A 72,089-nucleotide genomic window follows, 5' to 3' on the forward strand; every position below is an offset into this window, starting at 1 on the left:
AAATAAACCTTTTAATATGTTTCTTCATTTAACAAAAAAAATGTTTTATCCAGCGTTCACAAATATGAAATGTTTAAAAAGATGACATATTGAGTCATCCATCAACTATATTTTGTACCTTAAACAAATCTGGTTTAGTTCAAGAAATATTTAAAAAAAGATTGCTAATGAGATGAGAAAGTTGAAAGCGCATGACTACATTTCCCATTTGTATCCCCAAAAAACATTGTGACTTGACTCCCAGACGGCTGGTTTAATGTGGGATATTTGTGCCACTTTGACCTCTCTTATTTAACATGAATGTCATAACAGGGAGAAGAAGTGATCCCACCTCTGTGGGACATCAGAGGTAGAACCAGAGGTGTTACAGGGGCGAGAAGGGATTGGCGGATGTATTGCGAAGTAGAACACCACTGTGTGAGTGTGTGTATTGTGCTCCCCCTGTTTTTTTTTTTAGGCTACACATCGTTGTAAAGAACTATTTTTGACTTCAGATCATAAGTTACTGGTTTAAATTTAACAACCACATGATGTGAAAAATAACACATTTATAGTGATGTCATTAAATAAATGAACACATTGGGTCAGATTTACTAAGGTCCCAAGTAAAGGTCTCTTTTCTTCCCTTAATCTTAAGAATGAATTGTCATACATTGCGCAGGAGGTGCGAGCTGTGTCCTCTGTGGCACGGGCGCTCTACACTCTGGCCGTTGTTGCGCACCAGACAGCTGGCCAGCGCTGTGTCTGATCGGACATAAATGCCCTGGAAAAAGATATCGAAGACGGGGCTACAAACAGTGGGCAGGTCCCCCAATACAAGCGTCCTACAGAGTAGCAGCAGCGGGCTTTAGAGGGAGGAGAGAAACGCACCGGAGGGGGCGAGCTGGGAGAGAGCCGCGCGACCCGAGAAAAAGGAAAATCCCAGTTTAATATGTAATGTTGGCGAAAAGAGGGAAATAGGAAGACATGAATGTCAATGTTGAAATTCTTTAGAATGCAGAGGCTGTGGATGTTCAGTTTTGTTTGGCAATATATATGGCAACAATAGCCTGTAGTTTAATCAAGGTGTTTCTCTTCCTTAACGATTACAATATTGACTCAAATTAAAAAAATAAATGCATGCCATTTGAAACATGTAAACACTTGATGCGATCTTTATGCCTTCTTTTGTTGTGCCTATGTCTCCTCCTAACTTCAATAACAGCAGGCTGTTGTGCGTAACGCTGTTCTCCTGGATTAGCACGTTCCTTTCGAAGGTGTCAAATACAGACACCGTCACAATCACCGCAATTTTTGTCAGGCTTGGTAAATCGCAATGCGTGCACTAACTTAACTTGTTTGCATTTTCTCCTCCCAGTATTTTGCACGTTAGGGCAGAAACGCCCCATATTGCATATTCATTAAAGGTCTCATATTATGCTTTTTCTGGTTTTATATGCTCTTTAGTGTGTTTTCCAAGTGTCCTGTGCATGGTTTGGCACATCTATTTGCAAAAATTCAAAGTCCGCAGAAACGTGGCTTCTCCTACGTTCTCCTGTTAGCTGCAGCATTAGTCACATGTAACGCTCGGTTCTAGCCCCCCTCGATAAACATTTGTCAGTCCGACGTCATTGTCAGTGTGAGATCACTGATCTCAGCCCATTGGCTCATTGTGGCAAGCCCAGCAGCTCATGTTGCACGCCCATTAACTTCTGTAGCACGCCCACGATATGCCGTAGCCTGCGGTAGCACAGTAGTGCTAAGGTGCTAATGTTTAGGCTCCCCTCGGACGGAGCCAGTGGCTGCATTCCCAATATGGTAAAAGAGGCGGGACATTTCCGACAACCGAGCAGATCGGCAGAGCAATCAGAGCAGACTTGGCCCACGTGGGGCTCTGCAGAGCGTAGCTGGCGGACTCAGAGCGGAGAGGGAGCAAGGAGGAGCAGTACATGAAAACAGACACTTTTTTCGGACTTTAGCTATTGTGAACGTACAAAAGTAGGTACATAGATTAAATATACGAACCCCAAAAAGGGCATAATATGGGCTCTTTAAAGCAAACGTACTAAATGGACAATGCGTGTTGTTTTGCTCATGAAAAACACAATCCTCACTGCGCACTTCTAGTAGATCAGATAGCACTTTTTTTTGCTGGTGGTATCAAGTTTGCACATGTTTTAAGACACGCAAACCTTTAGTAAATCTGGCCCATTGATGCTAATCACCACAGAAACATTCATATAGTATGCAGGATGCTGTAAATAGTGCATAAGCCGTTCAAAACAGTTCAAAATCTATGTGACTCCAGCTGCAGCTTCAAAGACTGATCCACCATGAATGTGTGCCTGATGGTACAGAGATCAAACTTAACATGAAATATACTTTAGTCAGTCAGGTAAGAAAAGGACAAAAAAAAACAGTGCAATGATTTCACATAGTGATATGGTTGGATTAGATTTTGTAGGTTTTATTTGGTTATTTCCCGGTGTTAAAGGCCTCCTTCACTTTGCTACTAAATATTGAGTTCATCCCAGCATTGTTTACCAGAACCTCCACTGGACAACCAACAGCTGGGAGCACCAGAGTACAGAGGACATTGAAACACCCAAGGGAAGTCATTTTCCACTTCTAAAAAAAAGGCCAGAAGCAGAGTTGCTTTGTGGTAAGAGGAAGGCAAAATTTATTTTTGAAACATTTTGGCATATGAAGCCATGAGAAAGAAATAGAAGGGAACAGAGGGGGTTTGATGTCACAGTTTGAAAAATGAACTGAATCTAAAGAGACGCCAAATAATGCTAAGTTGACATCAAAAGCTTAAAGGTCCAATCTGTAAGATATTTACAAAATTAAATCATAAAGTGACCTTACTACACCATCAGACATTAAGGAATCATGCTATGTTGAAGTGCTGGCTTCTCTGAAAACAATGCAGCAGCCAGTATGTCCTCCTCCTGTGCGGAATGGTCGGATTTTGTTTGAACACAAGGAGTAGGCAAACACCCCCACACTTACTTAAATTAGGTAGATGGGTAAATTTTTAACCCTGTGATCCTCTGGTAGGACTAAAAATATGATCAATATCATCAAAATCAAATCACCGGAATACACAAGGTCAAAAACTGAATTATTGAACCCGGATTTGAACCCGGGCCACCACCTTGGAGGACTATAGCCTGCGTACATGGGGTATGCGCATTAAGAACTAGGCTAGCGGCGCCCCCATTGGTTGCATTTTGTTACTGTATTTGTGTAGCTTAGTTCATCTACCTCCTTGAAAGGTCTGTGAGTAAAACAAATACATCCAAAAAAAAGCCTATGAGGAATATTTCCAGGAGTTAGAATAGGGTTAATTTTTGTGATGCTAAAAAATGGTCCCACTTTATTAAACATATGTAAACAACATTAATCTATTCTACATAGCACAGGAACAATCTGAGACTACAATACAATGTGACCTGGGGAGTTCATCTACACAATATCACGACAAGTTGCTTCGTCAATGAGAGGCTTCAGAATAAATTAACATACCAATTTCCCCTGAGGACCATTCTAATCAGAGTATACTATCGTTTTCTGTTCCTGCTTAATGAATCATACGAATTATAGTCATATTATAAATGGCAAGTCTTTGCAGGGCTATTAGTTTGTTTCTTTAGGGGTCTAATAGAAGACATGCTTCATTTAGGGCCCTGCAGTGTCCCGCAGCAACAAGAAATGAATTGCATTATTTCCAACAGCTGCCATTTTCCAATGATCTTATCAGAAGAGCACTAACATAATGTGGCAGAGGAAGTTATTATTCCACACCAGCCGTCTCACTCGCGCTCCATAATAGCATTCATCTTTCTGAGCAGGTCTTTTACTTCCAGCTCGCCGTCCTCGTCGCACATTTCGCACACTTTCTTTCTTAATTACAAAAGATGGATTCCGTCAGTAGATACATTCCTGCTGCAGATTTATATTCTGCAGGAGTTCGCCTTTAACTTTCATTTTAATGCTAATGCCTCGTGCTTTATTAACTCCCCCGTGTGTAAACCATGTTTGCTGGAATGTGCGTCTGCCTCGATGCAATAACACCTCATTCAATACGTTGATTAAATTTCGGTGCATCTAAAGACTCGTCCGTGGAGATTTTCACTGGGTGGAAGAGATCTTCCTTCATTCTATTACTAACTTCAGACTTACTTTTCCTTACTGCATGTTTTCCCCCTCCTCTAATCTGCGGTTGGAGTGCTTGATTTCTGAAGGAAAACGAAAACCAGCACGACTCAAGTGCACCTTTTTCCGTGTAGGCCTAATCATGCAGCACTTATCACCTGCTCCGCCCTTCACACATGTTTGTCATCATAGAGCTGCAGATGAATTCATACTTCCATTTTCTTAACAGTCTCAGTCAAAGTCCTATTGGCATTCAGAACGAGGGCCAGTTAGGATTTTTTTTTTCCCTGAATATGCCAATGGTTCATACATTACAGACTTCTTTCTGGAATCTATTCACAGTTTTCACTGAAAATTGTACAGCTGTAAAAAGAAAACACAATCAGCTTTCACAAACTACATCAGCTTTTCACAAACTAAGATGTCAACCTTTTTCTGCCTGATAATTTGGTATTTTGGATTGGTAGAAAAAGAGTTACCAAGGTCCGAACCAGATTTTTCTAAGTGTTTCAACAGTTTGTACTGTCAAAGACAAGATCTTTGGAGGGGAAAAAACAAAGAGTGAGAACGTTACATGCAACAATAATTAAAAAAAAGATCTTTGAATGTAGACGCATACTTTCAATATACAGCATATTCAGATTAATGTATGAATTGTTTACATGTCTTCCACAATTTGAGATTATATTTATTCATTCTCAGGTGACATATTGGACCATTAAGCAGAAAACTCTTTGTTTTTCGAGCTTTAGTCTGATTTGTGAAAAAGAAAGACAAATGCAATGAGCCAGCAACCAGTGTTTTCTAAACAACAAACAGTTTGACAGTTTGTCAAACTAGGAGAAGCACAGATGTAATTAATATCATTGCAGACGGCTGTGTTCTGTTCAAGTGGGTAAGCCATGAACAGTGTGGCAGTGAGCCAGCATGCATACAGCTAGCATCCTGAAACTAAAGCAGCTAAATAGAATGGTTTTACACCTGTCCTTTCCTGCTGTGAATAAATTCAGACTGTTGTTTTAGACATTTTGAAAATGTAAAGCAGGGTTCAAAATGAAAGATAAATTGGTTGTTTTTCAGCCTGATTACTTCTATGATTCGAAGCCAAGCAGTCATTCTATGGATTGTCACATGAACAAAATGATTGGAAGCCAATTGGTTAGCAAGCTGACTGAAGAATGAAGCCCAACAACCACAGCAAATCAATTTGAACCTCCAGCTTTCACTGTAACATGTACAGCCCATGTCCGCGCCATCTCCTCGTCTTTATCCAAAGTATTACTTTTCTTTTAATTTTCAAATTTTAAGTTGTAGAAAATCTATCGCAAATTCTTCCTCCCCTTCGTCCGCCATGTTTGTTTACTATTAAGTTGCATTTTACCTCGAGAGGTTTCCGGAGATTTCCGGTTTTTGGAGTCAGGACTCTGTTGTTGGTGAGTTAAATCTGCTAGTGTGTGGTGTGATGTTTGGGTCAGATCGTTGCTCTCCACAATCTTTAGGAACAACATGGTTTGATCGATGATTATTTGTGGTCAAGTGGGTTCTTTCACATTTTCAAAGTCTTTCAGTGTGGGCCAGGCTTTAGTTCTGTTGGGTTTTGTTGCATGTAGCTGTTGGTGTTTTGAATGGCTTCCCATCAAGGAAGTCAGGATTCAAATCATCAGCCTGAAGTCAAAGAGTCAACCAACATGAAAGTCAAATGTGTGCAATTTTTATTAGCTTCATCAATGCTCACAAGGTCTTCAAGATCCCCAAAACAATAGTACAAGGTAATTAAAACCAGAAGAAAAAAAATGAATACAGCAGTGTTATGTTAGAAACAGATCTCTCTACCACACTGAGGAGTTTTTATAGTAGACCAATTTTTTCTGATTTAAAACAGCAAGAAAGTAGTTGGAAGGAAATTATGTCCAGCCGACAGAGAATTGAAACCTGTGAATAAACTTGCAAAGGTTACTCATACAAGCTTCATTCAGTACATTTTAAGTTCTGTTGGTTGAAATTCAGAGGCTATCTATTACCAGTGAATTTCAACAAAAGTTTACTGTCAAAGAAAACTGAAAAATGTTAACTTTACGTGTTAATTGCAGAGGGTGCCAATAATCCTGACTGACTGAGTTTGTACCTGTACAATTGGAAAATTCTTTCACTTCTTTGATCCTCTGTGAAACACTTCCACTGTTGTTCATAAATATGTGCAAAACATGTGTTAATAGGCTGAGTTAATGCATTATTCAAAAGTGAATCAGAAGCAGCTTATTATAAACTGCTACCAAAGTGTTACTCTGTGTTGTTTTCTGCAAGATTCTCTCTCTACCCCCTTGATGTGCACCCAAAGAAACAATACAGCACACAGACACGAGGTGAAAAAACTTCTGAGCTAGAGCTGGGACCCCAAAAAGTCCTCCATGTCTCATCCTGCCAATCAAACTGGTGAACATTTCAACTCAAAATGGATTGCCCTCCAATTTGTCTATACTTTCATACGCTCACATCTCAATAAAGAGGCATCTTGTTGAGCAAAATAACAAACTTCTAACTCCTCTTTCCTGTTTGTGGATCAAAGCAGCCACTTACTACATGAATGTGATGACAGGGTGGTCTGATTACTTTAATAATACATAAGAAGTCTGATGAACATATTCAGAAAGTGGCACGTCACCGTCTGTGTGGCGCTGAGCGTTGATTAAAGTTTGCCTGTTTGGCATTTGAATAATGAACAAACACTGTGGAGAAATGGCAGCCATTAACCTTTCATGGAGTCCCTCTTATTCGAAACCCCGGCGTATCAGTACGTTACGATTTCCTGAGTCCTATTTTCCACTACATTACCCAGCGAGAAAAGATTCCAACAGTGTCCCTGTCAACAAAGAGGTATGTCAGAGGACTCTCAGTTATGAGGCGCTCAACAAGTTTTTTGTAATGCAAGAGACAGATGTGCTGTGTGCCTCACAAGTCTACAATTACCCTGCTGCTGTGAGGAATTCTCCAAAGACAGTCAAGTTATTTTTGCACAAGTTGTATTTATGTCGGCTGCACTGTGGTGCATTGGTTAGCGCTGTTTCCTCAGTCCTGGTTCGAATCCCAGTTGAAAGAGGCTTGTCTGTGTGGAGTTTATATGTTTTCCAGGTACTCCGGCTTCCTCCGAGAGCCTAAAGACATGCTTGTCAGGTAAATGTGTGAATGTGAGTGTGGCTTATTGTCTGTCTCTATATGTCAGCCATGTGATTGACTGGCGACTATTCCAGAGTGTTACCCTCCTCTCACCCAATGACAGCTGGGGTCGGTTTCAGCTCTCCTCAATCCCGAAAGGGAAGAGCGGTTTGGATAATGATGTTTTTATGTCAGAGATGGGTGTGGTTTGCACTGACAAACATACACATGTTAATTTTTTTTAACCAAATTTTATTTTACAGTTGAAGGTGCGTTGTGATATTTCCTTGTAAACAAGATATTGTTTTGACACATTCATTGTAATGCCCCCAAAATGTACAACTGAGCATTCATTCTCTTTCCTGCTAATTCTAACATTAGCATGCTGCTATAGGGAATGCTAAAAACAAATCTAAATTAAGTCTTGGAGGTTTTCCATTTGCTTCAGTATAGACTTTTACGGGTTGAGAATCTGTGGTTAACATTCACTGTTTCTGTTATCACAGCAATGAGGTGGCAAAATAAGGTGTCTTCTTGTCCTGCTGGGCTTACTTCTGTTTCCTTTTCAAATGCCGCTCTTTGTGTTTTCCTGGCACACGTTTCAGCTTCCACTAAGCCTTTATAATTCTGTAAACTGAGACGCTTATCCTTTGTTCCAGAAAGTGCTACCATAGATTGCAAGACACATCCTCAAAGCTTCCTTGTGATCATTCAGAACACTGGATGTTCTCATGCCAACTCTCTCCAGGAATCTATGCTTGTGATTAAATTCAGATTTAATGGTACAAATTTGAGTTTTAAAAAGATGGAGGTAGAGGCAGCCCTTTTTAAGGATCCCTCCATCAATACAGCAGTAACTGTCTTCTCTGTTAAATGGTCTTTAGACAATGATTTGTGATTAATTCAATACAATAAAAGCTAATGGGACAATTACTTTTACTGGGACTCATTTTTTTTCCAGAGGAGAACTATGTTTTTTTCATGTTGGAATGCTTACACTGGAAAAGGGAAATTAAAGTTCACATATTATTGTCCCTTTCAACCAGTTTCAATAAGTCTCAGAACTCCCCAAAACATGTCTGTGAAGTTTCTTCTTAAAACTCCACTCTGACCCTGAATTTTATCATGAATATAAACCCCTCTATTTCAGTCCTGCTCAGAACAGGCTGTTCCTGTGTCTGTAGCTTTAAATGTAAATCAGCTGTGTCTGACCACGCCCCTCTAGAAGGTCTTGGGTGGCTTGCGCTTTCTCGCTTTGTGTCCTATTGTTTGCGGTGAAGAGGCAAACTCAGAGGGCAGAACACCTACCTAGTTGGAGTGTCACCGACCTGGGGGGAGAGGTCACTGCCCTTTGTGATGTCATGAAGGGAAAATCGCCACACAGCATGTTTAAGCACACATTTTCTGAAAAGTGGAGCAGGTAAAAGACGGAGAGGATTGACTTTTCTCATAATTGGGGGGTTTGTAGACAGACTAGGGACACATATTAGTGATCAAAAACATAGTAAAGTGTACTTTGCATAATATGTGACCTTTAAGATAGGTGGTATGCTTGGATCATTTTTGCCCATTCATAGGGTTCTTTGTCGAGAACAGATGACAGTGGCACCTACATGCTGATGGATAATTGCACAAAATAAAATAAAGAAAAATGATTAATATCATCTGAATGCAGACATGTAGAGACGCCTTGTAAAACTGGCAAAAAAATAAAAATCTGTCAGGTCTGTGTTAACATTCAGCATATGGTCACAAGAGAACGTGTGACAATCCACACCAAAAGGTGCTAACGTCTGTAAACAACTGCATGAGCAACCATCTGCTGGATATTTTCAGAAGTCGCTTCAAAGAAAAATATCCTCTTTCAACAGAACCAAAAGGAAAATAAGTCGTCTGAAATTATGAGACAGCATTTAGATGGCTAATTTCTGTCTCTTTTTTATTATTCATGTCATGTCTTTGTAGTCTCCAGCATAGTGTTAAAGTTTTATTTCCCAAGAACTACAATCCTCCTCTTAATATCATCCCTGTCAAATGGTTCAAAGGTTCAAAATAAGAGGAGATATCAAAGAGAAATAGAGAAGTAGTGAGAAGTTTTGAGGATATGTTTTTTTCTCTTTTGTCAGGTTCTTTCAAAATAATTGGGATTGCCATTTAATAGAAGTGCCCATTGTATAGTCTGAGAGTGGTAAAGTTGGGGCTTGTGCTCAGCCTGTGGCTTATTGTTGTTCAGACAGGCAGTGTGCAAACAGCTCTCAGACCTATAATGACTTTAGAGGAAGGGTTGTGAGGAAAAACACTCCTTTTAACAATGTGTTGAACTTCTGCAATTTCTTTGCTCCTTCTACTGATAGTTCCCTGGGGGGGAAACCCTGAGATGTATAAAAAAGAGAGAGAGGAAAAACAAACCTTCCCTTTGAAGAAAAAAGTCAAAAGAAATGTCCCATGTTGATATGGACAAAAAACAATTAACCGCCGTAAATCATACATTATCTTTATTTATATCTACTTGACGTTAGCATATAACATTTTATGGTGTAGCAAAATAAAGTGTAACACTCAATGTGTTTACCTTGTTGTTCCAAATCCTGGTTACTGAGTCTTTGGCCTTGTTCAGACAGAAGTGCCAAATTCTTCTTTTGGATGATGGAGTTCCACAATCATTTTGATAAGTCTGGATATCAAAAATCAAATGAAATTTGATATCTGCAAATCCCAGACCCTTGAATCAAGTCATCCAAACAACTGCATGTAAATTGATTGTTTGGATGGCTTGATTCAAGGGTCTGAATTTCCTTTGCTTCCATGTAGCAAAGCACATCATCTGCGTACCTAGTTACTGATGTCAGCATTGATTTAACAACAATCCATTTAGATAGGATGGTGTTGTTATGACACACAAATCCAATCTGATCTCTCTTTTAGCTGATAGTCTGTCTTAAAGGTCTGATTTGACAAACAATTCTGACTGCGGTCCAAACAAAGCCTTGAGACACACAATGAAACCTTTTCCTGGTTTTGACAGTCACTTCTATAGAGCCCACACTATAAGATTTTTAATTTCAACATTTTTTGGAAAACGAGAGAGACAACGAATAATCAAAGGTTCAACAGTTTTGTTCCTATAGTGTGTGGTGTGCTGTTTCTGTCACACTGATGCTGAGCAAGATGTGTGCCATATCAATGTATAAGCTTTTCTTTGAGTGAAGTATGCTGTTTCTGTCTCTGAATTGTTGTAGGTTATGTTTCCATCCTACTCTGAATAAAATCAAGTCTCAGATTCTCAAAGAGAAATTGCATCAACATTGTTTAAAAGCTCAGAACAAGCATGATAACTGCTTCTTTGACATAAATACAGTATATATACGCTATGCAGACATGAGCTATTTTTAACATTTGTATGCCACTTGCTTTCGAACATGCTAATCTCATTAGGATTTTGTCCATACGTTACAGGTGACTCACATGATGAGCAACTAAAAATATATTGAGTGAATTCCATATTTCTGATTTGTTTTTTCTGCTCGCTCACCTACGTTCATCGAGTGCAGTTCATGCTTCTTGCTTTTGTTTTCATCCTAAGGGGAAATGTTAGATTGACCTCTGAGCAAAAAAAAAAACGTATAGTTATACCAGACATGTCATACAGTAAACACTGTGCTTTGTAAATGGACTGGATTAACTGTAGGTGAACGCAAGCTCATGTGCTGTTCATACAAAGAAAATCCAAAATAGTGGATTTTAAATCTGGACCAATCAAGACCACCATCAATGGGCTATTTTTCCCAAGTCATTACTGTAATTAGAAGTAAAAGCCCCCTTTTAAAAGAACAAATAACTTCTGCTGCAACCTTCTTTGTGTTACAGCCTTAGTGAGTGACCCGCCCCCTGCACACAAGTTGATGATTTTTCAGTGATATCTATGGTCTTGGTCTTGTCTTGGTCTTGCCCTGCCTTGGTCTTGGTCTTCACTCGGTCTTTATCCCTAAATGTCTTGGTCTTGTCCTGGTTTTGACTACAACACTAGTTTCTACAATTCAAGTTCAGTTAAAGGTTATTTCAAAAACACAGAGCAGACATTTACATTGAACCAAAGGATGTATACTCAATAGTCACTTGTAACACTAAACCCACTGAGATGAGCTCTGCACAGCTTCTAGCTGGTTGAGTTTGGATGTCAAAGCATCTGAGAGTAGAGTCACATATTTTTCTGGGAAAATTAATCAAGAGGTGAACAAAATGAACTTTTGCACAATATTTCTTTCTGTAAAATTGCCATCGCAACTTTGAATTATTTTTTTAAATTATAATTTTTTATTTTTTTTATTAATCCCACAGGGGAAATTCTGGTTGACGCTCTGTTATATATACACACATAGTCCAGAAATACACACGCACAAACAGGACCTGTGGACATGCATTATTGGAGACATGTCAGAGTGGGGCTGCCACACACTGCGACACAGGGAGCGTGCCAGAGCTGTTGGGGGTTCGCCGCCTTGCTCAAGGACACATCGGCAACACTCGGGAAGTCACACCTGGCACCTTTCCAGCAACGAGAACAACTTCCATATTTTGATTGCAATTTTCAATGACAGAATTCAATCTTGCCCGCATTGTGGAGGAGAGTCTTTGTGGTCAAAGTTGGAAATAGGTCAGGGGATCTTAACTGGTGTGTCGGGACCCAAAAGTGGGTCACAGAGTTGTTTTCAGTGGGTCGCACATGTGTGCCTGGAAAAAAAATGTGCCAAAAAGTATGTGAAGCCCTTTTAAACTATGTCTGTTTTGTTCCATCTCTTTGTTCTGTTACATTTCGTTCACTCTGATGCCCAAACTGCACCATTTTGCGTTAAATCTGAGTGGTTGAAATTTTTCAGAAGGTTGGGGTCACAATTTGTCATCGATGAGGTGGTGGTGGGTCCTGAGGCTAGACCTGTTGAAAACCACTGATTGAGTTCATCTTTAGCTGGACAACCTGGCTGAACATCATTGTAGTGTGTTTCTATAGCTGCAAAAACTAACCCCGCCTTTCTCTGTGTTAAAAAAAAAAAGAAGTACTGCTAATGCACCAAATTTGCCCTTTTTGGAATCCCTGATGACTCTCACAGCTCTTACTTAATCCCAATGTGTGGCATCCCTTCCTTAAAAAAAAACAAAAAAAACTCAGACGAGCCAAGAGTACCCTCACTGTCTAGAATGAAATGAGAGAACTTCAATAATGCTATATGAAATCAAACAAATGGGTCAGACTTGAGTGGGCTGCCCATGTTTTCCAGTGCTTGCGGCAAGCTGTTGCCAGAACAACTTCATAAACATTTTTTTTTTAACAGGTCTATGCATCTTTGAGTATGACTTGTGGTTTTGTAGTCTAAGTTGTCATGAAAGCACTTTGTACCAAAGAAACAGTCACATCATCCCCCATTATCCCCTCAGCTATTCAACTGTTCAGGGATCTGTTTTTGTTTTTTAATTTGGGTTGGCATTTACGCCTTTTACGAGACAATGTTTTGTTCCATGAGGTTAAAACTGTATGATAATTTATGGCGTTTCTTTGGTGAAAACAGGTCAAGAGAACACGATTCCTTCCGTATATTTTGGCTCACAGTAGAAATTCTTTGTTCCCTCGGGTACAAGCTGATTTTGGGTCTGTATTCCCCACTGATTCGTTCATATGCCTTTGGCAATGTCTGATAAGACTCTCATTGTTTGATAGCATTTGAGCACACACACAGACAAACACACACACACACACACACACACACACACACACACACACACACACACACACACACACACACACACACACACACACACACACACACACACACACACACACACACACACACACACACACACACACACACACACACACACAGGGATGTGCACGTGCACCCAGTCACCAACACACACATGCAGCACTGCTGTAGGAGGGGGGACAAGTGTCAGCTGGAGGCATAGAAAGATAGGCCGCCCCCGCTACACAGTTAATCTTAATGAAAAACGAGTCTGCTTCCAGACTGGGTGCTTTGGCTGACATCCATTGATGTTCTTTCTTCAATGTATTTTTTTGTATCATTTAATATTTATATATTTTTACAGAGCATCATGGAGCTTAAATTAAAGGCATTTTCAAGTTGTTCTATTACTCAGTTTTCTTATTTACCCTCACTTATGTTGTGCGCTTCATGAGTTCTTTTCAATAGCTCCAATTATCTAAATTATCACCAATACTAATAATTGTTTATGAATAAATCCTTTAATGGCTTTTAAAATTGAAAAATTGAAACTTCAATCACAAGTATTCAATCCAAACTATTTGTACCATACTTTTTAAGCACTGTACAGTACATGTTAAATGCAAAACAATTATACCTACTTGCAGAAAAAAGTTGTGATTTCTATTTATAATTTAAAAAAGTTGGTAATACCGGTAATAAATATTAACATGAATTAATGGCTGTAGATTTGTTTCAGATCAACTATTCCGAGAAGAGTTTCTTCATAATGAAATACTAAATGAAGAAAAATGTTTTATATAATGAGGCAAATTAAGGAAGGACACAAACAGACGATAATAGCAATCTCATGCTTGAAGTACAACAGGCCTTCTCTGCTAACTACATGTCAATCAGTCCAACTATGTTTTCAACTGTTGCAACCTAAATCAAAGCTCTCTCTGTTCCTTTCCACTTGGTTGATTTATAAGAATTACAACATTACATTACAACAAAAACATTGTTTACTTGCAGTTCCACGGATAGGGCCAGTTCCAATACATGTCTTACTGTCATTACTAATTGCATGAAATGCCTGGAGGAGAAATAACTATTATGTAACAACTCAGACTGTGTTAACTGACCAACAGAAAATGTTGCCTTTTTTTTTTTGCAGAAAAAACTATTTATTTTGCAGACAGAAAACAACACACTTCATTACATCTGCTCACTTATCTACAGAAAGATGTGTGGATTATTTATTCATTATAGCATCATATCAATCAATGTAGGTTGTAATCACAAGAGGTGGCATACCATGACTTGATTGAAGGCGATCACTGCTGGAACACTCCATACAATAATTAACACAGGAGAATAATGTCAAGCTGAAAATGTTAATTCAATAGTCCACCAATTAATCCATAAGACATTTACTTGAATTTAAAGAATGGACAACCACCAAGCACTATACGCTGTAAACCATTAAACCCAGAGTGTTGCACACACTGAATTGGACTCCACTCTTACTGTAAACAAGAACCTTGAGCCGAGTGCTGACCTCTTGCACCCGTCAGATGTTGAACTTGGAGCTGTGACTTTCAATTTACCCGTCTGATTGTTGCAGCGCGGGTGGGTAAAGGCCTTGTCATGACTGGTCTGGAGACAGGCATGGAGCTCACATAAACTGTCCTGTCGCTCAAGGAAGTTCCTCTGGCTGGGTTTCTTTTTAGGGGTTCTTGGTGTGACATTGTGCATCAAGCATCAGCAGTGCATAAGTGAATAAGAGGGTTGGACACTTTAACCCGAATAGCCAAGGGCTTGGACTCTTAATTAGGTCCTCACAGTTCTTTTCACTACTCATTATTGTGAATACAGATTAAAGGAATGAACTTGCTTTGTCAGAAATGGTTCTCTTGTATAATACTAAGAGAAGGCCCTGTTCCATGAAAAGTATGAAATAAACCAAATGTTCAAGACTTGCTATACCCTTTTTAAAGAGTTTTTGAGGCAAATGTGTGGAAGTGCTACGATCTCTACATTTGGGATGCACTGATCCAATTCTCGTATTGGATATCGGTCTGATACTGAGTCATGTAGCTAAATCTGGTATTGGTTACAATGGACCAATTCAAGGGGCTGATCCATGAGGCCGATTTGTTCAATTTAGTTCTGTGCTGCTCAGTGTTTACAGCAAGCACATGGGTGTATTATGTCACTGTCTTTGGTGCACTGGTACAGTAGGCCTGTGTATTTTGCTAGGTTGAGCTAACATAGCATGGAGGGAGCTATCAACAAAGGCTAAGCAGTTTGGACATATTTCACGCTTGTTATACCAACAACTTCTACGATAACTTGCAGTATCTGCAAAGGTAATATTTTGAATTTTTATTTTCCTATTAGAACGTAATTTTGCTTCTGTAGCCAAACAGAAGGATCATGCCCTGGGATTGACTGGCGACCAGTCCAGGGTGTACCCAGTCTCTCGGCCAATCACAGCTGGGATTGGCTCCAGTTCCGAAAAAGGAAAAAGCAGTATAGATAATGGATGGGATGGATGGTACAAAAAGATAATTCAAAGCAGTGAGTAGGCTTGAGCAAATACAAGTAGTACAAGGGTTTAGAGATTGGGTATCTGATGTCAGGTCATATCTAAAAAAAGCAAAATGAAAATCTCTCATTAAAAAATACATTTTTGGAAAAGTTTCATGAAAGTTCGTCACTGTCCTGCGCTCCCACCATCCATGGCTTAAACTGAAGGCACAAGTGACATGGTCAGTCACACTGGGCGGTCGGTGTTGCTTTTATAATTGCAGATACTGTGGTATCAAACCTGCTTTGGAGAAGAGTAAGGTGAGCAGCAGTTCACTTATTGCAAGTCCAAGTCAGGTCTCAAGTCTTTAAGGGTAGCCGCAAGTCCAAGTCAAGTCGATGGTTTAAAAAACAGTAATAAAGTAAAAAATATATATATTCAAAGCAGATATTGATATATCCCTAAACTTACCAAAGTCCTTGGATTTTCTACAAGAAGCCACAAAAACGGCCTGATTTAACTTTCCGTTCTTCTCCAGCAATTGTTTCAGCAACTCTTTAAAACTGGATTCGGAGTGTTAAATGCTTCTGAGCCAATAAAAAACCTAATGACAACTGAAATTACCCATTGGAGTATTGGTGTTCAGAGAACTGAAATGTCATGAAGCAGAACAGAAAGAAAAAAAGACATGTGGATCGAGTCTGTGGCGTGAGAAGAACATTTTCCAAGTACAGCAGTGACTGTCAGGCCTGTCTTACTGAGCTGATTGACTTGATGAAACCTCAAAAGACTGGGGGAAAGACTGATGTGATTGCACAACAGGGGATCGACTCTAATTCTGAAAGCTGATTAAGCCTTTGCTGTTTTCTTTTATGTCAGCATATATGTAGAGAGTAAATGATCCACGATAAGAAGCAATCTATGTTATCCAAACTCCCACACACACTGTTAGCAACAGCAGGCAACTGTTCCCCAGATGTTGAGTCAGTACAGATTCCTAATTGGATGCTACCTGATTAAAATCACTGGTTTTATGAAGAGAAGTGTTCATGTGAGGCTGTCAAGACGAGGTGTTTGAAATCTTATCGGACTGTAGCAAGAAAAGATTCTCATTTTATCAAATCACCCCCCACATTCTCACATCACTTTATCAGAAAAGCTCTGAAGTACACCAGCTTTCAAGTTGCCAAACATCCTCGCACAGGCCTTAAGCCTCAGCCATACACTCCCTCTGTGTGTCTGTGTGTGAGTGTGTAGTCAAAGTTGTAGGTCTAAAGCAATTATGAGCCACAGACAAGCCTTTTGTTACACTGCGACAAACCAATTTCCTGAATCTATGGCAGCCAAGTGACTCATCACTTTACTTATTCAGGCTCCTTAGCATACAAGTGACACATAGGGCCCTTTGAAATAAGCAATATTTCTTATCTAAATAAATCAATAACCACAATCTGCACACAGCCAACAAGATCACTGAATTCTCAATTTATGCAACCCCTAGCTCGTTTCAAAGAGCGGGCGATCAAAATACTGAGGCAAACCAGCTTCATAATGCAGGGATTGTTGTTCGGTGAACTAAATTGAAAGGTTCCATTAAATAGAGGGCGCCTCATCAGGTCTGAATAATAATGACATTGGTGCCCATCTCATAATAAGTCTTGGCTTTATGTGGCAGACAGCTTGAGCGGCCCAAGCTGAAATTGAATTTGGTTCATTTCCTTTGGCTGTCTAATTCTTTTGTGCACTTCTCCACTGCTTGGCATTGATTGTTAGTCTAGATACTAGGTGCATCCAGGCTAACTTCCATCCATTGGTGCTACCACACACACAATCACTCATGGCTGTGTTGAAGAAGGGCTCAAAGGAATACAAATTCAATTCCAAAAGAGTGCCTCAAAATGATTCAGGTTCAAATGCAGGCTTGGATCTGTCTTTGTGGTAATCAGAATTCCACCTAAACGTGTTGAGAAAAAGCCTGAAAAAAGTGTTCTGCTTTAGTTCTGAGTTAGTACAGTCTGTTTATGCTTGTTGGTTTCTAACAAGCCCTGAGTGTCAAAAAGCAAGTAAGGCAAAAAACATGTATTTGTCATGGTGAATGACCTCCATCTCATTCATGGTGCTTTTATTAGTGTAAGCAGCAGGCTCATGGCGTACAGTAAACCAAACCAAATCTGTCAACCATCCAACTTTTGTGGTTTTGAGTTTGCCATGGTGTATTTTGGCCAAGCTCATGGTGTCATCAGGACACAGTTGCTGTCAATGTTTCAATGTCTGGACCCAAAGAGTATGTGTTTTTGCTAATTAGACAGTGTTGGGTCTGTTTCAGGCTCTGACCATCAGTCATGGCATTTTTGTCTTAGCTCTGGGACTCTTTTAGTGCCAGTAATCCTTTCCCTCTTTTTTTCCCAGACAGCTGCGCCGGCATTTGCCCCCAGATTAGCACTAATGTCAATAATGATCACACTGTGCAGAAAAACATCCAAGATGGCCCAGCCAACTCTTTAGTATCACTTTGTTTAACATGTCTCTGAGGAGGGGTAAAATCCATAATTGGAGAAAACAATTGACTGGGCTGTTCTGAGTGAGTGGATATACAGTAAATTGTGTGCAATGTGTAGAGAAGCATTATCTTGTAATACAATGTTAAGCAGTTGTCCTACTACATTTAAAGATGTAAAAGCGTATGCCCTAATGCCGAACCGTAAAGTTTTAATATCTATTTTAATATCTACACAATAGCCCAGCGATGCATCACTCCCTGAAGCCAACCAAACACATCCAATGATTGCTTTGTTGTGGAGACATTTGAAAGTTTAATTCATTTTCACAAACTGTTAAACAGCTTGAAATTAAGATGAACAACATGGGGTAGAGAATGTCAATTATGTAACTAAGTTCTGATGTTTTTTTACAAGAAGACAAAACACTTGACTCAGGACTATTAAGTTGATAGATATATTGTAAAATTATTGTAATGACTTACATGGACGTTTAAGTGGGAGATTTTAGGTACTGAAATTTACCTCAAACATTATAGTTTAACAAGAGATATGTTACTAGGCTACAGAGGTTGTATACTGCAAATACACAAAATGACACAAACATTTATGGTAACACGTTATAGTAAGGTCACAATATTAACCATTAATGTATTGCTTTGGATCATGCTCATTAGTAGCATACTGGCATACCTTACTCTCCATGACCATCATCTATAGCTAATAGGTCGTATGAGGGAGTTTGCCCTCAATACCTCCTAATTACTGTTTATGTTATCAAAAAGTTGTTAAGCTTCGGCTTACTTCTATTTTCAGGGCCATACTAAGCAAAGCATTTGAAGATCATAATTGATGTTCAACAACTCCCAAACTTACTATCAATCGGCAGTAATTGGGAGGGAATTGAGGGCAAACTCTTAGTTAATGGCCTGTTAGCTATAGATATTGTGATGTAGAATAAGGTTCTAATAAGTGCTTAACGATGACTCAGAAGCAGCCAGGGCGCTATTAACTAGCATGCTAATAAGCAACTAGTTAATGGGGAATATTGTGACCTTATTATAAAGTGTTACCACATTTATGAAATACACTGGAGAAAAAAAGGAGTTGTTGAGTTTCTTTTCTAAATTTCAAAATCCTGTTATCTTTAATGTTGAGGAATTTGGAACAAAGCCTTAATAATTTAACATTTAAAATAGGTTGGTGCTCTTTGGACAAACCTTAAAACCCAAATATAGTATTTGTTTTTACAAAAGTGTTGGTCATACTGTTTGCTGATGACATATGGCTGTGATGAGCCTAATGTTGCCAATCATTTCAGTTATCTGAATGTATTAGTTTCACTTTAGAGGGTGGTGCTCTTTTGGTTTAAAACAATCTTCATTAAAATAATTGTACAAATTCAGTTAGAATACACTAACAATACAAAAAGTTCCAGAAAAGTAACCTACAAAACATGTGTGCATTAAGAATAGTTTATAAACTGGCTCCCAAATGCTCCAGGGTTGGCTATCTTAATGATTTGTGTAGACATAGAATGGTCAATAAATCAATTTGACTACTGAAACACAAAAAAAGGCCTTCAACTAATTCTGTCTCAAAATGTTTTTCAGAAATATTCTAAGAGCCACACTGATTTTTTTTTGGGGTTGAAAGTACCTACACTTCCAGCATTCAATGTCCTTATCACTTATTGATGTGGCATGAGGGTGAAAGGGGAAGGCAGAAGATTGTCACATTAATTGGGTCATACCTGAAATGCGCTGCAGGAATTTGTAGTGAAATCCCATACTCCTGAGAGTGTGTGCTAAGTTCAGATAAGCTTCCCCTGCATGGATTCTCCATCTTATCTGGAGCCGGCAATAGGACTGTGAGATTGAATAATCTGGCGAAGGCTGGAGAGCAATAGTTCAGGCATCCATAGGCTCTTATAAGCAATTTGACAATGCTTCCACACTCTAATAAGTGTGGAAAGTCCTCTTGGTGTCAGTGGAGGACACCAAAGTAAGGGGAGGTGCCTACTTGACATCCTGACTCAAATAAATATAAAATAACTAATAACTGTGCATGCTGCAGTGTGCAATGCAATGTCAGAGTCAAAGTCATCTCAGGTCCTTTGGTCCCTTTTACCAATATGCTGGGATTACTACAGGCGATGTCAGACACACAGTGCCTGTATGAGTAATTTATATCTACTGAGATATAAGTATTTGCATCAAACACATCTCAAAGTTCAGAATTGATCACAATAAAATTAGAAAATTATTTGATGTATTCAAGAAATATTTTCTCACTCAGCATACACAGATTTTGGCATATTGGATGGATACCTTGATACAATAGCCATGCTTCGAATGCACAGTATGTAAATTCCACCGCTCTCAATCAAAACAAAAACAAATAATGATGTCGAGGCTGGCAGGGAATCATGGGAGTGATTCTCTGTGCTATACTACACCCCCAACCCCGGATAAAATCGAACTCCAAGTTGACCTTAGTCAAGAGGAAAGGCGACATCGACCTGAGGAAGATAATATATTTACTGCTGAGATAATGTATCAAAGTATAATTTACATGACGTTTTCAATCACAGCAACACATACAGCAACAGTTCTGCAGCTTTCAGTAACAGTTTCCACTTCCCTAATGTGGCATCAGTTAACATGTTGTGCCTGTGTCAGGAGTAACTAATCCCATTAATACACAGCGCCAACAAAGCAGCGGGAGCAACCTGGGGGTTAAGTGTCTTGCCCAAGGACGCATCGGGCATGTAGCTGAAAGAGCTGGGGATCTAACCCCTGACCTGCTGGTGGAGAGACGACCGACTCTACCAATTGAACCACAGCCGCCACTTAAGAACTGTGAGATTGACATTCACGCTTTAATATTTGTTAAATTATCACACTTCATATCGTTATCAGAATGTTGAAAAACGTTATCACACATCGTATATGGCCCACAATTAACAAACAGTACACTCCTTCTTCAGTCACTGCAGCTGAACATTGTAGTTCAAATTTTGCTCAAACAGTAGAAAATTGTACATTTTTCAGGGGAGCTATTTTCAGCGGTGGGTTTTTGAGTTGTAGTGATTTTTCACAACAGTAAACTCATTTGAGTCAGGAAATTTAAGTTTCTGTGTTCATCATAACAATGGAAACATCAAAAGTAACAGTGTGCCTCACTGATGTTTTGAAAAATGGTTTTAGGACAACAATTTAGGTCTATTTCTTTGAGTACTTTTGTAAGTAGGATTTAATGTTTTTTCAGTTTTGCTCTTTTCATGAGATTTCTTGACAGACAGAAAACTGCCGTAAGTTTTTTTTTTCTCATTCTTCTCTTGTTTTTTTATCCCTCAAGTATTAATTTCATGTGGTTTTCTTTCTTTGTATAAACATAATGTATCAATCTTTTACATTTACTGTGTATATGTTAAGACTGAGCTGTTCTCGTGCATCAGTCAGGAAAAGGAAAACAAACAAACGATGAAGTGGTTCCCTGAAGGACAAAGCTGGACTGGTCTTGTCCCGGTCTTGTCCTGGTCTTGACCCGAGAGCGTCTGAGTTGGGTATTTGCTTCCAGAGGCTGGGCGCCACACGCCTGTTTCCATGGTTATTGACGTCTTGTCACTCATTTGTTGGTGACAGTGACAATGATGATGATTATTGCTATTTTTGCTTTAACATCAAGTTTATTTTTTGTGTGGCTTTTTATTCCTCTTCTCCTTCTCTCAACTCTTACTTTTCCAGGCAGTAAAAACACTGAGGAGCGCTGGGACGAAGAGTTTGAGCGGTGAGATGGAAAATAAAAGATTAAACACTCCATGTCCAAATAGCAGAGGCAAAAATAAAAATGTACATATAGTAGGGTGTTGATACAGTAGGCTATTTCTCACAGAGAGAGAGAGAGAGACGCGAGGCACACCAGACTGACTAATACAGTATTAAGAGGAGCTATTTCAAATACTTTAGTTTCCATAAGCACTGCTCCTCCTGGTGGACAGGTGAACAATTGCAACTAGTTTCCACTGGTGGCGCTTAGGGGCGTAACAAGTTCATCCGTGTTGACTACATCATCAACTACATCAACGCAGCAGCTCTCACCACGGACTCTGCCAAGCCCAAGTAAAGAATCCAGCATGGCCCTTTACCCGGAAACACATGAAGTTTAAGGTGGCTCCATCTGTAATGTCCATCCTCCCCCTCCACCACAGAGCCTATCACTCCCTCTCTCTCTCACAAATACACACAGTCACACTAATGTGTTTAAAACTGTGTTCTCCTAACATGAGAAATATGGGTTTGAGACATATGTAGGACATGAATATGCACCCTTTGTCTGACCTGTACTCACTGTAATCATCTGTCGTGTGTTGTTTGGTAAGGGACTTGTCTAATGTCTTGCAATAAAAAATAATGTGTCTATCTTTTATACATTTTAATCTTCGCTTTCTCAGTGTAAATATATTAATCACATTTAGAGTTAATGGGATACATTACATATGAAAGGCGTTAAACGAGGATCTATGGAGGTTCATAAGTCTCCTTTTAAAGAACACTGGGGTAGAGAAGCCGCTTGCACAGAGGAGGAGGAGGAGGAGGAGGAGGAGGAGGAGGAGGAGGGAGAGAGTAAAAAAAAAAACAGACTGTACTTTTTTAGAAATGTTAAGATAAGAGATCGTCGGAGAGTAAGAGGCTATGAAGTGTAAGCGAAGGAGCGGAAATTGAACCTCACTGCCATAGCCCCAGTCAATCAGATATATAACGGTATAATCGAGTTTTGCACCTCACATGCATAATTCATCGAACATTTAGCTTTATATCTTTATTTTTTTTCTTTCCTCAGAGTGACTTTGCTGCTTAGGACAAATTGTTGTGGATTTAAGAACATGATGAGAATTAATTTTCCTTCTGTCAATCGTACTACAGGTTTGAGCCCTGAGGGAGATTACGGCGGCCCCGTGACAGCCGCAGAGTTATATTTCTGTGCACATATCGCTCTTTCATCCTCCCTTTGAACCTAGATTGCATCAACTCTGCACATGGTACTCTTCATTATTCCTCAAAGAGATCAGGGTCATGCATTCATGATTTAAAGAAGCAACCTTTAATAGTACTCTCAGAAAAAACATCAAATGCAATCAACCTTATTGTTCCTTCAGCTTTCCCAATTTCAAAATCACACCCGAAGTATTACTAAATTAGTTTAAGTGGTCTTTACACCCCGACAGCACTGAATAAATCATGTGCCCTGAAAAAGAGCTGTCATCTCTAGCTGCTGTAATCCTGTAAAAAACTGACCTATCAGTACCATGAGGTCCCGAAGATAAGTACCAATCAAATGCCTCCCTGGGTCCTTGCCGTGCACAAGCCTGCACTCGAAGCGCTTCACGTCCACCAGAGGTATTCCACGTCCACCAGAGGATGGCCGGGAAGGCTCAACTCAAAGATCTCTACCACGGGTATGTTAAACAGCTCACCCTGTTTTTTGTTGCTGTTGTAGTGCCCTGGCTCTTTAGCAGCTGGTACAAGTGAATTTTCCCCAATACAGAATCACTGAAAGTCATCTTTATATAGCTTTTTCATTTTTAACCTTTATCTTTAACCAACACTCAAAGTAATGTAAATGCACCAGAGTTGGCTAAAAGGCTAGTTTCATTTTCCAGGCTTGTTTGCTTGACGCTGTTTGGCAATCGAAAGGAGGACACATCACAACCAACTTGATACCCCTGATGTATTGACGCAGTGGGAGGTGCAGGAGAGTTACCTGGGTGGAGAAAAATAAAGTGTTTTCTTCTGGCTCCGCGGTCCTTGGCAGGTGTAGCGGCAGCTCACTCACCACTCCGCGGACCACCCGCTGCCAAATCTGATTTAGTGCAGGGAAATATTTTCTCCCTGAGACCCTGCCTTCAGTTTAGAAGGCCAGGCCACATGTTGTGAAACGAAGTAGGCCGCCAAACTAAACGGGTTGTCATTTGCCCACACTGCGTAGCTATTGATTTACTGCTCCGTGCTGCTGGTTTCCTGGAGGGGACTGTGAGCTCTAGAAAAAAAAAAGCCGGCATGCTCCATCAAAGGAAAGGTTCCGCCGGCCAGACCTCCCATAAGGCTCAAATGCAACGTTTGGCACCGTCAGGGGTTGAATAAATGTTTCGCTAATACACAAGTGATGACTAAAATTGAACACGTGTCATTGAATAACAAAGGCCCAAAGTTAATAACAGTGATGTTGTATGTGTAACTGAGGCTATTGCCCATTACAGTATGCACAGTTAAAATAATGATTAGGTTGATTCATTCAAGAGAAGAGAGAAGTTATAGCTGCTGTAATAACTTCATACTAAATGTTTTGCATGATTCTGAATGGAACCAAATGCATCAATACACCATGACATGGCATAGCGTTCATTTTTGTACTTTAATAGCTTTTCATTAGCTTTAATCATTGTTTCACTGCGTCTGCAGCGCTTCTTTTTTTACAGCAGCGAGTGTAACAATTTGAACTTAAAAATTCAGCTCTGGTGAAAGAAAATGAATATTGTTATCATTGGCTGTCTGACTGGTACTTCCTGTAAGGTCTCACAATAAAACAACTGCAGAAATGCTGCAAAACAAAAATATTAAGTCATCATTTAAGGCTTTTGCCATGTTGTTAAAATTCATTGTCAACTGAAGCCAGTGGGGATGTACAAACAACTGCAGTTGAGAGAAACCTCGACAATCCTTGAGCATAACCAGACTCATGTTGAACAGCCATCTGCTGAAACTGTGTTGGGCTTAGAAAGTGGGGAAGAGGGAGATGCAAATGTAACCTACTGAGTGATGACGTTAAAAAAAGTCAAGTGCAATCAGCAACTTGAGCCACTGTGAGGAACTTTCATTCTGAGTTGACTTTGGCGCCGGCAGAGCAAAACAGCGCTTCTTATATCTTTGCTGAGCCTGACCTGAATACACATGTGTGATGTAATGTGAACAAGAAACATCTCAACAAACGTATTTTTAACTGTCTACTCAGTGACAATTTGCCATGAATAATGCAATGGGTCCTTAAGTGGCATGCAGTGCTTCTATGGGCACACAGTAACTGTTTGCTGACTTTAAAAAAATTAGTATTAGTATTCATTTCAGTATCATAGCCCTGTAAAAAGTCTTCACTTCAGGCTTCAGCTCTCAAATGTGGATACAAATTGTGGGTTATATTTCCCAGGCATCTTCTTTACCTCGTAGAATAGTACCACTTGGATGAACCAAAACCAGGTGATTTGACTAAAATTAAAGTCTGAAAAAGTTGATCTTTTGCTGTTTTTTATTATTCTTTATTAGTCTCTGTGAAGGAATTTGGACATTGCATTTGAACTGTCCTCACTATTTGAAGCAATGTCTCCCACAGTGCAGTACTCAGGGACTAACTCCAGCTCTGCGTCAAGCTTATTCCAGCAACACCTAACATTCATGACTGGAGGTAGAGGGCGGGGGGGGAAAAAAACACAGCACGGAAACACAAGAGGAACACTCTGCAGACTTCACTCCAGCCAGGACTTTACTGCTGTGAGGTGTGTCGTGTGAGCCAGTGTGCCAGAGCCATTCAGGCTGTACGAGTGTGATCTAATCTGACGCTGACTTTGTCTCCATCTGAAGATCTAACAGCAATCTGAGCTCAGTGGGAGTAAACACATCCAGAGCAGGGCAGAGTGATGGAAATTACACTGAAATGACAATTTTAGCTGCAGCCATGACTGCTCTGCGGGAGATTCTGATTCAAGTCATTTGTGGCTTAGACATGCGTTTCATAATGGGAGATAAACATCAACATTTTTCATCAGTGCGCAGTCAGAACACAAATCTTCACATCAGAGATTTACCGACTGGTATACAAATCAGAAACTGCGATTGACAAAAGCATGAAAATGTGATGTGTGTGTGTATGAGTGTGTGCTTCCCTTAAATTGTGTCAAATCTCGTTAACCTTTTCCATCTCTAGTGTGAATAACTGTTTATTCCAACCACCGTGGAGGGTTTGGGGAGGTAGGGAACAGGGGATTGTATTAAGCCTGCAACCAAAATGCAAAACATGAAGCTCCCCTTAATATAAACCATCACTTCAAATATTTCCACTCCACAGCCAGCAAATTGAGATACTGATGCACTTTAATTATTTCAAAACAAGATCCTAACGCAGCGCTAATGCAATCTGTGTGTGTGATTAGCGCCGGTGGACCGGGGTTGCAGACTGGCTGCACGTCGCATATGATCGAGCCATTACCTGCTGCCAGGCCTGGTTATGGAAATAAACTTATAACAGTGCTACCTGATGTTGCTGCCCACAGAGACAGGCGGAGGAATCACATTCATTTACCAGCCTCCAATTAGTGCTGAGCCTGCATCATCATCAATTCACATACTAATTGTCCTGTGTGGCTCACGTGGTATACCACCATCTGTGCAGATCGTCTACCTCTTCAGCAAGTTGTTATTTTAAGCGAGCGGAGAAAAGTGGATTTGGTTGTGAGGTATTTCATGTCTGTTTTTTCCACTGTGTGAATAAAAAATGCGACGTTGTATCATTAAAGCACAGCAGTCCTCAAGGAATTGATTAAAGAAAAAAAGCTACCCCTAAGATCTGTCATTATAATTGGGGATCTACCCCGCCTCTCTGTGCCCTTTTCATTGATTAGTGTTACATATTTCCTTGCAAATATCTAATTAAAGGCACGCAGAATGACCTTACATCGACTTGATTCTTGTGTTCCTGCAAATGCTAAATGCACTAGCATAATACAACAACGTGACCATTACCAGATTCTAAAAATCCAAAAATGAGGCTAACTTCTAGCTGTCATTCTGTTTTTATGACCAAAAAAATAAACAGAGAAAACTTGTAAAAAGTTAAATTTCTCAACCAACCATGTCCTCAACAGACCAGAACAAAAAGCCAATAGACATAGTTCACTTTTCTTCTCCAAGGATTTTTAAAAGCTTTTAATGAAGTGCAAGAAAAAAAAAAAAACTGAGGGCCTGATTCACTAAGAATAAATTGCAGCTGCTAATAGCTCCAAAAATTGTCCATCGTTTGCTCCTGCTGTCTGTTCTGTCTTAAGGGCTAATTTACAAATCACTGATAATACCAAGTGGGGCCAGACTCTAAAAAAAAGGTTTCTCCATTTAAAACAAAAGCTTCCTCCCTTTCTGGAGCAAGCAAGGACAAGTCAAAGAAAAAACAACATGTGCATCCTGGTGCGTAATGGCTCCAGACCGTCCCCATGTTGATGAAGTGTCGAGCCGCGGACAGCATGGGGCGCATGCACAAACCGCCCCCAGATAGCTTATTTAAAGTCATACGGAGGTGCTGTTTGCTCTGCAGCACAGTTAGGGGTGCATTTTTCCCTTTTTGTGTTTTTTGAATTAGACTGTACCTTTTTGATTTATTTGCAAAGGTTTAGCAGGGACAAAAGCCACTTAATGCTATTTTAAATCAGGCCTTCTGACATGCTAAAAATGTATTGTTTACATTAGTTTAAGTACATTTCATATATTTAAAATGAGGTCTGGTAAATTGCTTCATGATTATTCATATTAAAAACAGTGACTCACAAATAGGCAGGCAAAGTTTAAAAACTGAGCTGAACAACCAGGAAACAGAAAAGTAGAAAATATCAGCTCTAAATTGCAGCGTAACCCAACAGCTGCTGTGGCAAACTGCAAACACAAAAGGTGGACTGAAAGTGTGTGTCGCTGTTTACCCTCACATTTAGTCGAGACCTTGAAGGGATGCTTAAGTGTTTTCAAAGCGTACATGGAAGGTAGGTGGCTATGAGACAGACCTTAGAGGTTTCATAGAGGCCATATTGCCAAACAACAACAACAAAAATGTCCTCAAATAGGTTCCTGTTCTGTAATACTGTTAACCAGGAGAAGCAGCTCCTATTAAAAATAACAGGTTAAATCTGCAAACCTTAGAGATCTTCAAACTGATTAATTACATCAACATTAAATCATGTTTACATCCTTCATTGTGTGTATCTTATGCCCTGAATACATGAAAGACCTCCTGTTTAATATAGCACATTGGACCTATTTAGTAATAAAGTAGTTTTCAGATTTTATCTTCTATCAGAGGGACAGAACTTCGACTACACTGAGACCAGACTAAAGTTTCATCTTTGTAACCCCCTTTCTTTACAATAGTTTATGTGAAATCAACAAACTCTTCCTTGCTGCTTTCACAGAAACCTTATTGAGCTCGACCCACAAGTGTATGTTTCAAGATGTCTGCAGTCGAGTGTGTTTCTGTTAACACGTTTTCGACCTGGCACCGAGTCCGATCACGCGCCCCCTTCCAATCCCCTTGGCTGGCTGCAAGGTAAAATGATTCAATACATCCAATAAGCTTTTCTCTTTCTTTCCATTTCTTTCATCTGAGGGCTGCTTGTGTACTGCCATCCTGGGTCAGTCAACCCCATTTCAAGTGGCTCTCCTTCAATCTATAGCACGAATTTCCTCCGCGGCTTCTCCTTTCATAAAGTCACAGACCCGAGCGTTGCCGTTTCACAAAAACACAAAAGGGAATAAATCCTGCACAAAGCTAACACAGTTCATTGTGTCAAAGGGGATTATTTACAATGATGCCGAGACGTTGTTAGATCTGGATAGTTGTTTCAAGATATTGCTTTCTGTGTCAGCGGACAGGATGACTCAACTCTCCAGGAGGTCCAACGCGCCATCATTCACTTGATATCTCAGGTTTTTACGAGTGCAATTCATTTAACATTAATGCATTATAAAAGGCGGAGGAAATCTCTCACAATTCTAGCTCATGAGTTAAAACTACCATCATTAGTGAGACAATAAAAGAGGACATTGAAAATGTCATCCTCCACTCTGGCTTCTGACAAGCATTAGACCAATAAGCACAAATGTCTGAAGGATAATGCTCGCATTAGGGTTTGATTCATTCACTGTCTCTATTCATAGCTCTCTGTGAAACACTGGATATTACTGTGCGTGCATTAAACCCTGCTCCGATGGAATCCTTTCAACTGGGAACAAACGCACAGCATAGATCACCAAACAAAAAGCTCATAGGAAAGGCCCTGATTAGCCCTCATGATTGTCCTCTATTCATATCACCGGGATTAGTCCTCTAATATGAATGGCACTATTAACCTTGGTACATTTGCAAATCATTTCCAGGAGGTTAGGCTTTTTGAATATGTTTCTGTGTGTAATGCAACAATGGGGAAGTAATGTAGCCATGTGTCGGGGGTTAGCTTGGATATATATATTGATTTTCTATCTCCCGTTGGCTGAAAGTGTGAGCTGAAGACGTGGCCGTGCCTTGTGATGTTCATCACCGCTCAAAGACAATTATGGAGTGAGAAGTTAAGGGTAGCAGAGGGTAATCCTTTTACCAGGCTCCCTCAGGGCTTTCCAGTGGGTTGCTTGATTCAGGATATTGACTCCCACCACTCTTGTCTGGCCCCAAAATTACCTATTGATTTACCCTTTTGACAGTTGTTAGTTGGAAACTTAATCACAGCGACCTACATTGTCATATAAAGCACATGGTTGTTCGGTGCTGGCTGCTGGCTCCACCTTTTGTGTCCGTGTTGTAAGAGTGTCTGGAACAGGAAAAATCAATACATGTGGGATCCCAGCTCAGTTTTTCTTACAGATACTAAGACCTGTATGTTAATTTCTATAGATATAGTTGACGACAGGTGCAGGGACAGTAATTGTTGTATGAGTTCCATTTTGATGGGAAAGTTGCTTCGTTGGTAGTTTGCTAGCAGTGGTGCTAACGAGCTCCGTCTTTAACACATCCCCCCGATTAACATGTGCATTGCACAGAAAAGACTCATTGTAACTACACAAAACCGTATAATTCCCTGAAGTATCTCCATCCAGTTGTTTCTTCTTAGTATGATTGATCCATCCACTACAATCAGCTGTAACTTCATATGACAAGCTTAACAAAACTGCTATTAAACCATCACACAATGCCTCCTCTCTACATTTAAATGCAATCATTACATAGGTTCAGATTTTGCAGAATACATCATATGTACAGTATGTCAAAGTGCACTATAGGTTTACCATTTAATCTGAGTGTCTGACTTCTTAACACTTAATGTACACTCTTCACAATGATCTTAAAATGAAAAAAAATAGTTCCTGACAAGCGTTTCCAGCTGCAGTGTAGAAAGAAGGCAACAAACCATCTTGAAACAAATTGGAGTCAACACTAAGTGCCAAGTCAGGAGGGGCAGCAATCCAGCTATTGCCAGTAACCCCTGCTAATTCAGGCTAATATACGTCAGAGCCGCATCCCTTTACTTCACCACTTCCATACACTTAAGGGGGCCTCTGCAGCTGTTGGTATGGGCTACACCTTCAGCACCTAATAACATAAGCTAAAGCATATTTACTTCCTATATTCAAAAGGAGACCCCATATCAGCTGTGAATGAAATGGCTGTTTGATATCAGAATTTCTTTGAAAATGCTATTTAAACATGCAATAGCATATAGATCTAAAGTATAAAGAGAGAATAGGTCTTCTTGTTTTCGTAGATTCTCCCTGACATTCTGTTTGATTAAAATTGGTAGCCATCAGACCCTTCTATTTAGCATAAATACCTTGATTTAAACTTGATCTTGCTGGTTAAAGTAAATTACATTAACATTCAGAAGATCCCCCACTGATTAACACCCACCACCTGGCTAGCCCTTTATGCAACATGTCTCTGCAGGAGCCTGATTTGAAATGTTTATCTTGAAGGTTCCTGTTCCTGAAGGCATTATATCATGTTTGATGACTTATTTCATTGAATAAAAAAATCACCAAAAATGGTGAAAGAAGGCCTCAACGTGTCGTTGACTAATTAGATGTGTTACTGATAGATGTGTTCAAATACTTCACCAATCAAAGTATTCGAAGGCACGTGGCAGGCCTTTTTATTGACATGAATGCATGTTTGACTCTTTTTATGACTCAAACTACATGATGTATGTGTTATGCAAACAACCATGAGCTGAACAAAATGATATATTTTTAGCATGTTTATAAGTCAGAATAAAAATGAATCAACATTTTCATTTATTCCTAGACGATAGTTCATTATCAACCAGGTGAATTATATTTCTTAAGGTGAAGGGCATTTGATCCAACTATCCATTTTAAATTAATGTTTGTATGTCACAAACTTGTTTGAAGTACGTTTGAGCTTTATTTACTTTTTTACTTACTGCCTGCTTGTTTTTGCCTCGTGGGATGACAGGGCAGAAACAGCAGGATCTCCCAGATTTGATAAAGTCTGTAGGCAAGGTTGCCATCCTGCAAAAGTTGCTGAACAGTGAACTTGTCAATCACACATGAAAGATGGCGCCCAGGGACGTTTATGACAGAACAGCTTGTGACTGTTTGGAATCGCCTGTTTCAACTTTTGAATAAAGATGAAGAAAATGAAGGTAAAGGGATAGCAGAAAGGAACTGGGAAGATTTGGGGGGGGGTTATTTCTAGCAGCTGAAGGCAAGAACAGGGTTATGGCCAAGATTCCACCATCACATTTTACAGATCAAACTCTTTAGGTTTTGTTTGCAACTGAAAACAATGTTTAATTTTTTGATTCCAGTGTTGCCAAATGTGTTGCATCAAAAACTACACCTCTATACGGGGGTTAGGGAAACAGCCTGTTACGCAAGGAGTGATTAATATGCTTGTTTCCTTGATGTGTTAAATCATAATTTACAGTTGATCAACTCCCCCCCCTACATTACTTCTTCATTGTACTGTCCTCGTCGTTTTTTGTTTTGTTTTATGGTTTTATATTTTGTCAAAGCGTCTTTGGGTTACTAGAAAAGCACTATAAAAAAAACAATATATCATTATTATTATTATCACACACCCTTTCGATCTTTCCCGCATCAAAATCGACCCTTATGATATTTATAAAAGCAGGAAATGTAATGGGACATAGGATGGGAGTATCACAGACTCTACTGAAAAAGAGATACTTGGTGCAGCTAAAAAACGCTTCAATTAATGTATACTATAGTTCACTTTTCTGACTCTGAAGAATTGAATTGTGAACTATGAAAGGAAAGTAGTTCAATATAATTTGTGTGAACTGAACTTTGAGCTCTTTTAAAAAACAAAAACTGAGCACTTATGATCTCAGTGAAATTTAAGTACATGGCAGAGATTCTTGTATCCGCTTAAACTGTTTCCTCCGAAGGGTGGCTGGGCTCAGGCTTAGAGATAGGGTGAGGAGGTCGGACATCCAAAGGGAGCTTGGAGTAGAGCCGCTACACCTCCGCATTGAAAGGAGGCAGCTGATCAGGGTGCCTTCAGGTCGCCTCCCTCGGGAGGTCTTCAGGGCGCGTCCAACTGGGAGGAGACCCAGGGGTATACCCAGAGCTTGCTGGAAATTATAAATCCCTCCTGGCCTGGGAACGCCTTGGGATCCCACAGGAGGAGCTGGAAAACGATTCTGGAAAGATGGATGTCTGGATCGACTTGCTTAGCCCGCTTGCCATCACGACCCGGCCCCAAATAAGCGTAAGATAATGGATTTATGGATTTAAGACAATATGACTGTCGGTCTGTGAATAACCCGATGAAGGAATTCTGACTATATGTTATCTTCAGTGCAAAATTCCCTCCCTCACCCACATGTTTTCCCCTCATGTTTGAGATCAAATCAGTTCAAGGAGAAACGTAAGAATGAATATTTAAATCTTTTAGTTATGGTCATTTCTTATATGAAATGTCTTCTTTATTTAAGCAGCTGCTCTGTGACTATGGCAATGGCTATTCCTCGCCAAGGTCTCTCCACAGTAAGTAGAAATAATTCTGCATATTTCATGGCATTTCAGAAAATACAAAATGATTTCTCATTTTTATCTGAGGTATTTCATACAAAGTTTTTAATGCTCACTTTCACCAGATGTTAAAAACATGCACATCTCCCCTTAAGAAGGTCATTCCACTCACGCCAGCATCAAAGTTTCATATTGTTTTCTCTACTTATTTTTGCAGCAAGATGCCTCTCAGCAAGTCATGATATGCACAAATGTAGGTTTTCTCTCTCTGCTGGATCTGGTGATTCTTTTTTTTATATCCATTACCGCAGGCATTAGTGGGGTGTTTGCACTGTGCACTTAAGCTCGCTGGAGTAATAAAGTGTTAATTTTTCACACTATCTGACAGAATATCATTAAGCTCAGCCATAAAGGAGAGACGGCAAATAAAAGCTCTGGATTCTATCATAATTTGCTGCACAAGTTTTGTAATAATAATAATTATACCACTGGGAGGTAAAGTCGGGCACACATTTTCACAGTGTCGATACCGTGATGTGCTGCAGTCATGATGTTGAGCTTGCAATGCAATGCCTGTTTGAAAATGAGGAGGAAGGGGGGGGGGGGGGGGGGGGGGGGGGGTGTCTGCAGAACAGGGGAAGCATCAGTGTCTGCATTTACTCTGAAAATCAGAATTATAGTTGTTTAGGCTAAAACATGAATACACCTTGTGACGTTTTCTGTGAATATTTTAAAAGGTTTCTCATCTTTTTTTTTACAAAACCTACAAGAACAACATCATGGCTAGTTTGTGGGTGACTCATTTCCTACATTTACTTTCATATCAGACAGAATCTGCAGCAGCCAGCCTTGGAGGTATACTGAGGGGAATGAAAAGCTCGTTTGGAGATGATATCTGTCCATCTCCAACCACGGAGATTACAGCCATGACAGCTGTTGTGGTGAACGGCTTACAGCTTACAGAAGTACCTGCAAAGAGATGGCCGAGATAAAATAAATTACCTGTGTGATGGCTGACGGCTTAAGAACACTGCTTCATTTCATTTTTTTCCACTTGTTATCTGATTATGTTTGGGTTAATTTGATAGAGATTTTTTAACTAAATGCGTTTCTCATTTTCCTCCTAATCAGAGGTTGTGTGTCTCCCCGAGCATTCAACCATCTGTCCAGGTTACACTGTGATAAACATGTCACTCTACTCTAATTTTACATGAGCCTGTTCTTATGTTCAAATTCTCCAACCCGGTGCTCAAAGCAGCCCATGTGGCTGTAACGGAAGACAAAAAAACAGAAGAAAAGGGCCACATTCCTGGCCGTGCATCATGATTTCTGATGTGAGTGTGTGGTTGTGCTTGCTGCAGTGTAGCAGTGTGATTTCGTTCCTCTCTTGGCGCACTCAGCCCGCGGAGCTGAGGTTTAAAGGAAAGGCCTTATCAGTGTCCTCCAGGTCCTACACCTTCACTGGAGTCGCCATCCTCAGGGGGTTAAGGCAGGGGGAGAAGTGAAGCCTGGCAGGGCAGGGAGGAAGGAGACAAAGAGGTGCAACCAAGGAGAAATAGGTACAGGATAAAAGGGAGCAAAGGAAAACAGGGTGTTGAAAGAGCGAAAGAGGGGGCAAATCCAAATAGGAACAGAGAAGAAGAGCAGGCAGAAGAGTGCTGATTGAGGGTGCGGGAGGAGGTTATTAGTCTCATTCCCCCGCTGTGACACCGTCCTCTCTGAACGGCAAAGCTATCACTTTATCAGCACCATCTGCTTCAGGAGGATTAGAAGAGTCATCATAACCTGGACTTGGCGACTGAAGACCATTTCTCATACTTTATGATATCCTGCAGACGACAGACGCCAAAAATAAACATCAGACTGGCCCCCAGTCAAGATTTGGCCAGTCTGTGTGTAAAGCGAAAAAAAACAAGCCCTAATGTTTGGTCAGTCGATGCATCTTATTGGGTTTCCTAGAGAAACTTCTGTTCTGAGATTTTACATAGAGGCTGAGGCGATTCTTCAATCTGTTACAGTACATAGTAAAATCAGGTCACTTTATCAAAGACTATTAACATTAATGAGAGATCAACATGGTGAAGTAAGAGCTTCAGCTCATTTCTGCATAGGTATACACAAAATGATCCAATCATAAACAATGTAGGGTTACATATTTACAGTTCCTGTAAACTTAGGTTTCAATCAAAGAATCATTTAGCATTAACAAATAACATAGAAAGAATCCAACAGGCTTATTTGAATGTAGCCTATTTCTTTCATTGTACTAGGACTTACATCTCCTCTTTAACTCCTTCAAAAATTAGGATTTCAATATTGCTCCTATTTTTTTTTAAGTTGTATTTTTAGCCATAGTTTCCTTTATTGGATAGGACAGCTGAAGAGAGACAGGAAATGTTGGGAGGAGAGAGTAGGGGTGTGACATGCAGCACAGAGCCGAGGTCGTTTTTGAACCCACAGCACTGCCATGAGGACTATAGCCTCTGTACATGGGTCACATGACATAACCACTAGACTATCCGGCGCCACATATTGCCACTTTTATTAGGTTTAGAAAAACTGTACATCTATTTGATACTTTAAAGATAATGGTAAGTAGATATGATTAGTGGAGAAATAAGTTGTAGAAAAATGGTTTAGGATTAGGGTTAGGGTTAGCCCAGTTCAGCCACCCCCCGGTCATAAAACTGGCTCCTCCACTTGCAGCAAGATACAAAAAAGTATATTCTAAGTAATGGGCATTACTCTTGCATATATCTTTTAAACATCTGTAATACCATACGGCTTTATTTTTCATATCTTACCATCAACTGAATGCAACAAACACGGAGTAAAGTAAATGAATGACAATGCAGCTAAATGAAATGTACAACTGTCCCTGTGCAGATTTATTACTAGTATCTTGAATGAAAGTAAACGTTTTATGCTTTGGGCAATAGGGTCTGAAGGTGGTAGCCAGAAAGATGAATATTGTAATTGAATGCAGCCAGACGTAACTGCATACATTCTCCTCACAGAGTCACTGTGATTGGCTAGTTTTGGGCAGGCTAATCCTGATTGGTTGTTTGATTCAGACCTGGATAAGTATCAGAGGTGTAATTAATCAAAGGATCATTGTAATGTATATTGTTAGTGGCATGTAATGAAAGATTTTCTTTTTACCTTAATACAAACTAGACTGAAAGAATGTTGTAGCTTTAATATAATAGTCTATAAGATATGTGAATCAACAGCCAACAACCAGGCACCCAGGTGAGTTTGCATGAAGTCACTGGTCTCAACCAAGAAATAGCCTGACACATAACGCTGTGATACAGCTTATTGTTATTTTTACACTTTGGTTTTAAAATAGGATATTCAAATGAAATATGACATGACAGGAATTTTGGTACTGAGGAAGAAGGCTGGGCGAGCTGTCCCCCCCCCCATGCTTTCAGTATGTACTTAGCTCAACACTGAACTATTCTTCCTAGGATACTTTGATAAGCCCTACAGCAGAGACAGCTGTAATCTGAAGAGACCTACATGCCAACCACAGTGATGTGACATAATAACATGGTGAGGCTGGAGAAGGAGTAAAACACCTCCAGGCTTCAGTCTGAATCAAAGGTAATGTGGGTCACAGTAGGAGCATTCTAATTTAAACATCTCTCCAGGGTCACATTACCTAACACAACACGGTCCCAGAATGGAAAGACAAAGTACGTCAAGTTAGACCTAAAAATACAAATGGCTTCATTATTAGGAGGAGGTAGAGTCGTCTGTAAAGTCTGAGCTGGAGAGGAAAAAACTTGGCATGAAGGTCGGTTTGTTGAATTTGGATTTTATTTTCATAAAAAGTAAAGCAGAAGTAAAGAGTCATTTTAAGTTTTCCAATCGTCTGTCCAATAAACTGATGAACAATTTGCTACTTTATAGAAAATGTGGCCACTTTAGCACATAATTCATTATGAGGGAACACAAGCTATTTCCTTTTTGGGCCTCAACAAAGTCAGGGTATTAACAAGAGACAGACACAGAAAAGAAGAAACGTTAAGCTTGTCTTTTAGTCACTTATTTGAGCCACTATCCCAAAATGCTAGATCCTAAACTTCCCATAATGCAGTTTCATGAAGAGTTAGTCATTGGACTTTCTCTATGATGTAAAGATATGTTCTTTCTATTATGAACCTGTTTAACATAGGCTAATAAGCCTGAACTAACAATGCTGTCGAGCTGGATATTCCATCCCCTCCGATGTCTTCTCTCTTTTCATCTTTGTAATAATCAGTAGAATCAACTGCTGCACAGTATCGTCTCCATCTTTGATACAGTCACCATGGTTTCCTGTACACACCTGCACAGGTTTTTATTTGCTATATATACATCATCATCATCATCTTCATCATCAATATCATCATCATCAATGTGATTCCCATCACTATCAATAGGTGTGTAGGTGTTCCTAAAAGATCGGATCTTTAGTTTTTTGTTGAAGGTGGAAAGCGACTGCAGATCAAATGGAGGCTAGACTAATTTAATTATTTTTTGCAGTTTGATGTGTCCTGTCAACATTCTAATACAGTATAGGTCTCTTTCATAATTGTGGTCTGGGGGTACAAAACGTTTTGAAAACATTTAAACCAAGGTGGAAGAGTGAGGCAATGCTCAGCTGTTAATACAGCCACGCTAAAAACTGAGAAACCTGAGAAATGTCATGTACATATTCTCTTTAGAGCTCCTGTGAAGGAGGAACTTTCAGTTTTTGTCAATTTTGGCTTTGCTTCTCAAGGTCATAATCATATAATGTCATCATGTAATAATTTCAGTCTGTTCACAACCATCTTAAAAGTCCTCACAGGAGTTTTAAAGAGACAGAGCACTACTATATGTTCACAGTTAATGCAGTACTCCAGTACATTAGCTGTGTTCCTCAAAGACCCTTTAAAGCAGCACTGAGGGATTTTAGACCACAACGGGGGCTCTACAGGGCCTTTTCTATCCACACAGTACTTTAAGGTTAGGTATAATATCTCTATGAAACATTACTTATATAAAGTTGTTACAGAAACACTTGATTATTGATGTCAGTATACAGGTTCTGTCTCTTCAGAACATTTTTGTTTTCAGATATGAGACAGGCAATTATTTTTTAAAGAGACACTAATTAAACTGTTAAGGAAAAGGAAATAGTTTTGTTGCGTTCTTTCTCAGACCAGACAGTTACATATAAGTCAGCTAGGACACCAAATGAGAGGTAAATATAGAGAGAGGAGCAAAAATGGCACAGTTTAAAGATTTGATAAAATGGTTTTGATCCAAGTTCAAAAGCTTTTTTATTACACCTGTGCTCTTGGGAAGGCCAACGTCCATCTCAACGCTGTGCTACAAACCAGTTAATTCTGGACTGCAGGAAACCTAACCAGTATTTACTTTGTCAATAACTTTGAGTGCTGGTTTTTGTTTATGTGTATGACAGACAAGCATTATAGCATTGAGGTTAGCTTTAATATATTGTCGCACCTCACTTACAGCAAAAAAGAAAGAAGGGAAGAAAAAACTAAGGTGACTTTCAGAACATTTGGTAAGATCCCATAATCGAAAGCTTTTATGATGAAGAAAAGCCGCCCTTAAAAAAAAGGCTCTCAGGGCAGAGAAGGGGCCCCAATGAGGGATGTGTCCTCGACACTGGGCGGGAACTGTTTGTTCAAACTGCCATTAGGATACATTGTTGAGGACATACTGCGGGCATTTATTTGAAACTTGTGACAGCGTCCTTTCAATTAGGGGAAAGGCCCGACGTCTTGTGAAAGGAAGTGGAACAAAGTAGCACATCAGGATCCAGGGTCAGTTCTTACCCTCTAAATTCACATTAGCTTCATATTTCAGGGAATCATTTTGGACGGTAGCAATAGTCTTCAAAACTGCAGTCGAAGGCTTTTTCTAGGAGAAGGTGACGCTCAAGTCATGTCAAAAGCATCTCATGATGCTAAATGGATTGAGGGATTTGACGCCGTTTACCATCAGATGGCTCCAACAAGGATACATTCAAGTAAAGTAATTGTATTCAAAGCCCATTGTATTACAGGGGACATTTATATCCGCCAGACACTCAAACACAAAAATAAATCTGTCTTGCTGAGAGGAAACCATCAACATCTCGCAGACACATCCCCTTGAAATGACAAGTAGGCACCATGACACATCAAAGTGGTGCAGCAGGTGAGCCAAATCATTAGATTAGGCAGATTTATGGCTTCATGAAACTTGTTATTACCCACGGCGCGCTCCACTGATGTTTAGCCTGATGTCTTTATGAGGGGGCCGTTGTTCACCTTGCCCTGACAGACGCCGCGTGATGATTAGAATACTAGAGACTCAATTTGACTCACCTCTCAAGTCAGACAAGAACAAGTCTGTCCGAGGTGTTGAAAATCCAACTCCAAATCTCACCAGAAAGCAAGTTGACTTTTGTCTCAATGAATGTAACAGATGGTGTCCTACGTGTTTTTTTCTTTCCTGCCAAAGTTAAAGTTTTGGCCTATTTCACACAAGAAAGTTTTGCAAATATTTAAACTTGATTTAACTTTTATAACTGTAAAAAGGTGTAGCGCACTAATCAGGATATAGCTACATTATTTTGATGTTTTTGTGGTTATTTGCTTCTAGAAGCTAATTTTCAATCTCATTCTAAATAAATATTTGAACTAAGGCTACAAATGATGCTGAAAAGTCACAAGCATTGATTGGTACAGACAAAAGTTAAGGGTGACACCCATGGGTGACGCTGATATGGATTTCTTTAGGAGAAAATATACACAGCTTCTGGTTTCTTTTGCAGTTGCTCGAGTCGAGATTTTGTACTAGAATGAAAAATTGACCTTATCCATGTGCATTGTGCACATGCTTTGCACATATGTGACAATGCAAAGCTTATCAGAGAGCTGCTTCCTGCTTATATGTCTCAATAGAATATATAATTTGTTTAATATATTTTACACATTTTCAATTAAACTAGTGCAGGCATATACAGTGATGGGAGTATTGTGGCAAGAGTATGATCTGCTTGAATCATCCTGGATGACACCATTTTCAAACATCACTAGCATCGTTTTCTGCATTTTAAATGCTTTAAAAAAATGGGGAAAAGGTTTTATATGGAAAAATAACATTAATGCCAATAGTGATATATGCCTAATCTATCATTGTTTCATATTGAATGAAAATATATGCCGACTGATTAAACAGTTAAGATCTGCAAATCCAACAATTCTGTGTTCTTGGGGTTAAGTGAGGCAACCTTATGATAAGTAAGGTTATAATAGACAAATAAGATGTAGAATGTGCATCATGAAAACATTTTATCGGTCAAAGTTTTGTTTTTTGCGACACTTTAAGGCTTCAGCTTAGTCCTTACCTTTAAGTATAGCAACTTTTCTACCTCCGTGTCTGAGGAGAGAGATATCTACAGATCACTGATATCAGCCACAGATATTCTCACCTTCTTTGTGCAGTATGTCTAGTTAATCTATTAGAGCAGCTCATTCCTATGGGTTTGTCTCCTGCTCACAGCGGCTCAACGGATGGATCGTTGAGGCTTAATTTAACACTGCAAACAATGGAAAACAGCCACAAATAACGGCAGCCGTCATGAGCTTATCAGCCTGAGCGGGGATTACAAGGGAAATGAATCATTAACACTATTGCCACTTGAATGCGGCTAAAGCATGATTGGCAGGTTGAAAGCTGGGTGTTAGGAGGGAGGGGAAGGAAATGGGTGGAGCTGTGGTCTGTTAGCCAGTGAAGCGGGTATCATTATCGGATAAGAGCTGCAGGAGGTCCATCTGAAATGACCCACCGTGTGTGAGTGGGAGACGGAGCAGAATGGAGGGATGGATGGAGGAAAATTTCAGTACGACAGACCAAACTGCATGCACACTGCGCCTGGTTAAATTAGACATACACTGACGCCCAATCCAGAGTCCATGAACCGATTCTGTCCTAACAACAAGGCCGGCAGCAGGTGTTGAATCGTAATGTCGCTTTCCTCCGTTTATAGTTTACTGTTGCGGTTTTTTGTATTAACAGAAAGGCTTTGGGATGTGCATGGCATGGTAAGCACTGCATCCCCCGATTCCGCCTCTCCCAATATGACACCAGGTAGATTTTAATGGCTTTATGGAAAATAGTGGGATGCCACGCTGGTGAAGGGGATTCTGGGTCATGGAGGGATTTGTTAAGTTATTACAGTGTCTGGAGCAAGGCCCTTATCGGCACCTGCCAAGTCTTTGGCGGACCCAGTGGGATTGCACTGACCCTGGTGGAAGTAATGGATATTAGAAAATCTTCCCACTGTGAGGAGCTGGGGGGGGGGGAATGGGTGGCAGAGCTGCGAGGGAGGAGAAATGGATAGAACCTCAAGGACACAAAGCTGCGGTATACAGCAGCGCTATGGAAAGGATCTTTAATTCATAAGAGGAGCATACCTGAGGAAAAGGAGTCCATGAAAGTTGATCTGATGTTGTGTAAACTGACGAACAGGTACTGTGACTGGATGATGAAAGTCTGCTTTTGATTCTGTTTGTTTTTCTCATTTCTTATTCAAGTATCTGATTTGGATTTTGAATAATTGATGGATTAGGATTAATGAGACTGATGGTCAAATCCAGATATTCTTTTTGTAGAGATATTCATCAAATCTCCAATCCTCTTTTAGCTCTTATCGGAGCTACTAAATTTCAACCTTCAACTCTTAAGAGGGTTGAAAATAAAATGAATAGTGACCTAAACACAAGTCGAAAATACAACCTGAAAGTGGTCTGAGCTGCAGGGGTTAGCGCTGTTACCTCACAGTGACGAGGTTCCTGGTTCCAATCCCCGTCGGAAAGTATAACTCTGTGTGGAGTTTGCTCGTTAGATCGATGGTGACACTAAATTGCACGTAGTTGTGAATGTGAGTTTGGCTGGTTTGACTCTATATGTCAGCCATGTGATTGACGAACAGTCCAGGGTGTACCCGGCCTCTCGCCCAATGACAGCTGGGATCGGTTCGAGCCCCCCACGATTCCATGAACGCGAACGGGTATGGATAATAGAAGATTTTATACATTTAATTAATTAATCAACAAAACTAAATAAATGCTGAAGCCTTGATGACTTCCAAATAGTACAGGTCCTAATTCAGAACTACTGAGAAAATAATTTGATTTAAACATGGAGATTATTTGGGCGCCAATAGCGTCGAGGTTAGTGCGTGTGACCCATGTACGGAGGCTATAACCCTCCAAGCGGGCGGCCCAGGTTTCGCATCCGACCTCTGGCTCCTTTTCAGAAAGTCGTTCCACACTCTCTCTCCCTGACTTCCGACTCTAGCCACTATTATATCTCTACAATAAATGCATTAAAAGCCTAAAAATGAATCTTAAAAAACAACAACATGGAGATTCAAAGTGAAATGGTAAACTCTTACTCTAACAAGAAAGACTTTCCTCTCTGCTACACGTTGTAAAACCACTAATCCACCTGTAGCAGAGGATTTACTGTATGTTATAGAGCGGCATGTCTTTTTGCTTGTCTAAGTAACGACAGCAACTTCGAGAGACCACAATCAAAAGTTCAAATTGTTGCACTGAAACAACAATGGCTTACAATACTTTGGTAAGAATAAAAAAAAAGTCAGGAAAAGGAGAAAAGTTGAAAGGAGTAAAATGTGTTATCAGATGTTTGGGCAAGCAGAATTGTATTCAACTTGATATGAAATGCCTTATCTACAAAACAACTGGAATTCATTGTTGACCCCAAATGATTGTGACACTGACATGAGCAGATTATTTGATACATACTGCCATCTATGGATTACATGGATAATAATTAAAGCTTTTATCAATAATCTTACTTTTCAGTACATTATTGCAAAGAAGCCATTCATCTGTGGCAGATAAACAAAGTCAAGGATCATCTTTTAGGGCAACTAAGTGTAAACGTCTGTCTTTTATTCAAATTCTCTCTCTCTCTCTCTTTCATGCAGTGAAACTCCTGCCGGACTCACGCTACCTGCATATCCTCCAAGATCCTCGGGCCTATCAGTGCCGCCGTCGAGCATTAATGAAGACAGAACGTTAGTGGTGACGACGCACACGTCTCACATTAACGGGACAAAGCCGCTCACAGAAGGGGCTGGCTTTCTGACAAGATCTTTATTATCACAGCCTGCCCTTCTCAAAGTCAAAACCACAAACAATGCCACTCATTTGCTTACAGATGCACTTCAGCCATCTACCCTGACTGTATCAACGGCACTGGATATTTTTTTTTTTTACAAAGCTCTATTGTACATCTCTCTTGATTAAGCCTTGCCTTGAGTGAACCAGACACAAACCAGGCCAAACTAATCAAAGCGGAGCATAAATGTTTCAGAGCTTGTCACACATCTCCTGCCGGTCCTGTTTCCCTTTTGCTTTAAAGGAAATCTTACGCGCAGACACAACATGATTTCCAGTAGATGAACGGTCAGGAGGGAGGATCAAGTGACTCCTTACTGGGATGCAATGGAATAGACCAGGGAGAAGCTGTTTCTTTGGTGGAGGCTTTAATGTTGGTTTGTCATGATGTGAATATATGCGCCCTGCGTTGATGTAGGCTCAGACATGACAATGTGTAAAAATCAGACCTGGCACTAATGCAGATATCCAGAACAAAACCATCCATGCTAATCATTCATCAGGCTCAATGTAACAGCCTCAATGTAAAGCTTGTGTTATAGGACACAAGAGGAATGTGTTGTTTTCATCCTCACTATCGTAAACCATGCACCAAAGGGGCTTTGAGAAGGGGAGAAATAGTTTCACTTTGGAGATTCCAGACCTTGAGGATAGAGGAGGATTTTTTTTTTTTTTTTTTTTTTCCAGTCTGCATTTTCTTGTAAGGCGAGAAAAAGGGAAAATTACCCAGCAGTAAATAGATGAGTTTGATAAGGGCCTCCTAAATATAAGTCTTATCTCTCGCTCAATTTGAAACAGCCATGGAAGAAATAGGGCACGTTGTCACTCAGGCTTTTAATTAAAAAACACAGAGAAAAGACTGTTTGTGTGTATGCGTGTGTGTTCCCAGGAGAGAGAGAGAGAGAGGCAGGGAGAGCACTTTGAAAAACATTTATCCACGCTTAATGTTTATCACCTCCAAATGACCTTGATTTGCTACACTTCTTTTTTTTGTGTGTAGTTAAACTTGCCTGCTCTAATCTCATTCACCCAGTGTGACAAAGAGGGTGAATGAGGCTGGAGAGAGAGAGAGAGAGAGAGGGAGAGACAGACATAAACAGAGAGAGAGAGAGAAAGGGAGAGAGTCGTGCAGGGTAAGGGAGGTGAGCTGACCCCATGTCTTTTAATCAGCATCTCAGCTGGGCTCACATCACCAGAGCAGATAAGACCACATGTTGTCACACAGGTGGAAGTAATACCGGGAAGCGCTCCCCCCCCTTCCTGTCTGATAGAGCCTTGTCCGAACGCTGAGATGTGGACTGACAAAGACAAGTACGAGGTCTGGAAACAGAGAGCCGCTGTCAGGCCTGTGACTGATAACAGCTTGTGGAGAGGAGTGCGAGTGGAGAGGAACAAGTGGAAAAACAGTGCAGATAACACAGTGGCCTAAATGTGATTATGGCTCCTCATCAGTCATGGAGCGTCCTGTCTGAACACTGAATTGGTGCCATCCTCTGTCTATCTGAGGCGTGGGGGGAAACAAACACAGTCTTGCAATGAGTTAAGTAGTCTGTTAAAGATTGTTCACCTTTTAAGTGCCATGAACGTCAACTTTTTGTATCTCTACCGAAAGTGTGCAAAAACGGATGATATAGGGCTGAGCTGTTAGACAAGGTCTCAAGAGTCTCGAGGTTTGATAGAGAGCTAAGTCACATTGGGCAACATGAACCATCTAAAGCTCAACATCAGCAGCACCAAAGAGGAGGTGGTGGACCAAGAGGAAGGGGGAGGTACCCTGTCCCAGTCATCATCCAGTGCATGGGGGGGATTGGACTCATATGAGTACCCTTATGGAACACCTGCCCGCAGAAATGGCTGGGCGATATGATTTAATTGTATCATCATATAACATTAGCTCCCTCTGCCTGGCACCGACTGAAATCAGTTTGTTCTGACACAGTTAAGTTCTCTGGGCTCGCTTATGGCGGTAACATGTTAAAAAAAAGCCTCATATCGTTTTAAAAAGAGGGGGTTGCATTTTACTGAAGCAGTATTAAATAAATGTGTGTGTTCTTGTTGCTTTAAGAGGTAATCATGAGTATTTAGGTGTAAATAAAAGTTGGTCTTTGTTGCTTTAGATTAGGGTGTGCTGTGTGTTTTTTTTTTTTTTTTTGCCAACTTCTGTCAGTCCTCTGCATGCAACTGGGCCCCATGAAGCTATCCCCTGCTGGGCGGCCTTGCCTTATGGTCAAAATCAACTATTTCCTGGACTGGTCACACAACACAGACGGAACAGGGCAAAGTGTAATTCCTGATGAAACTCAGATCGTTTGTAACAGACTCCTGTTGACTCTTTTTTGTATTTAATGGAACTCATGCATGCTTCCATTATTAACCCCGATGACTGCATATCAAGGATCATTTAACATCATGTAGGCCTATTAACAACAAGTATGTTTAGAATTAGTGAGTTTTTCTGCAGTCACTGATTTAAAGAGCCCATATTCTGATCTTTTTGGGGTTCGTATATTTAATCTATGTACCTACTTTTGTACGTTCACAATAGCTAAAGTCCGGAAAAAGTGTCTGTTTTCATGTACTGCTCCTCCTTGCTCCCTCTCCGTTCTGAGTCCGTCAGCTACACTCTGCTGAGCCCACACTGTTAGACCCAACGTGGGCCAAGTCTGCTCTGATTGGTCTGCCGATCCGCTTTGTCGTTATTGGTCAGTTGCTCAGCACGCGTCTTGGAAATTTCAACATGACCTGCAGGGCTTGCCACAACGAGCCAATGGGCTTAGATCAGTGATCTCACACTGACAATGACGCCGCACTGACAAATTTTTATCGAGGGGGGCTAGAACCGAGCGTTACGTGCGGCTAATGCTACAGCTAACAGGAGGACGTAGGAGAAGCCGCGTTTCCACGGACTTTGAATTTTTGCACATAGATGTGCCGAAACATGCACAGGACACTTGGAAAACACACTAAAGAGCATATAAAACCAGAAAAAGCATAATATGGGACCTTTAAGGAAAAACAAACCTCAGAACAACAGCAAACACCAAGAGCAAAATATGGAGCAAACACAGTTCAGCTCATAACACCATACAAGATACAAATATCCATATTCCATAGCGCATAAGACGAACAAGCAGCAAAACAAAGAATGAGCTCAACAGCAACAAAAGAGCAATCAACGATTGCAAACACACAGACAGATGGCAGCAGCATCGCAGTAGAAATAAGCAACCATCAGATGCAGGCAGATCAGTGACAGCACTGAAACAAGCAGCTCACATAGTCAAGCATAGAGATAAACCAAATAATAAGAGAGTAATATCTCAGAGAGTTTATCAGAGTTTATGGAAAAACAAGCTCATCCTTACCTTGTTGAAGTGAAGAAGTAGTTCCAGGTGTATCAGCCAATCCTTGGTGTTGTTGTTGTCACAAACAGGATAACGCTTTTCTTTAAGAGGACTTTTATAGCACACAGCAGGAGGCAAATACTAAACTTAACTTTACAAGAAATGATCAGTGTGTGTGTGTGTGTGTGTGTGTGTGTGTGTGTGGGACAGTAAGCAGCATGTTTACATCCTTGAAGCCACTTTGTGATTATACCTCCTATAAAAACATGTCCATAAGCCAGGAAAGAAAAAAAAACAGGCCTTTAAACTAATACCTTTGATTTAAAAAAAAACAACAACAACACAATGCTCCAATGTTAGCAGGCTTGGGCAACTTATATGAAGTCATTCATGAATGTGAAGAGCATATAAACAAGCAACAAACAAAAACATGTTTATCTCCACATTGATTGTGCAGGGATAATTACTCCTCTGATCAGTAAGGAGATGTGTTAGCCTGATAATTAAACTGGGTCGCATTAGCTAATACTGACAATATCGTAGCACCCAAGGGGGGGAAATGACCTCAAAATGCAATTAGGTCAAACACAAAACAATACTCCGACATCATTATTTATGCCTACTAAACAGCATGAAAGCATTAAAATGCAGTGTCAGAATTGCATATGTGAAAGAACAAAAGTGCACAACCATGAAGCAGTCAGTTAAGCACCAGTTCAGATTGAATGACATGTAGTGCAACAGTAACACATCCTCGATAGAGACCTGTGCTCTCTGAGGTAAAGTAAACTAATCAGAACAGAAGCATAAACCAGGAGTGTACCGGTAATATGCAGACAAAACAGTTCAGCCTGTAACACCACACTCAGTGTCCATATTCCATAAAGAATAAGGCAAAACAAGAAGACTGAGCTCAACAGCAACTAGAGAGCAATCCACAACTGCAAACACATAAACAAATGGCAGCAGCGTCACATTAGAAATAAGCAACCATCAGATGCAGGCAGATCAGTGACAGCACTGAAACAAGCAGCTCATACAGTCATGCATAGAGATAAACCAAAGAGTGCTACCTCAGAGAGGTTATCACAGTTTAGGGAAAAACAAGCGCATCCTTACCTTGTTGAAGTGAAGAAGTAGTTCCAGGTGTAGCAGCAGTTAATCCTTACCAAGAGTTGTTGTTGTCACAAACAGGACAACTCTTTGCTTTAAGTGGACTTAAAAAGCTCACAGCAGGAGGCAAACAATCAAGCCAAAATGATCAGGATGGATAAAGTGTGTGTGCAAGTGAATCAGTATGTTTGTAACCATAAAGTAGTATAAATCATGACGCAAATAATACACTCAACAAAAAGGACAATTGCATTAAGTTCAGAGCCAACAACAGAAACAACCACAAGCAGTATAAACCTCTAAATCCATGGCTGGAAAATACACAATACTCAAATATGACTGTCGAGCAACGCAGCTTAAGTGAAACAAAACTCTTATTTTCACAACTACCTAAATATCTCAACATTGAAAGGGAGCTCACAAATCACAAACTATATCAGACACACAATCATTTCAAAGAATTGCAACCCACTATGAAGTTTCTGATAATTAAACTGAATCACATTAGCCAAAATCCAACAACCAACAGGCTTACATCAAAATAAACTAAGCTAAACAATGCTACAATATCTTTATTTTTCTTCAAATTAGTTCAATAGCATGAACGCTTTTACAAGAAGTTTCAGAACTGCGTTTATGTAAAAGAAACACTGTAATTACCAAAATGGTAGTAGCATTAAGCCAGCGTTGGCCACACAAATGAGGCTTAAAGCCAAACAGCAACAGCAGCAGCAAAGCACACATACACAAACAGAACACAGTCAAGATATTCACAGGTAAATATAGCCTAATTAAAATACTGTTTACTACGTTTGGAGTAGTCCTCGCATGCCAAGCCGTGACAGAAGCAACAGTAAACTTTGACTTCCTGGTCCAGAGTGGTGTTTGTAGGCCCAAAACTGTCAAGGAGAAAATCATCAGGCTAAAGTGGGTCACGGTTACAAATGCAGCAGGGAACTTGTCCAAATTTCATTATCTTTTGAAACAAAGACAACCTGAAGAAATACAATCATAATATCAGAGCTAACCTGCTGAGGAAATGCTACATGAGCAATGACAGCAGCAGCAGCACCACAGCAGAGCAAAACAGAGCAGGGAACTGGGAGATTAAATAGCTGACTTTATTTTCCACAGGTGCATTAGATAAAGTGTCACATTTAAACAAATATTAGTGAAGTCAGTACACTGTTGTTTTGTGAAAGAATTGACATCTGGTGTTACACCAAAATCTGTGACCCATCACACTTTGTGACTCTATAGTGTCGACGCTGAAGCAAATATTTGTTGACAAAATGTTGACATTTTCAGCGCTGTATTGCTACTGTCCAAACACTGTGACTCTTTCTACAATGTAAGGTCTCCACATCATGAGTGTGTGTGGACCGCTGTGCTTCACTGATTCCACCTACACTCTCCCAGTCCAAACAGAGAGAAACTTTTGTCGGTTGTGTAGGGCTTAAATACATGTCAGGTGCAACATTCATAGAATACCTGTCATGTTTTTTTCCTGCTTCTTAGGCCATGTGTTTCATGTATTTGAGTTTCCTTCTTCATCTTCTTCTCTATTTTAATGTTGGATTGCAACCACCGTGTAAAGGTGCATATCGCCACCTACTGTACCAGAGTGTGTAACTTCAGGGCTTCATGTACTTCAGTTTCCAGTTGTTTCATGTTTTTTTTTTTTTTGTGTGTGTGTTACTGTCATTTCAAACACTTCACTTCCTGTCTTTGTGTGTTTCCCTCTTTTTTTGATCGTCTGCTCCGCCCTGATTGGTCTTACCTGTGCCTGAGTGACCTCCCAGTGTATTTCAACTGAGTGTTTCAGCCCCCCTGTTCCAGTTCAAATTTATGCTTTGCTTCAAACTTTCCTGCACTTTCCTTGTGTCTCCTTCTTGCATTTTGGATCTCTGAAATGTTTTGCTGGATCAAGCTTGGTGAATTGTGGATTTTAACATTCTTGCCTGCTCCTTACCAGATTTGTGGCCTGTTAGAATTTTATTTCCTGGTTTTGAATCTTGCCTGCCTTACCATTCACCACAACAAACAGTAGCCTAAGCCTTTCTTAATTTCCTTTTTCTTTTTTTTTTTTTAATTTTGATTTCAGTCATTGGGCTCCATCTCCACAACCTGCATTTGCTCCCCCTTGTGTTCCCATTTCCAGGGAATGCCCTAGTTTAGTCCATTTCCACAATTTCCCAGTTTGGGATCAATAAAGTAATTCTATTCTATTCTATTCATGAGAAAATGAAATAACAACTTGGACCAGACTTGAGTACTTGTTTTTTTTTTTTTTTTTTTAAATGTTAAATAAACTCTAATCATCTAGAATCACCTGTTTGTAAAAGTCAAACTCAAATCTGTTTACTTCGTGCTAAGACGTGACAAATCTCAAATAAAGATGTTCATCTTATCAGAAGGAAAGAGACACCATCCTGCAAGGCAACAATGGACACAGGCCTGTACTTCCCTTTCCTTTGTTTGTATGGTAATGATCACCACTAATTGCATTTTTGATAAACCACACTGTGTAACCATAATGACAGAGGCTAGAGGTATCCCTGTGTACCTAACATAACATGATCTCTTTCCTGTAGTAGTGCTGACAAACTGTGTCAAACTTCTTTTATATTTCCTGGAAGCTGCACAGTTTTTGACAGTGCAGCAACTAGGTCTGTCTCTGATCAGTTTCTGTAGCTTGCAAGAAGCAGTAGGTGTATGAGCATATGGTGACATCTGTTTACAAGTACCTCAGCACTGAAATATGCCATGTACTATGACATCGATAGAAGTATATTTACATTTAGACTGCAAATCATACCTCAAGTAATACTGTAAGCCAGTAGAGCAGTGGGCAGGGTTGGTCATTTTTCATAGTAGCATTCCCTCAGTGCTCCGTATACATCCACCGCCTCCACTCAAAAGCCACGCCTTTGAGTGTGGGCTAGTGCACACGAGGGCTAAAGATTGAGCAGGGAGACATGATTGGTTCATGAAATATACCTTGTGGCAGACATTGGTCAAAGTTTTTACAGGCTTATAACTGCTTCAGATGACAGATTTGTATTTATTTCTGTCAGGACCTAAATACAATTTCAACCATTTAACCAACCCTGCCTTTTTAGGGGTAGTGGACAAAGGCGGAAGAATTGTAAAAGAAGGTATGGAACTATGCGAAATGTTGGTAGTCATAGGTACTGATATTTTTCTCTACTTTGTCTGATTTAGGGCTTTGTGCGCACACTTTCTGTTTAAAAGAATGTCTTATTCGGAATACAATGCAACAACTATTACAGTGGATGGGTTTTACTTCAGTGTTTTATTCCTTGTGTTTTTTTTCCCTTGTTGGTTTCCTCTCACATCTCACAGCAATCATTTTGTGTTCTCTGTACAAATATGCACATCTCTGATGTCTGAATGACACACTTTGTCAGATTGGATTGCTCCTCTGTTTTTTTCTTAATTTCACTGTCATTTCCTCATGATGACAAAGGGCCTCTGAGACAGATATTACCTATTTTCTCCCGCCATTTACCATTTGTTCAACTGTGCAGGCCCCATTGTTTTAATTTCATGCAAGAAGTACTTTTGCTGTTTTGGTTAAATCAAAAGTGTGTTTAAAAGTGAAAGGCGTTCAGTTTTTCAGGGCTGGAGGTGATGGCAGGATTTATGTTGAGTAAACACCTTTTATCAATCATATACTGCATTTAATCTCTCTGTTTTTTTTTTTTTTTTTTTTTTTAAATCTAATACTTAATTGGGGCCAGAATTCACAGCTTATATGAATCAGACTATTTGATGTTTTGCAATGTTACATCTGTGGACAGAAGACAAAATTCACATTTGCATGCTCGCTGAAACCGCCCACTCTCTATATATAAAGCCACCGGGTGATCAAAAGATGAGTTAATAGGGATACAGCACAAGGGGGAGTTTAATTACCTACCTAAAATACTTTTAAATGATGTTTGCGCTGATGCTGTAGCTGGAAGCGAGTGTCTGGCAGTAGTTAGAGATTGAGTTTTAGAGAATTTCTGAGTCAAAGCAGCTGCCTTATTTGAGTTGTGGGATTTCGAAAAGCAACTGAAGCAGGGATCAATAAGGAGTAATAGGCCTGGGAATGAAATGATGCCAAAGTGTCCCATGTCAATGAATCTGCTTATCTCTGTCTGCCAAACTCAAGTCGACCAGCCCATGCTTACTCACCTGCAGATTACTGATAGTGAACTGGGGAGTTGCAGAAGAACTAAATAAGGCCCGCGTTCAACTGTTTGCCCTTGACTTGAGGTATTTTTGCCTAACTTAATTACATTGCCTAAAGCAGAGGAAAGATGGTGGATGCATAGGAGCTAACCTTGGTGTAAGCAGGGACGTTTTGAAGGGGTGGCCTGGGCTGGCATGGGCCCCCTGCTTGACAGGGGCGGGATGTAATCAACTGAATGGGCTTTGTTGCAAGTGGCTGCAGCTTTTTCTGAATATCAGTGTAAGGTATTTCTTATGTTGGAACTTCTACTGTGATTTTAGGAGATACATCTTCTTTGGTCCATAATGAATCAAAGAAGAATGAAGATTTGTATGTTGCCACTTAATTGTGTTATTTTTGAATCGATAAGTACAAACCTATACACATACATGCAGCAAACTTATGATCAGACAGTGTAAATAAAGATTTTCAGACATGTGTAGGACTGGGTGTTTCCCACAACCTAACAATACGATAAGACGATAAAGAGGCCACAATACGGTACATTTCGCAACTCACATTTATTTTGGATAATGACCACATTTCAAATGGTGAAACTCACAACAAAACCTGTTCTTCATTGTAGAGAATACTGGCAACGGCATACATTTTTATATTCCCATAGCTGTTAATTGACGCAAATACAATATTTTTTATGTTTTAAAGCCCTCTCTGTTGTCTCTCTTGCTTTGTTATTTTAAATACAATTTTGTGATCTTCTGAGCCCATTTGGAATTTGAGGGAAATTTTCAGTCTTTCAGTGTTGGTTGGGAGGGTGCACGCTGGTCCTGTGAAATGAGCCTAGTTGTTGTTGCTAGCGACTTGTCATGTGTAGACAGAGTTTAGTCATGTTGCTGCAGTAATTAACCTTGTTTTTGCAACTTCCTGGTGTTTAAAAATGCAAAAATGCTTCCATAATCTGTGTGTGTGATGTGTATTTCAAAACTGCCATCACATCAGCATTTGCAGCCATATGAATTCTGTAACATCTGCATCTATGCACATTTGCAAAGAGGATATGACTATATATTACCATATCGATTCTTTATAGCGCAGTCCCTAACCCTAGTGCATGGGAACTACATCATGACATTTAGTGACCCAGTTGGGCCATCCCAGTCAAAAGACAAGTCCAGTCTAGACAAGCACCTAGCTGTAAGGATTGCTATCCTGTGTGCCCTGGTATTTGCCCACTATGTTGACTCTTGACTCTTGAGTGTATATGTGTATATACCTTTTGGAGTCGATTACATCATGGAAAAACATCTGAGCACCTTCCAGCTACTGCTGAAATACTTAAATGTATCACAAATATCTAAAAGGTATTATATTCTGTTTAAAATAATTGAATTCTGAATCATGAATGACCTACTTTAACGCACCCCCACTTCTCTCACTTCCTTTCTTGCCCACCTGCATCCCATGCATATACCGCTATTGCATCTTGTACCATTGTGAAAAGCCAGCAAAACCCCCTCCTGGCACAGTCCGATAAGGCATGTGAACATGCACCCTGCTATTCTCTTATCTGGCTGACATGCTTAATACGCCCCCGTGCCAGTGCTGAGCGTGACATGTGCAGCCCTGCATTATTAGTGTGATAGGACCAGGTCCTTTTTATTCACGGACGTGACAAACATAGCAAATGCTTGCAAAAACACCAAGCCGCTGTCGTCATCACTCTAAATGAGTTTTCCCTTTCCTTTCTCTGAAGCAGCCTGTGTGCTATGGTAGGTTTGACTGGAAAACGTGAGGCCAATGGTGAGTAGCGGGGCAAATTGGAGAGTGAGTGACAGGTTAACACCCGTCAAGCGCACGGTAGGAGCAGGTGCTGATCTCCTGGCCTGTCTCATTTGACAACTTATGGTGCTGATGGAGACTGCTGGAGCTTGACTAGAACTGATCGCTCCTGATGTGGCAATATAGTCACTGGAAAACCTCAGAATATGTATTTTTTTTTTTTAGTACAATGAAATGGACTGTATTTATCATGTAGTCCATTCAAGATATAAATACTGCCCACCATTTAACTTACAATATGCCTGCTATCTAAGTAAGTTAAGTATCACATATGAATGTGTTCATCCCCATTTTCAGTAGTTAAACCTATCTTCTATGAGCTGCTGTACTCACATGTTCACAAGATCATGCAGAAATACAGAGAAAAACGAGCAAACAACATGTTTCTTTGTCTTTCTGAGGTTGATTTGCTGTTCTTCCTTTGCCTGTTTTGAAATAATGTTGACGATGTGACAGACTGCACGATCAGGAGTCTGTATATTGTGTTTTATTTTGAAATTGACCAGATGCTCTGTGCGTTTACTTGTCTGACTTCCTGTCCGGGTCAATCTATTCTGTTCAACTTGATGAGTGCTTTCCATCTTCAATGTGCAAAAATAGATTCGGTGCAAATTGGAAATGGAGCAGAGTGGAGGGAGTGGCGCTGCTGTCACACTCTGAAGACAAGACCGTAGAGCATGCTGTGGAAACACAAACATTGAATAGATTCGGAGTAAATGGCACTGTAGTCAGTGGTAGAGTCGGCTGCCCTCAGCCCAAAGTCAGGGGTTCGATCCCCAATTCCCGCTGGTCAATTTACCATTAACTATCTATGTGGTAAATGGGCATAAGGCAAGTGGTGTCACCTTATCTTAGTAAGAGGGGGTCATCTTTAACTTCTTGTACCCCCCCCATACACAAACACAAACCTCATCTTATAATGTTGACTCATTTGTAATGGTGCATTGGTCCTTGAACCCAATGAAAATCATTTTATTTTCAGGTGCTACATGATAACATTAGGTGAAAGTTTAAAGGGTGGAATAAATGAGCAGGTTACTCTCACCAATAATAATGAAATGAACCAGTGTAATTTCTGTGAGGAACTTTTTTTTTATTGTTGGTTTAATAGAGAACAAAGAAGAATTAGATCAGCTTTGAAGGAACCAAGTGTCTCTTTGTGTCTTTTTGTGCTGTCACCTTCAGACAAAACAATCTGCAGACATTTTTTCTTCTTCTTTTCCATTGAGGAGTCACCCACTGAGTGTAAGTGATCTTATAGTACCAGCACTTATCCTTGGCCAGACTCCTGACAAATAAATGGTGACTTGGATATTTTAATAGAAAGAGAAGCTATCAGGTTCATTTTTATTCAGCTGCTTGAGTATGTATCTCAACCTTTGTACTGTCACACAATCTCCCTCTCTAGTAGGTTTTTAACAGACAACCAAAGTTATTTATGAATGTGTGAGCCACAGCACAAGCATTGACCTTCATAAGCACCCTGGGCTTCAAAGTCCCCTTGACCGTAAATGTGTTTTCTCCACCATGTGTAGTCACATTGTGGTGTTTAAGTGCGACACAAGCACTATTGTGCGACTACAGTTTTACCAGTTATGGGTACAGCAGTTGCGAGGACGATAAAGTTTGAGTGACATCATCAATAGTTTATTCATAATAGAGGGGTTAACATCCGATCAATATTCAGTAAACACAAAAGCTTTCATTCATTGCACGGGGAGATTTAAGGGGGTTACCGTCAATGCGAGAGGTTTCCAGAAGCTTGAAGTGGATAAGAGGATTTAAAAAGGGGATTTAGGTAACAAAAGATGAGGAAAGAATAGCCGAATCAATGTATTACAATTCCTTTTTTATACAGTAAATAATACCTGTGAGATTATACGAATGTGAGTCCCAACAGCTTTTTGCATGACGTCACTGTGTGACAGGTAGAAATGGTTGAAATTGCACGGATGTTGTGGTTTGGAAATGCTTGACACAGACAAACCTGAAGAGCAGCAGCTATTATTTTTTGCATAATCTTGCCGTGACAAAGTGGAGAAAAGGAGAAGGTATTTAACCCAAATAACTCCAGTTGACTGCAAAACTGAACAAAAGTCATCAACATATTGGTGGCAAAATTGGGTTAACATTTTAAAGCATATTGAAGCTGTTTGTTGGGTATCTCAAATTGAATCATGTTTTGATTGGGTTGTATTAACCCTGTTATCAACCTTGTTTCACAGGAACTTCAATAAAAAAAATAGAGTCGGGAGGAAAAAGCCGTATCATTAACTACACAGAGAGGATGACGGAAGAGTAAAGCGCATAAGTAATCAGCTGTTATTTCCACTTTTTTCTCTCTTTAAACATGATCTTTTGCATCCACTGCTGTAAGACAGCATGACCACAGTCATCAGGGTATGTAAAGTCTTAAGCCCCTTTGCCATTGTAACCATGCAAACATGTTTCACATCACCATCCAGGACTGATTTTATGTCATACGTTAATGACTCAGAGCAACATCCCGTCGGGCTCTTTCCTCCCATTCTGCCCTCGGCATTGACCAGCGTCATACCAACATGCACAAACAAGCAACTTTAAGGTTATTTAAAGGACAGTGATCAATAATGCTCCTGTAACTCCTACTTAATCTCCATAATGAGCTTTATTGCAGCAATTAATCATGTCTGAGCAGCCAGTGCCCGGCCTCCCCTGAAGAACGCTGGCAGAATAAAGGCCAGTGCCTGAGCCGTGCTGCCCACAGCCCACTTCACGAGGATCCCACGGCTGGGCGAAGGAGAGAGCCTGTTTGAGGAATTACACTGACCTCATGTGTCACAATCATAGCTGTTTGATTTTTTTTTTTCTTTTCCATATTTAGTCTGACCAATAGACCCCAGAAATGATCACAATTTATGAAGCAGATGTCATGTAAGGCAATCCTATCCTTTTTTTTAACATTTTGCCTCTCTCTCCATTCACGGTGCAGCGTCTGACTTTAAAAAGCAAATAAAAACAATCACGATCCTTCCTGTAATGCAAAGAAGTGAATATTCTCAGTGGAAAAACACCCAGCATTTAATATAAAGTATATTTAGTAACTCATCTGTAAAACAACACAATATCCATTTCAGCAAGTAATAAAACAAAAGATAAACACGGTTGTGTCCCGGTACACCCCGTGGATTTAGAGTGCACTTTCCCCCACAGAGACTCAGTTTTGCAATGATAATTTCTCTGAAGATGAAAGGTATCTATATTTGATTTTCTAAATCCTTTGTACTGTATTTTTATTATGGGATTAAGCTGAAACATCATCCTTACATCTACCCCCTCATTGTTCCCCCCTTAATACTTAAAGTTTATAAAAATGTTACTTATAACAGAAAGTTTTGTTGCTGCTGCATTTTTATCTCACAGTTTTCTCCTCCAGACACATGTCTTGAAGGGGTGAGATGATATCAGAGTCGGTGTGTTTCCATATGCATTGAAGTGTCCCGTTTTTACAAGTGAAGATTATCCCATGTCAGTTTGGATTATCTGCTTAAAGAAGCCTTAGCTATGTCCACGTTTTGAATTCAGGTATGGGGTCATTAAATATCTGTGAATCTGTGAAATCTGTGACACATTAACGCACAGCTTGATGGAGCCTTCCTCTTTGTGGATTTTCAGAAATGGATGCAGAAATTCTATGTACTCTGTTCGAGGATGGAGGACGAAAGTGAGGTGGTTCTAAGAGGTAGCAGGAGGTAGATGAGGCAGACGGCACGCTGCTCTCTTATGATGAATGATTCAGATGCATTTGGAAAACTATTGATTCCGTCCTGGGCCTAATAGAAGGTGATGATGCCACAGAGGTGAATCCATTACCGGGTGGGAAGCTGCGTCAGGTACGCACAGGGCTAATGTGTGTCCTTTCCCATTTGTCATCACCAGCATGTATGCATCTGGAGGAGCGTACAAGTGTGTGCATCTGTCCTCTACGCCCGTAGGTGGGGACCAGAGAATTGTCTATAAATCTCAAAGTGCAACTCCGAAACAGAGCCAAAAAACACTTTGCTGCTCCGCGTCCTTCCACCTGAGCAATCTCCACGTCAAACCCGCCCAGGAAAAAAGGGCAAAGGGAAACAAAGCAGCTGTCTTTACTCAGTCAGGATCCTCTCTGTCCACATCTGAAGCAGTGCTGTGCTGGCTGTGAAAACTGCAGATGACCCCACAAGATCAATACGTCTTCAGGGACTGCAATGTGTTAGTGGACAAACAAGGGCTTCTCACAACAGAGCACAATGTACCTTTTACACACAGTAGCTTTAGTGTTGCATCGGCTTACAGTTGCAGGGTGCTTCAATTGAGCTTAAATAATAAAAAATACAATTGTGTTGTCCGATTTAAATGTATTTTCACAGACTTAAAGCTACGGTGTGTCACACCTACCCATTTACACCCCTTCCCACACTGATGGCAGAGGTTGCTATGTAAAGTAACCATCAGAAGTAACTTACACCATTTATACACACTCATAAGCCGATGAAGTAGCGCGACGAAAGTGTCTTTCCAAAGGACAAATCGGACATGTGGCTGCAGGAGCCGGGGATTGAACCCCTGACCTTCTGGTTAAGACACAAAAGACTCTACTAACTGAGCCACAGCCGCCCCAGTGACCCAAAAGTGGACACACAAAAGGATCAGACTGTGTAATGACATTTAGTTTTTTCTTCAGATCAACTCACATTTACAGTGTCAACACAAGAGCGGAATGTTTCCTGCTGTGTTCTCACATCAGCTCACCAAGACCTCACACTGAAATGTACCAGGGACCAGGCAGGAAAAGTAACGGGTAATTTGAAAATTTGGGCTGTCTGGGTCCATGCATGCAGCTCACCCCCCAATTTCAGGACGTTTTCAGGAGATTTTAGCTTTAGCTTATTTTGGTGGCCCCTGTGGACAAAGCAATGCATCTTATTTATTTGACAATCTAGAGTATTGTGATTTTTCCAGGCTCAGAAATTGCACACAAAAAAATATTTGTGAATGTACAAAAGCAGTGCCCATAATTACAGATGTGCTTTTACCTACCTGCATAGGTTTTGGAGCTATTTTGACATTACATCAGTATCTAAAATATTTGTCTCTACTCTTTGTCCCACATTTGGCATGCAGGCACCTGGTCACCCTTAAAAACACTCCATATTGGACTTATCCATACTCTATTATGTCAAAAACTGAACTTAACCAAACAAACAATCCATCCAAAGGTCAGCTCAGGAGCCGTTTGGTCACTGCCAACAAGGTCAAAGAGGTCTAGAAACAAACAAAGTCTTCTTGATGTGATGCTTGGTGCCGTTTCCCCTGCATTGCCACAGGCTGAATTGCTTCACTGTTTCCATGAAGGTCTTGTGACATTTGATTAGAAAGCCTTTTGGAAGTTTCCTACATGCCTCTCCCGGAGTCGTTTGAAGTGTTCGCCCGCTCTGTGGAACTGTAACAACTGCAGCTGTGAAGCCTTTGAGGCCTTTTCTCTTAGAATCCTAAAAGGTGTGTCGTTCCTTCCCGGAAATCTTTTGATTCACTCCCTGCCTCTTGATTAAGAGAGAATGAGGAGCCACAGAAACCTGGAGCCTCATTCCCTCTTCTGCATGTTTGATTTCAAAGCGCCTTTCAAACATTTTGTCCCGGCACTGAATGTATCTTGAATTCCAAACTCAAGCTCACGCAGCCCCCTCGGCTTTAATATTCTTATAACCCCACAGAGCAAATTGTACAGATTTTGGCATCAAAGTCATTTTTTCCCATTTCTCTATACCAGCTATCCATTCATACACTTACCTTACTTGCATTTGATGTTTCTATGGATGCTCTTCATCAGCTGTTCAAACATTGTAATGGTGTGTGTGTGTGTGTGTGTGTGTGTGTGTGTGTGTTAAGTCATTATTTAGCAGGTATTTATACAGGAGAAGCTCTTTTTGCACTTTTTTCTCATCATAATCTTCTCAATCCAGATTTCAAGTCAGCATATAGTCAAATTACCAGGTAAGATTTAACATGAGTTCAAATGTCAGGAAATTAGTATTGCAGTTTTTAGTCATTGTGGAGAACTTTAGGCTTCATAGAGCAAGTGCATTGGAACATTCACATATCCAGGTTGACACAAACACTTGTTTCCCAGAGACGATGAATATTTAGCCAAATGTTTTTGGAGAAAAAAATGCAGCATAATCCTAGAGGAAGCCACGTCCACATAACCCAAATCATTACTATCATTACAGTTGTTTAATTTTTCATGATGCTAATTCCACAGGCTGTGCCTTTGTGCAGCCTGTTCTCCTCTCTTTATCTGAACATGCAGCCGTCCGCTCAGGGGGATGATATTTTTAGCCAAGGAAAAAAAAGTCTGACGTGTATTTACTGCCATCATATCATCAAACTGTCAAGAAGCATCTTTTGCCGACTAAACCTTTCGCATATCTGTGTACTCATAATTGATTCTCTGTTATATCGCCGGCGAAATGCCACCAAGATTACTGAGCAGTGCAGCGTGGATGGTATAAAACCCTCACTGAGGTGTGATAGACTGTCACATCTTATCACAACTTTGAAACACTGAGATGAGAGGGAGGGAGGAAGGGAGGGGGGAAGGGAGGGCGGTGGGGAGTGAATATGCACTCGACTCCTGTACCTCAAAAGGTATTTCTGTGCTAAACACTTTCAAAGTGCTCTGCCTTGAAAATATCATTTTGTGTTTTTTTTCCATCTGAGTGGAAACGCAGGGATTAAGTGAGATAGGGGTAACGACTGACTTCAAGCAACAAACTTTAGGATTTAAAAAAAAGAAGTACAAGTTAGTGTTTGGAAGTTTTCGCACAAGCTGTGTAAGGTGCAACTAGAAATGCGGGCACAGAGAATACAAGAGTGCAGAGGCAGTGATGATGACTTTTCATTAAGTAGGACAAGTGGAGCAAAAAAAATCTTCACCTCATTTATGTACTTGACCCTTTTTGTTAATAGCATTTACAAAGATAATAATGCTAGCAGATGGAAGTTCATTGTACTATTGACAATGAGTCATTATTTCAGGCCCAGGCAGACAAAAGCAGCCCCTCAGCATGTAAACAATGATTTGGCAACAGAAAAGATGTCTGCTGCAGGAAGATTTAATCATCTCCAGCTTATCAACTAAACATGATGGCCTTGTCAGAATAGAAAAATCAAAACTTTTAACAACAAAATATAAAGATTTAGGCTTTGTTTTCAGTATTTTCAAGTAACTTTCCCAAGAATTGGGGATTTTTTAAATTAACTCAAATAGCTTATTTTAGCCTTAAATCTGACAAAGCAGCATCAGGCACCAGCTCCAGTAGTGGTACAAAAACAAGGTTACGCATTGATGTGCAAGTCCTATGGAACAAAACATTGCACATACATTGCACAAGACGGGGGCATAGGAGAGCAATGTGTCCATCAAAAACTTAAAGGTACTCTCCTGCACACTGTCTAACTTGCTAACATTTGTTGACAACATATCCGTACTAGACCTCCATCAGGCAACTTGAAACCCTAACATATCCTATGAATGACTGAAAAATATAATGTTGATCACTGAGGATATCTTAACACTTGTGAAGTAATGATGGCTTACTAATGTAGGTAGTATACTGATAAAGTTTTCAGTAAACAGCAGTGCAGGTAAACATAAAGTCACATCAGTTCTTAAAAAACTCTTCTCAGCTTTTAACAGGCTAAATTGACACTCAGACAATGTAAAAAAAAAAAAAAAAAAAAAATACTGTCCTAGAATCCTTGCATCAATTTGAACAGGAATTCACTCGGCTTCACAGCTTCAGCATTTGGATAACAAAAGCTTGGTGGAGCTGCAATGCCTGGTAATGTTTGCTGATGTGTGATTGAACAAATGCCCTTTAAGGGAGGAGTCTGACAAACCCAGACTTTTTATACAGTATGAAGAAGACTATGTTCAAAAAACGGTTAAAGGCCATTCTAGAGGAACGGCGGTAGCGTAGTGGTTAGTGTAGGCGCCCCATGTACAGAGGCTGAAGTCATTGAAGGCGGGTGACCCCTGTTTGGGTCTGACCTTTGGCTCCTTTCGTGGAGGTCAATCCCCCCCCTCACACTCTCCCTGATTTCTGACTCTAAAAAAAGGCCTTCTGGAAAAAATGTGCTGAGAGTCTGAATTAACACTAAGAATAAATCTGTTTTCGGATCCAATATCTGTTTGGGTCCAAAAACCTATGCCTAAAAGCCTATGGGAAGCTGGGTCAAAGCCACCCAACTTCAGTCTGAATGATATTACCGGCAGTAAACAGTAAAGAAAATCATGAAAATGTATAAAAACAAAGTTGTCTGTTTCTGCAAATGAACTCTTCATATGAACCAGCAGGTTCAGCACCATGGACAGCGATTCTCCACATGAAGTTTGTTTCCAACATAGAACTGCTGTAGATGAAACTTCATGAGGTTGATACGACATGTTGCATTCTTATTATCATGGGTATAACTAACATTATTGTGGCACCATTAATTTACCCCAAAGACAGATAAAACATGATACAAATCAAATCTTTTTCACTGAATCATACTTTGAAAAGATTACTGTCAGCTCCTCTTGATACCGTTAAATAAAACGACTTATCTAAACACAGCTCCTCATTAAGCAGCAATGTTAATGATCTGTGAACAAATGATACAACTAAAATTACAACACCACGGGTGGAGGCTTTTGATGTTTCTTTTTGAAAACTTGCTACATTTAAAAGGCATATGCTGATGGTGCAAGCCTGCACCGCCCTGCTGTGCTGTGACTGAGAAAACACCCTCCAACAAAGAACACCGTCGTCCCTCAGCACCACCAACCAACCCTCCCTCCCTTCCCCTTCCTCTCCTCCCTCAGCCAATCCTCTGCACCAAACCCCCCCCCCCCCCCCGTTACCCCCCTGCTACACCCCATGTGTGCTAGCTTTGAACGCCAGCCACACAACCCAGTCCCCAAGTCATATGAAATCACAAACGTCAACCGTCACATCACATATTTATCTGGAAAACTGACTCTGACAGAGTTCTGCTGGGTCTTGCTAATCAGGCACGCTTTGCTCCGTTGAAAGGCATCACATTCTGACGTCAGATTATAATATCAGATTGGCTTTTCTCATCTCTAAAGCATCAAAAGTGACTAGCTGTAAAACGATATAATTCTTCTTCATTAAACACTCAAGCATTTTAGATTGGATTTGGTATAAAAACTCAAATCTGGTCATATCTATAACAAATATTGCAAATGTGCTTTTTTATGAGGAGAGAGGCTCTAGTTGTGAGCTAACTTTATCCAAAACAAACAATAGTAAAACTTGCAAGAACTATTAATATATAGAAAGTGTAAATGGGCTTATTCTGATTTCTTTGCACTCCTATAACACACATGCATCTCTTCCAAAACTGCACCACCTCTCTCCACAGCAACCTTTTCACTCTGCTGGAAACCTGTACCTCTTTGCACTGCAGGCCATAACAAATGGCAACATTACAGTGTGTGTAACATAACATCAACCTCAAGTTCTCAAAGTAAACCGTAACACCTTGCTGCTTTTGTGTCAGTGTACTTTCAGAAGTAAAATATCAGTGACCTTTACTCAGGCGTCTAACCACCGACCTCTACGTGAAAAAAAAAATCTCTCTCGAGTTCTTCTCCCCCCGTTTATTGTTTTTTTTTTCCTCATATGTGACTCAGAGTTACTATGAGTCACCATGTGACCTGTCAGAGAGGTTTAGGAGGAGCTGAGCGTACCATTGTCAGCCACTCAGCCCCCGGGCTTTATGAGGGTCTCTGTGCATGTCAGAGGAGTGCAGCTAGTTCACCAAGGTTGTTGGTTGTTGCACACATTAACACATAAATGTCACAACCTCGAAATACATTCTGAAAATGTGCCTTTTTATAAATTCAGGGAAATGGGAAAACATGTGAATTGTATTTTTCAGATGTATTAATGACAAAAACAAGCCAACATAGAACACAATGACATTAAGGCAACTAGACTCTACTTGTTGCCAAGATGACTTAACAATGTCTTTTCATTCTTAATTATTTTAAGCAAATACTTTGGACGAAAAGCAGGTGAGATTCCAAAATGTAAGCCTTAAAGCCCATTTTTTAATCGGTTTACTTTTTATTAAGCTTTAATTATAACTAAGAACGTGGGGTTGGCTGAGGTGACAAAAAGAAAAAGAAAAAGAGAAACACAACTGAAGTATAATGTTTGTGTAGGTTCTCAGTCATCCAGGTCATTTTAAATTCAAAGCTTGAACCAAAGGCAACTGGACTGGTTGAAGATTTTGAAGACATTTCACCTCTCCTCCGAAAGGAAGAAGAAGCCTTTTGGAGGAGAGGTGAAATGTCTTCACCATCTTTTTTTTAGCAAAGGGAGACCATAATTGGGTTAGTAGCTCAGTCTGTAGGGACTTGGTTTGGGAACTAAAGGGTTGACAGTTCAAGTCCCATTGGGGACTGAAATATGGAAGTTGGTCTGGTAGCTGGGAAGGTGCCAGGTCACTACCCAAGTACTGCTGAGTTGCCCTTGAGCAAAGCACCAAACCCCAACAGCTCTGGTTGTCTAGCAGCAACACTCTGACATCTCTCCACTAATGCATGTCCACAGGTCCTGTTTGTGCATGTGTATAATTCGGGTCTGTGTGTGAGAAGCACGTCTCTAAATAACAGAGTGTAAATCAGAATTTCCCTCAGGGACTAATAAAGTATGTAAAATTAAGAAAATAAATAGTTGCAAAGGAATTTTTGACCATTAAAGTCGTAGTTTGGCAGTAAAAACTTTGACTTTTCTTATGGTGCACCAAGCTGTTTGTTTAACTACAGTACTTTTCTTAGTTGACATAGAGAACATGGCAACTGAGACACCTGTTTCCACAGTGGAGATGGTGCATTTGAAAGCTATGTGTAAAAACAACAAAGCTTGTACTGGCATCAGGGTTGTATAGCTGATATACTGGGCCTTGTGCACATGCTTTATATCAGGGTCCTTGTATCTTCATGGCCTCTCTTGCATAAAGGCCCAATGTACTCAGTCCTTTTTTTCCCAACAAAGCTCACCAAAGAAAAACACATCATCCCAGAAGACACTTGCTTAAAATGTAGCGCACATACGGACAAATTATTATCCGCAGTGCATCCAGTGAAAGCAGGTAGCTGTCTTGAGTTGTTTATCCGCCACCAAGAAGGCCACAAGAAGAAATTAGTTTAGGATACAAGAACACTATTAAGGATTCTAAGCTGTCAGCATTCACACTTCAACAGGTCAAGTCGAGAGCTGCAGCATGTAGTCTAGATAAATAAAGATTATAAGTCCAAATCCCTCTCAGCAACATCCACATCTCCCAGAAAATTAAAACCAGACACCTTTGTACCTCTTAAATGTCAGCATTCACAAAAAATAAAATACACATAGCCTTGTCTGAAGCCTTTGACATTACCATTTTTAAGGAATGACAATGTCTTTATTAACACTGGAAGCTTTTTGGTCTACCTCTTCGATTTAAGGCTGAAATATTCAATGAACTATAGATTTATGAAAAACGTACCACAGGTACACCAGATGATTTATGAAAATGGGAAATATGTCCATATCAACTTAATAATATGTTTCAAGAACTTGAACTGATCCCACAATTTTGTCATTTTGTCCAATCTCCAGGTCAAAGTTTAAATTTGTCCAAAGCTCCGACCCAATAAATGAATGTTGACCAGCTTAACTAAGACTAACCTCACATGCTAGACCCTTTTAGGAAACAGTATACCTGCAAAAATGTCGATGTTAATCTGGTCCATGAGGGCATATGATGACACTGAAGGATGTATTTTGCAGCTACATAAAGTTGCTAGCATGGTTGTAGACTCTTAGCATGGCGCTATCAGTCTGTTAGTAGTAACAGACCAAAAGAAAGCAGAGGACATGACCTAAGTGGTCTGAATGTTAGCTGTGGCTATGGACAGACAGAGTGAAAGGTTTGATTGAGATAAAAAAGCACATTCCATGTGTCCTACTGTCTGAGTTCAAGACTAAAAACTGCCTGCTCTAAAGGTTTCCATCATAATAGTTGGAAAACACAGCAAGCGCTTCAGCGAAATAATCAGCAGTAACACTGACTGCCTGTATGTCCCTTAGAACAACCCCTGCACACACACAATCAAACACACAAATTGAAGGAAAAAGACCTCCCTCCCCTCTAAAAGCTCCCAGGAAGCTAATTGTCAACGGTACATTTTTTGTATGTATGAGAGCACTTCCCAGAGTAGTGCCTATTACTCCCTGCATGAATTGACAGGGCTAATGAGGAAATTAGGGGTTTTATTAATTCACCCAGAGGACAAGATGAGGAAGAGGCAGGGGAGAAGAGGAGAGGACTCCATCTTTGATTTAAAGGTTAATTTGGAGAGGAGGGGAGCTGGGTGCACAGAGAGTGGTCCTGACAATGTTTTGATGCTCCTGGATGAGGGCCAGCTGTCCCGCTACGGGTGCAACTCTGGCAGCAAAAAAAAAAAAAAAGACAGAGCGAGAGACAGATGAGAGGGAGATGAAGTGGCGGCCAAGTTTGGGTCAAGCCTGGAAATCACGCAGAGGCAATTAGGAGAGCTAGCTTCATCAGTAATGCCGGTGGCTACGTCCAGCAGTACAGCGTGTGTGAGGGCTCGTAGCGCCTCGCAAGCTGGGTGAAGGGGCATTAGCAACTCAACACTTGACTTTGACAAGGTCAGGCTTGAGGAGCAGCAGGCAGACTGGCATGGTGCTGATGACCTTATGCTGTCATGCTGGTGACCTTGGCGCGCTCAGCACCTCCTTCTCCACAGATAATGATAAGGATCACTTCCTAAACTCTCCATATTTCTGCACACCGACACTCTGCTCTTTACTGTTTGAGATTAAAGGGGCTGTTTGTGTTATTTATACCACAGAGGTGAATGTAAGCTCAATAACATTTGATGTCCTTCTCTTTCCCTAGTACTTTGTGACAACAACAGATATTGCAATATGTCTCTAGAAGTCACTGAAGTGGAATAAATGTGCTTTGTGTAATGGAAGTACACTTCAGTATTCAAAGGAAGATGGTGTTGTGCACAGAAGATAAAGGAATATATGTGCTGAGAGAGATTATTGGGCGTGAATGCTGTAAAGTTTGAATTCCCTATGTGGAAACCAGTGCACCCAGAAGAACACACTTGCCTCACCATGATTATATTTTCTATACTTTCCTCAGGGGTTCGCCAAAATTGAACCAACCCTAAAGTTCCTCAAAGGAGCTTTAACACAAATAAATAATCAACATGTCGCAGTAAGAGACATGCTTCTCTTTGTTCATATTTTAATGTTATTGAACCATGAAGTTTACAGTTTACTACAGTTACTTTGGTGCCTGTGTTGTCATTCTGAGGTACCAGCTCGATCAATCTAGATAAAGGCCATGCAGTAAATTCACTGTATTCAAATCCTGAGGCGAAGGGATCCTCGTGGTGAAATGTCCCACTGTAAATCTCCCATAACCAAACAAATGGAATGCTTGTTGTCCAACACAAAGCAGGAACATTTGAGAGTCTAATTTTACTTTTTTTTACATATAGACATTAAACATTCAGTTATTTTGCTCTCTTTTTGGTCACTACCGATTCTAGAGGCAATTGACTGGCTCTTCCCTCCTCAACGGGCCATTTTTTTTTTTACTCTCTCTGCTTGTCTGCACTTTAGTAAGTTCACAAAATGTGATCATATTAATCTGTCACATTCCCTAAATTCATACCTGTGAGTGCAAGTTAAATCAGGAGCTAGATATCCTTGAGCTTTTCTAATTCTACACTCTGGAAACCTCCAATAGTAATAGGAGAAGTGATTATGCTCATAATTCATGTTCTTACACCGTGTTAAATAGCAACGAGTCATATTTATGCACCTTGTTAAATAATTCACATATCAAACTCTCCATCTGAGCTCTGTGGGTTCTTTTAATTGGGCTTTGTGAATATTTCTCCATTAGAGAGCAGTTGGAACGAGCGAGAGGTGATGCTGCATGATTTATGGGACACCTTCATCTGGATAGGGACATCAACAGGATTACATTTGTCTTTATTCTCTGCCAGAAAGGAAGCACATGCGACTACTAACATCCCTCCAGTCTTTTATATGAAAAGGTGCAGGTTATAGAGAGTCAGATAGGTATTGTGAGAGATGAATTGCTTTAGGTTGTAAATGTTTTCAATTATGAAGTTCTCCAATTTTGCTTGTGTAAGGTGAAAGGAAGGCAAAAACCTTCTGCAGAAGGGCTTGTTTTAACTGCTTTGTATAACATTTCTACTTTAAATAATGAGTACTCTTTAACGCCCCAGGTTGTACGGCTATTTATATTCATTCTTTTTGTTGAATTTTCTTTGCAAATATGAGCCATTTTGGGAATAAATCAACATGCTTCTTTGTTTGAGAATGTTGTAACCATAGACATTTATAAAACATGGACGTAGTTTCAGTGGCGTCAACCATTGGTTTTTCAATTGGCCTTATGAAGCCAGACGATGGACGAAGCATGTCACTGCTACTGCAATATCAAAATGCAACTTTATGCTGTGCCCATTTAAGTGTGCACTACATCCATGTAGTCCCAGAACATGTGGAGAAATCTTGTTTGCCTGACAGCCATGCAACTAAAATAACAACTTCATAATACATACAATACAGAACATATGGGGAGAGGTCACATGCTAAAATTGGAAAAAAATAGGACATTATCATCTTCATACTATCACAGCTGTGGAACTTATAATCGATCCTTGTCATATTTACAAATCCGAGTCAGTTTATATTATTCTTTACAGAACTTCCTGTCTTTACTGGACTTTAGCTAATGGAAAAACAATTAAGTCTCTTGAAAAGATGGTTTGTCATCACAACAAGAACGTTCCCCTCTGTATAAAATCTACTTAAACTCACCTGAAATACCATTAACCTAAAGATACATTATCATTTTATGTTGAGGTGAAATGACCGAGAGCAGTGGGTTACACCATGGTCCAAAATATCACATGGATATTAAGTTGGATGTGGATCGTTTGGCTATAAAGGTCATAGCACAACATTTTAAATACGTATACAATCATTCATGACCATGCATGCCCGTGTATGGATGAATCTGTCTATATTTTTTCATTATTTTCATTTAGGTTTTGCTTAAATCTGTTTGTGTGTACATAAGTATACAACATCTACTCAGAAGTGAAAGTTCTTTTTGATAACATGTTTTCAATCATTTAAGGCCTTCTATTATTACAAACGGGTACTCTTCACAGAGAGAACCACAGAATCCAGCCAAGAGTCTGAATTGGAAGGCACCACAGCAAAGAGACTCTTCTTCACTATTGCTAAGCTACCAGTTACACATGCTACAGATCATTGTTAGTCATGGCTTAAGGCAGTTCTGCCATTTTCAGCAATATTAATGTAGTTAACATGTCACTGTTCAAGGATTATACTAGAGATTTTACATTTGTTAACCCATTTACATTTCATTTTGAAAGTCTGCTGCAGGCTGCTCGGTCAGGGTTTCACATTTGTCCCGGTGTCATGATGTGTTTATGCGCTGCAGGTTCAAATTTGTATTTAGATCACTATGCCTACCTTCAAGCATCTGACAATTTAAGCACTTTTTTCTCCTCAAAAATACATACTCCCTCAATATATTTAGCATTTTCACAATGTGGTCTTTAATTTCAAAAGAGGATAATTTAACCCTCTAGAAGCTTACAGTTCCCCCTTCTGTACAGACTGATCCTGTTGCTCTGCTATGGTTGAATACTGCCATCTAAGGATTGTCTGTAATCGGATTCCATTGTGTTACAGGCAGGCAGACTTGATCCTACTTTTCTTTGTATTCCTGTTCAGCTTGAAAGCAATATATGAAATATATTTAATTAGCTACAGAATTAATCGTTTCTGATTAAGTTAAAGAGAGGTAAAGAGATTTGAATGAGGGAAGGAATAGTTTTATTTGGGATCAAGGAATTAGTTTCCTAGCTGTTGTCTGTATTCAAGTCTTGAACATTTCGACTTTGCACCTTATGAATACCTCTGCAGCAACTTTCACTGTAGCAATAGGATCTTACTGTTGGCCATTGTGCAGCTTAATTATGACAAGTCGGTTTTGTGGATATGACAAGACTTTGTCCCGCTGGCATTGCTCTCATGGCAGAACAAAGAACTGGCCCATGTGCCAGGATGTGCACAGAAAGCCACGGCCAGTTATTCTCTCTCTCGCCATCCAAGCATTGTCCCAGGGGAGTGATTGACGGAGGCTTTACCGAGACAATCTCCCCCAAAAACCCACCTCTTTCTCTCTCATCCCCAAAGAGTCTTGAGCAGTTCCAAACAAGCTTGAGCGCTGGTTTCTACGAAAGGTATTTGCATTCTGGGCCAGTATTTGCTTGTGCTTTGTGGGCCTCTGCGCTGAGCCCTTAGCTAGGAATGTCAGACTTTGAAAGCTCTTTCTGAGATTTGAGGAGACTTTGTTGTGCTTTTTCCTCTTTCCTTACACTAAGGTCTTACGAGTCCAGGATTCAATGAACACGAATCTAAGGCTGTGTTCCCACTGCAAGTCTTTATGCTTAATTCTGATTTTATTTTTAACAAATCACATGAATGCGGCATGAACCTGATTTGAAAAGATCAGAGTCCATGTGACTTGTGCTGTTCACATAAAAAATCTGATCTTAGTCACAGGAGCAAAAAAAGTCAGATTCAAACCACTTTTGTCTGCAGTGTGAACGCAGCCTAATTCACCTAATGCCTAGAAAGAAATTGGACATGACAGGAAAATGAAACAGAAGGTCCTGTTAACAGCCAGGTCCAAATCAAAATCAGAGTACAGAGTCTTAATTAAAGTTTGGACCTGAAAATGGGGAAATCCATAACAACACAAGCTTGGAAAAACATTGCCTCACAGACATCCAAAATACTTGTACATGATGAAATGTTTCCGTCAAAGCCTGTAAGTGAGGGAGTAACTCATTTGTTTTCCTGTCTGGGGCTCCAAGGAGAATTTGACAGAAGAACACATTCTTGAAAATAATGTCAAGTGCCAGATAATCCCCTGATTAAAGATCAGGTCTAAGTGTCAGTGAGTTATTTGCTGGTGCTGTGTTCATGGTATAATGAGGAAAAAAGCCTCTCCACCTGAGGTGCTGCCGCCTTAATCTTCCCAGTAAACACTTATCATGCATTCGCCATTGATTAGGCCATGCCTCTCATCAATCATCAGGGGCTTGTCTGAACAGATTAATAATTATGACATCTGCACTCAGTCAAGAGCACTGATTAGAAGGAGGAGGAAGGCAAAAGGCAACGGATAATAGTGAGCAACGAGGTGTTCAGGAACTTCATACCGTCTGCTTCATTTGGTGCTCACAAGTTTGCAGGCTGACATTTCTATTAGCTGTGTACAGTAATACTCTCTTACACATTGGGTATAATATCAATGGATGTATGCAGGTGGACAATCTTATAGACAGATATTAAGTATTTTGCACAGAGGTAACTTTCAGTATTTTAAGCTTGAAATGTTTTACTTACCAGCACTGACAGAAAACAAAGTGCCTAACATTCTCATTACCATTTCTCAAAAATGGTAGAAGTTTTGTCTGTGGCCCTAAGCTTCAAAATAGGATGATCTACAACTCTGGCTTATTGTTTTGCAATTATGAGGCAGTGAGAATAAGTTATTTTTCCTTAATTTTACTCTTGGCCTGGTGTCTCCATAACCTCTTAATGAACACAAGGCCACGTTGCAATAACCAGCAAAGCCGGTGCATCAGCTTAATACTTAACTTTTTCTAATATTGAAAATAAATTGCCACAGTAAATATTTCACTGATGACATGTTTCAGTACCATTAGCTAGCATTCAACAGCATTCCATCGCTGTTATTTCCTTGTGTTCTTTTTCCATATAAAGGCATTCTCACCATGCAAGTGGAAATAAAATATTACCAAAGGCCTTGTATGTATTCAGTCTCCGGGTCCATGCCTATAGGAACATATGCAGTATGTCTCCTTCTCTTTTCTCTAGAGCAACTATTGGAAAAATAAATGCCTTTCCTTGAAGAATGGCTGTGAGTGCACTTATCTGGCAAATATTAAAAATAGATTACGGGGCCATTGGAAGGTAAGTGGTTCCATGAGCAGAATTGATGGTACTAAGGAGTATCATGGAGACTGCCTACATCACCTTGAGGGTCTCATCCGCTTAATGATGCCATGTGCTGCATGCTTCCCTCGTGAAGAATTGCAACCATTTTGCTGTGGGCTCTGACACTCCACTTAAACTGCTATTCCAAGCAGTTAACGGGAGCACCCCGGTCCACACGCCAGACAGCTGGAAGATGGACAGCAGGGGGTGATAAGGTTGAAGAGTAAAAATGCTCGGCTTAAACACACAATCAAGATATTCCAAGGGCAAATGAGAAGGCTGTATTTTTCCTGGATATGGTCAGTATAGACATGATAC

This window comes from Labrus bergylta, chromosome 8, assembly GCF_963930695.1.
Source record: "Labrus bergylta chromosome 8, fLabBer1.1, whole genome shotgun sequence".
NCBI classification, from domain to species: domain Eukaryota; kingdom Metazoa; phylum Chordata; class Actinopteri; order Labriformes; family Labridae; genus Labrus; species Labrus bergylta.